General features: G+C 35.7%; 6 protein-coding genes across 13 annotated transcripts; 3 read left to right on the forward strand and 3 right to left on the reverse strand.

Annotated features, from left to right (window-relative positions):
- Positions 1-10,063: 10,063 nt before the first annotated feature.
- Positions 10,064-11,341, reverse strand: LOC127801246 (probable glutathione S-transferase). The gene is made up of 2 exons (XM_052336182.1): positions 10,925-11,341; positions 10,064-10,606 (listed from the first exon to the last, which is right to left on the reverse strand). The coding sequence occupies exons 1-2, from the start codon at positions 11,237-11,239 to the stop codon at positions 10,253-10,255; spliced, it is 669 nt and encodes a 222-aa protein (XP_052192142.1). The 5' UTR covers positions 11,240-11,341; the 3' UTR covers positions 10,064-10,252.
- Positions 11,342-17,916: 6,575 nt separating this feature from the next.
- LOC127801299 (heavy metal-associated isoprenylated plant protein 35-like) lies at positions 17,917-19,562 on the forward strand. The gene is made up of 3 exons (XM_052336272.1): positions 17,917-18,074; positions 18,185-18,260; positions 18,372-19,562. The coding sequence occupies exons 1-3, from the start codon at positions 17,922-17,924 to the stop codon at positions 19,340-19,342; spliced, it is 1,200 nt and encodes a 399-aa protein (XP_052192232.1). The 5' UTR covers positions 17,917-17,921; the 3' UTR covers positions 19,343-19,562.
- A 3,020-nt stretch (positions 19,563-22,582) lies between these two features.
- On the reverse strand, positions 22,583-28,114 carry LOC127802876 (respiratory burst oxidase homolog protein B-like). Of its 2 annotated transcripts, XM_052338950.1 has the most exons (13): positions 27,893-28,114; positions 27,175-27,732; positions 26,521-26,680; positions 26,326-26,374; positions 25,982-26,095; positions 25,089-25,517; positions 24,516-24,902; positions 24,298-24,393; positions 24,086-24,201; positions 23,901-24,003; positions 23,738-23,811; positions 23,126-23,643; positions 22,583-23,017 (listed from the first exon to the last, which is right to left on the reverse strand). In XM_052338950.1, the coding sequence occupies exons 2-13, from the start codon at positions 27,644-27,646 to the stop codon at positions 22,908-22,910; spliced, it is 2,628 nt and encodes an 875-aa protein (XP_052194910.1). In that variant the 5' UTR covers positions 27,647-27,732; positions 27,893-28,114; the 3' UTR covers positions 22,583-22,907. The 2 variants fall into 2 exon arrangements, with proteins under 2 accessions (XP_052194910.1, XP_052194912.1); XM_052338952.1 differs by lacking the exons at positions 27,175-27,732; positions 27,893-28,114 and adding an exon at positions 26,871-27,141.
- Positions 28,115-41,777: 13,663 nt separating this feature from the next.
- Positions 41,778-42,991, forward strand: LOC127801810 (glutathione transferase GST 23-like). The gene is made up of 2 exons (XM_052337233.1): positions 41,778-42,239; positions 42,413-42,991. Exons 1-2 carry the CDS (start codon positions 41,913-41,915, stop codon positions 42,782-42,784), a joined length of 699 nt encoding a protein of 232 aa, XP_052193193.1. The 5' UTR covers positions 41,778-41,912; the 3' UTR covers positions 42,785-42,991.
- A 2,123-nt stretch (positions 42,992-45,114) lies between these two features.
- Positions 45,115-51,477, reverse strand: LOC127801809 (pentatricopeptide repeat-containing protein At5g14770, mitochondrial). 7 transcript variants are annotated; one of them, XM_052337229.1, is made up of 4 exons: positions 48,044-51,477; positions 47,867-47,952; positions 46,918-47,041; positions 45,122-45,139 (listed from the first exon to the last, which is right to left on the reverse strand). In XM_052337229.1, the coding sequence occupies exon 1, from the start codon at positions 51,321-51,323 to the stop codon at positions 48,171-48,173; it is 3,153 nt and encodes a 1,050-aa protein (XP_052193189.1). In that variant the 5' UTR covers positions 51,324-51,477; the 3' UTR covers positions 45,122-45,139; positions 46,918-47,041; positions 47,867-47,952; positions 48,044-48,170. The 7 variants fall into 7 exon arrangements, with proteins under 7 accessions (XP_052193191.1, XP_052193189.1, XP_052193192.1 ...); XM_052337227.1 differs by lacking the exon at positions 45,122-45,139 and adding an exon at positions 45,144-45,163; XM_052337228.1 differs by lacking the exon at positions 45,122-45,139 and adding an exon at positions 45,153-45,174.
- Positions 51,478-56,941: 5,464 nt separating this feature from the next.
- LOC127801187 (formin-like protein 11) lies at positions 56,942-60,747 on the forward strand. The gene is made up of 4 exons (XM_052336093.1): positions 56,942-58,975; positions 59,059-59,249; positions 59,363-59,598; positions 59,681-60,747. The coding sequence occupies exons 1-4, from the start codon at positions 57,480-57,482 to the stop codon at positions 60,401-60,403; spliced, it is 2,646 nt and encodes an 881-aa protein (XP_052192053.1). The 5' UTR covers positions 56,942-57,479; the 3' UTR covers positions 60,404-60,747.
- Positions 60,748-60,948: the final 201 nt, after the last annotated feature.

The following is a 60,948-nucleotide window of genomic DNA, read 5'->3' on the forward strand; positions in this document are numbered from 1 at the left end:
TGAAATTTATTTTGGATAAATAAGAATAATTAAATAATTATATTATGAATGTAATTATTTAATCATAGATTGGGTTGGGCCTTTTGCTAGTACATTAGGCTTGGCCCAATGGCACTATTGGATTCAAATAAATTCCATTGGATTGGGCTTGGTCCAATTGCATTAAATGGAATGGGCTTGAGAAGCCCAACCCATTTAATGAAGAATAGTTTTTAATTGGAACTATAAATAGCTCCAAACTCTTATATTCTCTAACAAGTGTCTTCTTGATTCACTTGAATGTAGAGAGAATTTTGGAGAAGTGTTCTAGAATCCAAGAGGTAAGTTAGAAATTTTTGTGAAAAATTTCTTCTACTTATCTTCTCTCTTTGATATTCTTGAATAGAAGTGATTTCGGGTGGACCGACTCGGCATCCTACACTTGGAGGATTATACGGCGGGAAATCTAACGGTGAAATAAGATTTCATTAAAGAGGTATTTTTCGTTTATGCCTTCGTTTTATTAAACCATAATTTCTGAAAAACGGGATACCTCCAAATTAAATTTTAATTTCCGCTGCGCATATGATAAGATCTATGTAACTCAACATGTGCATCCCCATGGTCATCGATCTTTATTCATCTGCCATAGTCGTCATTTGGGTGTTGCTTGGCCATTGGTATCATCAAGCCATCATCATCGGTTTCATGTGGTCGCCGTCAATAAAGGATGAAAGAGAAAATAAGAGTGGGCGACCGACAACAGCTTGAGAATAAAGGAAATAAAGGAGAAAAGAGATAAAAGATGAGAGAGAAAAAGAGAAATGATGGATTCTTTGTAATATTGGGTTTTTTTTTGGGGGGGGAGGTTGAGTTTGTTTTTTGCGTTTTAGTGTTTCTAGCTAATTTTGGTTGAAAACACACAACAACATTTTGGTTTCTTTATAAAAAAAATTATTATTTTCAAAAATACATTTTAAAAAATAACAAAGTAAACGTGTTTTCAATGTTTTGAAAAACTAAAGACTTAAAAAGGTCTAAAAACAGTAAAAAGAACAAAATCTTAGTCTTTAAATAATATATTTTTTTAAATTTGATATCTAGTGACTAGTATTAATCCACCATTTTTTGGTCTCCCTTTAATCTTACTTTTTAAAATTTTTTATTTTAATTTTTATTAAATAATTAAATCACTCATTAGAAATTAAAAAAACTTAATTTTATAATTTTACATAGAATTAAAAAATATCCTTTTTAATATTTTTTACATTTTCTAAAAATAAATATGATCACTTCTTAAAGCATAAAATATTAGAATATTTTTAATTAAAAAATAAAATAAAACATAAACAAATTTTGTAAAAAAATTAGATTAAAAAAAAAACAAGTCTAAAAAAGCTCACAAAAAAAAAAAAAATCAAAAAACTCTCGCTCGATATGAGTCTTTGAGAGATCCTCCGATTACAATTTCGGTTGAAATATACTAACTAACTTTTGAAATTGATATCTTAAAAGCTAAAACAAATTATGACCTTAAAAAATATAAATACTTTCTTATCTGTTAACTTTAGTCTCTAAAAATAAAATTGATACGTAAAACTCCTATATAAATTACTTCAATACTTTTCTATTTTTTTGAGTAAGAGTGACTTAGGTATTAATAGAAAACTTGCGAAATTATTTTTTACCTCACAGTCTCTTAAAAATTAAAAAAAATATAATTATAAATTTATTATTATATCTCGATAATAACAATTATATTACAAAGTGCAATTAGACTAATTAAATTTAACCAAACCAACTTCCAGTACCCAAGGCGGTAACAATTTCCATACAAGTTACTACTAGTAGCAAGCAAAATAGTATACATAATGTCAAGGCATTGATTGTAGCAACTATGCCAAAGCCATAACTGATTGTATTGTATTATTAATTATGAAAGTCTTATTTAACCTTCAATTATCATATTTTTAATAATACTTGTACATAAATATTGTAAGGGCCCACTCTCGAATATTCTCGCTAACATAAGATATTCGAAAAGAGATCATCACAGAGATGATATAGAACAAACTAGAATAAAACAAACAACTCAATTCATTACTAACAGCGAAAACTAATTTAAGGTTCAATTACACTTCTAATATCTCATAAGTTTGGGGCTCGAAGGCCATACAAAATGACTAAGAGGCTCTAATGTTAACTAACGAAATAAAAATCATTTCATCTCAACCCTCACCAAAATGCTAAACATGATCTTCAAGTTAGGACGCGTCTCTGTATATCACTATCCCTGGGCCTTAGTCCCATTGGACTCACCCTCGAAAACGGCATTCCCTTTATCTGGAATGACAAAGAAGATCAAGTGAGCCACAAGGCTCAGCAAATTTTAAGACAATAACAATGAATAGAAACCAAGAATAAGGTGACACCAAAATAGAGTGATCCAAAACTCGACAGTTGTATACAAGATTCACAATTTAAGATTTGATCAATTCCAAGTTAAATGTATCATGCCACTATGTACTATTATGCAAATATGCATATAGATTTAATATCAGTATCAAATCTCATAAGCTCGCAAGCCATCATACAACACATGACCAAGTGTATCACATAAACAACCTCACCATAAATATGGAGCCAACTTGCCAGGCTATGGCCATCTCGTCCCGCGCCAAGTACTCTAGCGTACCTTTCCTTCCACGAAAAATAATAGGTGCACAAAGTTTAATAATAATAGCATATACATCTTATTTTGATATGCCATTTATGAAATCACACAAGATTACCACCCTTGATGCCTTGCTCTCAAATGCATAAATAAGTGTCCACATGGTTTAATATCACGTATTGATGACAAGTACATTTTCACGAATAGTCTCAAATTTATAATTTGAGTTCCCATGTAGCTAAAAAAACCACATCAAGCAAATTAGCTCTATTGATCTTTACACACGCACATTTAATTTACTGACCATAACTAATGATAAAAAAATAAATAAATAAATAAGGAAGGTTTTGATATGCATTCTCATAAATTTGGACATATTTAAAATTATTTAAATGGATAGATTATGCCGTGGCAATATATAATGGTGCTAAACATTGTTGGTCCCTTCATACATAACTTCTAATTTTTTTCATATTTCATGAGATGTGGAGCATGAAGAGATTTGTTCATACTCACTAGGCAATATAGAACAAAACAATATATATTTGACCCTATGATCCATTTCAAGATTATTTATATCTTCTTCACTCCAATCTTTTTCTTCTTCCTTAGATAATGTAAAACCATCCTTAACAAGTTTCCACAATAGATAACTAATTGAAAAGATGTAGGATTCCATCCTCATTTTCCAATAGCTATAATTGGTTTCATCAAAGAATGGGGGACGGGAGGGAGAAGTTCCCTCAACAATACCATTAGATACATATGAGGCCATTTTAAGATCTTATCCTAAGATTTGAGATTGATGATCACAAATATTGTAGGACCCGCTCTAATACCAATTGTTGCATAAAAGAAATATCCTCTTGATACCATTTGTTGGAGAACAATGAAACAAAATGATATCAATTTATACCAATTGATAAAACAATGATGCACTAGGATACCAAATGACTTTAAGCAACATATTTAGGCATACTTATATTTAAAACATGATGGGAGATGGAAATTTGATCAAATAAACTCATTTTCTCCCGGAGGCTTCAGGAAAGTCGACTTCCAAAAACGGACAGTCGACTGCCAAATGAAAGTCGACTGTGAAACTTGCACAATCGACTGCAACAATGTAGTCCTGAAAGAAACTTCCTCCTTTTGAAACATAGGCCAAAAACAATTAACATAACATATACCAATATATTCTACAAGGCCTAAAACACACATAGATGAAACATTTAAGCACATAGAACAAATTTCGATTTTGACAAATTTAGCACTTCCAAAAACATACTTTCCATTACTTGAAAAATTCACTAAAAATCATTTGCACAATAATGAATACTAGCTATGAAAATACCGGGAGTTAGTTTTCCAAAAGGAAAACATTTTCTTATATGTTCCCTTATAGTGTACTAATATTCTACTTAGAATCAAATAACATTTCTTGATTCGTTTTGATATACAAAATACTATAATACTTAACAAGTATCAAAAATCCATTAGGGGTTTTAAATATACTAAAAATAGTTTTACTAAAATTATGTTTTGTTAAACATCAAAATACACAATAGGTTGATTTGAGCAACTTGGCTCAACAATCTCCCCATTTTTAATGATGACAAAAACATTATAATTTTATGAAAACATTTTTGCAAAACAACTCCCCCTATGTTTTGTACTAATAGATACTAATAAAACAAAAACCACAAAGATTGTTTTTGAAAAACATGAACCAAGGTTTTACAATGAAAAACTATTTGGAAGGACATTCCTCTCTCCCTTACAACTTACCTCCCCTTAGACATACCTCCCCCTCACTACATACTTCTCCCCCTTTTTTGAAATCATCAAAAAGAGAAAAGAGTTAGTACAGAGAGAAATATAGGGAAAATAATAAAGCAATAAAGCATAAGGGATCAGAGCATGCAGATTATAACAAATAAGTAGGAAATAACAGCCAAGCAATCCAAACATATACACTAGCCAAGAGATAAATAAGATATCAATTAAAACAAGAGGCTAGAAAAAAAAATTTGTATGCCTTTGATTTGAAACAAGAAAATGATACCAATTTAAAGTTGATACCAATTGAAGCATTAAGAACAAATGATTAAAATGATGCCAAATTCTTTAAAATGATATAAGCATTTTGAGAATAATTTTTTTTGGATGATGATACCAAAGTATGTTTTTGGAAGTGCTAAATTTGTCAAAATCGAAATTTGTTCTAAAACCCAAAATCTACTTTCTTATCTACTTGGATTTTGATTTTTTAGATATTTTTATTGAATACAAATAGGGGTACTTTGTTATTTACATTTATGTATTAAAGTAAATTGAAAGTAAAATATAAATAAAAGAAAATATGGACATTTACTTAAACTAAATGAATGTAAATATCTTGTAATGAATTTATGCTATGTATTGTATTATCAAAGTAAATCTTATTTTTCTGAAATCTAGACTGAGAGTCGACTCCCAGTGAGGGACAGTCGACTGTAAGTCAATGGCAGTCGACTGTGGATGTGCATCAGTCGATATAGCCGAGCATTGTTTATGCAGAGTCGAGGTAGTCGAGAGTGGGTTTTGGCCAGTCGACTGCCGAGTCGACTGTAGGCCAATGAGAGTCGACTGTCTGTGAGAAAGTCGACTGTGGGTTGAGCGAGAGTCGACTGTCAGTAGTGAGAGTCGACTGTGGGTGTTGTGGAGTCGACTGTCAGTTTGAGTAGTCGACTGCCAGACTCCAACGGTCGGATTTTTGGAGCCGTTGCAGGTCGTTTTGGGAGCCTTATTATAAATATCAAAGGGAGAAATCTTGAGAAGGCTAATGCTCTACCATTTCCTATCTTCCTAAAGCACACCCAAGCTCTCAAGCACTCAATCAAAGCAATCCAAGGCCCAAGGAGCTTCAAAGATCTATCCATTGGAGCCTCAAGGCAAAGAAGAAGTTTTCTTCTTATTGGTAACTTGTATAATTTCATTTTGCCTTGTATATTGTTCTTGTATTGATATCCATTGTAGTCCAAGTGTGTTGGACATATGATTGATTTATTTGTATTAGATTGTGGATTGTGAGTGGCATCCTAGAGCCCAAGTAATCTAGATGTATTATTGTGTTGTAATAGTTTTCAGGGTGAGCTAAGGGGAAACCTCGGGGTGTACAAATTTGCTAGGTGTGGAAATCTAGTGGTGGTTTTAGTGGAATCTCAAGTGTCGGTTTGATCTTGAGAGAATGGAGTAGGTGTTGGATACACCGAACCACTATATATCTTGTGTTTATATTGTGATTGTTTGTGTATTTATATTGCTATCATTTTCAAACAACATATATATTTATAACAAGTGTATTTTGTGTATAAGTAAATCTCAAGAGTTTTAAAAAGGAAAGAATCGATTCAATAAGTTTTAATCACTCAATTCACCCCTCTCTTGAGTGGTCATTGTATGTGTCAAGAGACCAACAAATATATATATATATATATATTATTGGGTGACTTCAATTTACTGCGTTACTGGGGGTGTGTGGCTGCTGAGCACACGAATATATATATATTTATATATTATTAGGTGACTTCGATTTCCTGAACCAGCTAACATGTGTAAACCTATATATATATATATATATATTATGTGGGTGCCTTAACTGCAAAACATAAGCAAACACTATAATAATTAAATAGGCGTGCGTGTATATCTATATACGGTGCTGCAAGTAAGCATATATAATATGCAAAAGTGGACCGAAGCTGGGAGGGGGGTGGGTTTGCTCAATGAACTAGGGACAGCTAACTTGGGCGCGAATTTACGCATATAGAAGTGGCTTGCTCGGCTGGAACAGGAGATCCAAAATAACTTGAAAGTGTGTGTATATATATATATATATACATACACAGTTTGAATAAAACACGGGGTATTCGAATAAACAGAGAGCGAGAAAGAGAGAGAGTGAGAGAGAAAAGGAGAGTGAGCTCTCCAACCAAGCATGGGCATGCGTATATGTATATATAGATGCAAGTGGGTCGTTAGCTTCGGCTAGTGCAGGTGATTACATATATATGTATATATGTGTAAGTGGGTCTTAGGCTTGGCTGGCTAGAACAGGGCAACCGTTACAGTGGCAATTATATAAATATACAAGGGCTGTTAGCAATGTCAAAGAGAGAGAGAGCTTCCATTCGGCTAATCTCTCTGCTAAGCATCTATATGCATATGTATATGTGAGTATATGTGAAAGTAGGTCAGGAACATAAGCATTTAACAGAGGGTATATGCATATATATAAGTGGGTCAAATAAAAACATGGGAGCACACGAACTGGTTGTATACCTATATATACATACATATATATATATAATATAAGTGGTCTTTGATTTCGGCTGGGCAACAATGGCTATTTGTATATGTATATATATATATATAAATACAAGTGGGTCACTCGGCTGGGCAACAAACAATTGCTCAAGAAAGAGATAAAATACATAGAGATTACATAATGTGAACGAGAAGACAGAAAGAACTTGCCTGAGGTTGACTGAGCCTTCTCCTTGCTGAGCTTCAATGGCAGAGAAAGATGTACAGATGATGTTAGGTTTGTGACTCAAAATATATTGGGCTAGTTAAATAAATATATATTGGGTTGGGCCATTGGTGTTAAAAGCCCAAGCCCAAGTTTGCTTTATTATTCTTTTGCATTAATCCCAGTCGTGTCCTTTAGCTCATATATATATAATTGCATTTGGGGAAATCAGTGTGCAGATTTTCACGAGCAGAGGCGTTCTTTAATCTTGAAACCCCAGCTTTGATTCTCTCATTGTGAGTATCACTGTAATGGGGAGAGTTTGAGAGGTTGAGAGATTGAGATGCTCTGGGTCGCAATATACACAAACAGAATCAAAGAATTGCGTGAGAGGAAGCCATCTGATAAGAGAATTTGATAAGAGATAACCCTAGTTTCTTGTATCGCCTCTTTCATTATGATGTCACTGTGTTGTGCGAGAGAGGAATGTGAATGTTGTGAGTATTGTTAATGACTTGTGTCTTTGAAGCTCTTGTACTCGATTATTCGCTGATTATTGATACTGTAAGTGGTTTTTTCTGATTCTTGTAGATAGCTGTGTAATCCTCTGTAATTGATTGTAATCAGTTGTAAACCCATCGTATATTCTAGTGGATTGACTAGAGGCGAAACCCCTACCGTGAGTAAGATTCGTTTGAATCCGAACACGTATACGCGGTGTTTTCTATGTGTGTTGTGGATGCTCTTTATTTTCTGTTTTCGACTTGTGGATCTTGGTACTTCTCTTGGCCTTGGCCATGTGGTTGTGTGTTGGTTTACACAGGTGATTTCTCAACATATGAGATGATAGCACAAGGAAGAGGAGAGGAAGAAGATGAAACCAAAATAAAAAGAGAAGGAAGACGTTGAGGTGATGAGGAAAGAAATGGAATAGTAGAAAAAGAAGATGATGATTTGCACTGTAATTATAAGATTTTCACACAGAGAAAGGGAGCGCGTACAAGTTGCACGCCAACTCCAATAAAATTATCATAATGCCCTTCTTCTCATATTATAGGTAGAAATATTTAGGGGTTTTATTGACAAATGTTAATTTATTTTCTTCTTCTTTTTTTTCTTCATTATTATTATTATTATTATTATATATATATTTATTACATCACCAATTTCATTATTTTTAAATTATTTATCTCAATGGGCCTAAGCCCAAGCCACATATACTCCATATATATATATATATATATATATATATATCAAGCCCACTAGGCTTAATTTCCCACCCGAGTCAACCCGTGACCTCGTTAACTAATTAATTGCGGCCCATTACATCGTTTCTAATTTCTTAAAATTTGACTCATACATTTATTTTCACGATCATGTGAACCATAAAATAAAATTATACAATCCAAGAATTATTTCTATGCCATTAAAACAGTTATCATTAAGTATTAAAGTACTTAGATCTAGAGGTGTCAAAAAGGTCAGGCGGCCCGCGGGCCGCCCAGCCGGTTACTGTTCAAACGGGCCGGGCTGGGCCAAAAAAATTGGGTCCATGGCCCAGCCCGGCCCGTGGCCCTTATGGGCCGGGCCCACGAGGCCCTTACTTTTTTTTTTTTTAATTTTGTTATTCTTTAGTAATTATTGGATACTAAAAAATTTAATTTCGTAATATATATAAATAATAACCATCAATTTATTTAAATTATAAATAAACATTCTCCTTTTTATATGTACATTATTTTTCATATCAATTCACAAGAAAATTTATAAGGCATATAGAATTTTGAAATATAAAATGGTGAAATAATATTTAAAACTTAAGAATTAAGATAGAAGATATTTTAAAAAGAAAAAAATTAATTTTTATATATGTATTATTTTGATATTTATATATGTATATATTATATGCCTTATTTTTTTAAAAAAAATATTTAAAAAAAGAAAGAAAAAAAGGGTCGGGCCCGCTAGGCCCTGTGGGCTAAGGGCCCGGCCCGGCCCTCTAGCCCACGGGCTGGCCCGGCTCAGCCCCTTTGTAAGGGGGCTGTGGGCCGGGCCCTATCCATGGCAAAAGGGCCCGAGCTTGGCCCGGCCCGTTTAAAAAGCCCGTGGGCCGACTCGGGCCGACCCGACCCTTTTGACATCTCTACTTAGATCCATATTTAAATGGCATTAAACTGACATGAGGTAATAAAACACCTAGACCCATTTTGTGGTCGTTACGAATATATTAAATATAAATATACGAGTATTACAAAAAATAAATATCATAACTGAGTATTACAGAAAGTGTTTAAGTTATATAGTTTAAACGCTCGTATATCAACTTTTTATAAAAGTTTTCAACCATCACTTTTTGAAAAAAGCTACTACTGATTAAGTTAGGTTGGCCTAATAAATATCTATTTTACCCTTAATCTTTTCAACAATTTTTGGCCATTATCATTCTTCTTCAACCCTCTACCTCCCACTCGCCATTATTGCCACCAATTTTGCTGGCTGTAACTTTTGCCCCCGTCGTCCGCCATTGCCCCCAGCTTTTCTGACTGTTATTATTGCCACTATCATCTCAGCTTTTTCGGTCATTGCCTCTCATCTCCAACGTTCGCCATTTTCCCACCCCATGGCCTTTGTCTCCGCCGCCACCCCCCCGTTTGCTGCCATTGTCCCCATTGTCTACCGTCACCCCCAGCATCCGCCAACATCGTCTGTCAGTCCATCTCTTCCTATCTATCTTGGTATAAATATATATATATACATATATATAACAACCATTTTAACATATATATATTTATATAACAATAATTTATAATTAATTTTATTAAAAATAAATATATTTTTATATTTTTTATATTATTCAATAACATGTTTATTTTTATTTTTTTATCATATTCAGATAATTTATTAGTTATTTCAAATCAAACATATAATTATTAATTAATAACTTAAAAATACATTTTGTCAAACGCATCATTAGCTTAAATACTACCAAACTTAAATATTATTACATAGCTTAAACACTACTTAGCTTAAAAGCTCTTAAAAAACAAGCCTAATCAAACTCAGCCAAAATATGATTTTCGTACTAATTATTTTTGGAGCCCAAGTTGGTGGAAACCCTGGAAGACGAGGCGCAGAGCTTCAGGGGGTGGAAGGGAGTCCCTGATGAGAGGAAGTTGAAGGAAGTTATGGATCCATGAAACGAAAGAAGGGTACTTGGTTGAGTCCACTGCCTTAAAGCCACCAACTTCCTCCACAAATGGGTGCCAATATGCAATCCAACCCACCACCAAGTCAAGGAACCCAACCTTCTCTCCCCCAAAGAACTTCTTCCCCTTTATCTCTGCTTCAAGCAACTCCAACACCTCGCCTGCTGATTCAACCCCTTTTGCCTTCTCCTCTCCACTGCTAGAATGGAACGCCATTAATGATGCTTCCAGAAACTGCACCAACAGTTAATATTAGTTTCTTGCTTTCTGGACTTTAGACAGACTGATACCAAACACTACCAACTTTTCACAAACCCACCCAAAACTAACTATTCCAATGAATCCAGGGGCAGATTAAGGGGGAGGGGGGGGGGGGGGGGGGGGGCAGCCCTCCCCCAGATCTGCCTTGCTGATCTGGCCCATTTGGGAGAGGAGGGTTGAAATGACCTATGGATCTGGAGGCCAGCCCTCCCCCCGATCCGCCTCTGAATGAATCAGTAATACCCGATGCATGTATTGGCCGATTAGGGAAGAATAATGAACTGACGCTACCTTCTGATCGACGAGCTTGGCCCAAAAGCGAGCGTAGGCTCTGTGCAGAGGATCTTGCGGCAAGATGGGATGGTCCTTCCAGACCTCGTCGATATATTCGAGAATGAGGAGCGATTCGCAGATGGGTTTGCCATGGTGAAGAAGCACCGGAACCTTCTTGTAAATAGGGTTGAGCTGAAGAAGAAGAGGGCTCTTGTTGGACAGATCTTCTTTTACGAACTCGTAGTCAACGCCTTTCAGCTTCAGCGCCCACACGATTCTGCAAGTAAACAGGCTCTCTTCTGCCCCCAAGAGCTTCAGATCTGCGCCGGCCATGGCTGACGGATTGGTTTCCCACTTCGTGATCGGTATCGGAAGTCCGTAGAGAAGATACACATAGAATTGAACTTAGAGGGTGTTTGACTTAACGATTTCACCACTTCATTTAACTTATAAGCTGTCAAGCTTATTTTATTGAGTGTGTGGGTTGTTGAAAAGCTTAAAAACTCTCACACTAGCTTTTTTCAAAAGCTTTTCACTCTCAACTTTTCTAAAACGCTATCCTAACTTATTTGCGTAATTAAATGATGATTTTACCTTCCCTCGTAGATTCAAACTATTTCTATTCACACCCTATTTTCATCTTTTGCATCAATTGATCCATCGTCGTCAAACCTATCTTTGGCTATTGCTATCACTGTCGTTTGTCACTATCGCCATCATTATCACCGCCATCCCAGCCATTCGAATCTTGCCATCGATCCTGTACATCTTGTTCGTCGCCTCCATCGCCACCTTTTCTCGTCATCGCCATTACTTGTTTGTCAGAGTTTTCTATTAATGTATATATATATATTGATATATATTAATCTAACGGTAATATATTTGAAAGAGAAAAATAAAGAGTATTTATATTGTATTAATATATTTTTTAATAATGATGTATAATTTATTAATATTTAATGATAAAATTTTACATTATTCAATAACATGTATATTTTCATCTTTTTATTAAGTTTTAATAGTTTATTAATTTTTTTAAACCAAATACATAACTATTAATTGATATTTTAAAATCACATTTGTTTAAATAAGTTATCAACATTTAATAGGCCATAAATTTAAAATTTAGAAAAAAAAAAGTATTCGTTTGTAAATCATTTAAATGTTGTAGGTGAAATGACAATTTTACTCTCGTCGTTTTACTCACATTTAAAACGTACAAATCCAAAAGAATGGGAGAGAATAAACTTACCAAAATGCTAGTAACAGGGAAGAGAGGTCATCGATAAAAGGAGCATCCGAGATAGAGAGAGAGAGATGAAATAGAAAGGGAAATGAGGGAGAGTAAAGGAGTGAGAAAAAGAGAAAAATATTTCAACATGTAAGGGTAATTTAGTAAGTTTAATGTTTTCTATATTTTATTTTTACTGATATCGGTGACATTGATATACCACCAACTGTGACACTCTAATTATATATATAATTTTGTTTATTATTTCGATGATTTGATTAGATTTGATTTAATCTTTTTTAAAAACTAAAAAATAAAATAACGTTGACTTATTAAAATATTCACATAAGTTTGATTACTTTAAAAAAAAAAACTTGCATATCTATTTTAATCATTAACTAGAAGGTAAAGGATATCAAAGCCTTCAATTCTCACCATTTAACTATTTTGTCATCTCAACCTAAGGAATGACCTATTAATCCTCTCAATTTTCAATTTTAAGTCTATCAAACACTTGGGTCAGCATGTAAATTACACACGTGATTGAGTTGCGTGCCATTATCTTCTTATTCTTCTTATTTCCCAACTTTCATTTGTTATTGGCGACCTCTCACTCTCGTTCTGCCAGTGGTCACAATGGCGTGGGAGATAAGAGGTTGACCGGTAGCTCACCTCCTAGTGCTAGTGGTCGGCAACAGTATTGATAGGGGTTGGGGGTTGGTTAATAACAGTGGTTGGGCATGGGCTACAAATATGAGCTGGTGGCATGGGAGGCAAGTGATCGGTCACCTTCCTCATGCTAAACCTGCTGGTGGCTGACAATGGTGTTGATCGAGGTTGGGGGTTGGTTGATAGCAGTGGCTGGGGGTGGGCGGCAAATCTAGGTTTATAACACCTCACTTAATCATGGCGTGTTTTAACCTAGAAAATTTGGGACTTATTTTTTTTAAAAAAAAAATCATTTTCACATGCTAAATTTAATTATTCCCAAAATTTCCATAAACATATCTAGTGCCAGACTATATAATTCATACACTAGATTTAAACAGAATCTTATATAGCGAAAGCTAGAATCGAACCTGAACATAGCATCTCATATATTGGTAACCAAACATGGTTCTTGATACAAAATTCTTCAAAACTTAGTATAATACATAAGCTTTCAAAATACGATTTAAAACATACATTCTTGTCATGATAGTACATAATACTTGAAATATTTATGCTGAAGCAAAACATAGTACAACTTGCTCATTTCTTGACAACTTGTGTTGTTACACTTCTTCGATTTTCGTACCGTCATTGCAAGTCCGAACTGGAACGTTTGAATATTCTAGGGACATAATTCGAGTTAAATAATGAACCATCTAAATAAGGGTATAAAATGTTTATCACGCATGTATGCAATGTCTTACTTCTTCGTAAGGGTCAACTGCACCTTCATGCTACTCACCATTTTTACGGTCGAGCCGAGATCTATTATCCCAAAAGGTTGTCCCCTTTCCTGTCTAGCCAATGAAATGCAGCCACATCACCCATTTTCAAATAGTAATTTTTTTAAAAAAATTATAAAATCAAACCAAAAACTTATAAAATCAAATAATAACATATATATAATCAACATATATGTCATTTATAATTTTTTGGTTTAATTTTATAATTTTTTTTTAAAAATTACTATTTAAAAATGGGTGATGTGGCTGCATTTCATTGGCTGGACAGAAAAAAGGACAGCCTTTTGGGACAGTAAATCTCGGCTCTTTACGGCCACCTTTTTCAAAGCCGAGCTGTATGGGGACACCCTTGGTAAAATAGCGATGCTAGTTCGTACTCCCAAATGGATACAATGCGCGTGATCAATAATATCAATGTGTACATATGCATTTCATAGTCATGTCATGTATGCGGTCTACGTGATGGATACATATCAGAGCATGTCAATATGATGAAGACATTCTTGAGGATCGGGGTTTGAAACATATATAAATCACTTACGTAGTACCTAATGATATATCACTTATAACCATACAAAGCTTATAGAAATACACTTACATTTCAAAATCAAACTGCCTTGATAAGCGTGTCGACCTCGTGAGATGCGCCAGACGTGCTATTTCTCAATCCTTGGGCCTCAAGGGTTCCTAAACGTTAAATTTATTCCAAAATATTAATTTTTTAATTTCCTCATAATTTTCATAATTTCTCCTTATTTCTAAGCCTTATTTCCTAAAAAATTCATGATAAATATTTAAGCCCTCATTTAATCCAATTTTTCTTCACTAATATTCTTAAAATAACATTTCTAGGCTCTGAAAATTTCTTGCAATTTTTCAGATTTAATTCCTATTTTTTTCTCTATTTTCCATAATAACAAAATCACAAAATAAATAATTAATGTAGCATTTTCCATAATTTTTTTCGAAAAAAAGGTATAAATTAAATTCTAGATTTTTAAGAATATTTTTCCAGATTTTTGAAAATTGCTTCCTATTTTATTTTATTTTCTTTCTTTTCTACATGACGCACACGTGCAATCCACGCGCTGCCTCCCATGCCCCTGGCACGTGCTCGCCACGCACCCGACTTCCAATCGTCTTCTCCAGCGGCCACTTCACCGTTGGCAACCTTCCCGAACCCCCGAGCTTCGAAACAATCCTCTATCCCCCCTAAATTCGACCTCCCGACACCGAATATGGCCTTAAAATTTAGAAAAAAAATCAGAAAATATCTCAAATTGGTGTTTAAAGCCTCGACTCCGGCGATGGCCTGATTTTTCCGGCAAGCTTCGATTCCCCGATTTCCTCTGCTCCAACGACCACCAAACTTACCAGAATTCTTGCCTACGACTCAAGGATCAAAAACCCTCTCTCTAAACTCTCAAAACACTGTCTTACACTCGATTTCTCAAAGTAAATTTTTGAATGAAAACCCTCGCTCTAACTCGGCTATTTATAACCCAAATCCGATCATGCCTTGTCCCATCAAGGACACTCCCGCACCCTAAGCACCATATCGAAGGCCAGTACGGCCTTAACCCACCATAATCTTCTGATTTCTTGCTTTAGATGCAGCTAGATGATGGCCATGGCGTTTGATTAATTCTGATTGATTTTGTTTTTTATAATATACAAATATATACGAATTTATATAATAGCATATTAAAATAAAATTTGTAAGGAAATTCTCCTATTTAGTACACAATCTTTACATATATTTTTTAGTATTTTATACAATTACCATGTTTAAACTCATAATTCATATAAAATATTTCATATTCATTTAAATCATATACGTATTTATAATTTATACATACCGTACTATTTATACTTAGCCTAACTATATTAAATCCATTGATAGACACTAAAATTCTAACAATTTTACCATGACCCACATATACCAAAAATTTACACTTCTTAATATTTATTCACGACGTTCTAGGATATCATAGGGTCAATAGCGTGGGAGACAAACGGTCAGTAAGTCGGTCGCCTTCCTCAAGCTGAACCTGTTGGTAGGCAACAACGGTGTCCATCGAGGTTGGGGTTGGTCGATAACAGTCGCTAGGCATGAGCGAACAGACATGGGCTGGCGGCGTATGAGGCGGTTGGTCACTCGTCTTCCTCTTATTGGTGGGCAGCGATAGCGCCAATTGGGGTTGGGGGGTTGGCAATAGCAACGGTTGGGCGTGGGCGAACAGATCTGGTTGGCGACATGGGAGGTGAGTAGATGATCGGTCTGGCAACGGCATGGGTGGGCGTTGGAGGTTGCTACACCTTCCTCGGTAATCTTTCGATGGTTGTCTGTCGCGACGTCCGCTGCTAGCTCGCTTCCTATCTTGTAGCAACGAGACACTTGGCACTCTTTCATTGGCCTGGTCAATATGGGGCCCACGCCAGATTGTGAATGTAGCTCATGCGCAATACTTGCTATACTGATGTATGTAATTGTTACAAAATTGGTAGGGGGAGGGACACAATAAATTCAAAATTAAATGTTAAAGGGGTTAATAGGTCATTCCTTAAGTTGATGGGGCAAAATGGTTAAATGGTGAGAGTTGGGGCTGGGTATGCCTTTAGCCATTAACTAGAAGGTGTTTATAGGTCGGGTTGGATATTAATTTATGATTAAATTAATTTTAATTAGATTTATAAACCTAAATTTGACTTAAACTAATTATTATACAAAATTGAACTAATCCGACTTAATAAAAGTTGAGTTAGTTTGATTCTGGATTCTAATTATATATAATAATTTATTAATTTCAAATTTTTATTATATAAACTGTGAAAGAAAATAATATCAATGTTTAACCAAGAATTTGCATCTAAGCATGCTGGCATCAGCTAACAATTTGATTTAAATAGTAACAGATAATTCACACGAAATAACTAATAAATTCGTAAAATATGATAAATAATATTAAATGTTTATGTACTTATATCACATACTTTAAATTTCTTTATATATATTGTTCCTTTCAGTCCAAATAATTGTCAAATGGGAGAGATTTCAAGATGTCAAAGCTAGTTCTAGTTATCGAAGTAAGGGGTGGTGGTACCCATAAAACACTCCGATGGTAAAGTGAATAAGGGATTGAGTTGACAAAGTATCGATAGACTAAAAATAACATATATTGGCCTGTGAGCAGACTGACTTATATAGAGGGAAAAAAAGATTTTCCTGACATGCAAGCAACCCTTGGGTGTTGCAGCGAGATGAGATGGTATCCGGCTTTGGTGAGACTTTTTGACGAAGATGTGATGTCGACAGGACCTTTATTAAATGTTGATGGAACCTATAGTGGGTGTAAGAGTGTTGTAGATACAAAAGTAATTATGATCACCGCTCGCAAGTATGGGGTCGAGATTGGGTTGGGGAGACCGATAGAGGTCTTATCGGGCTGGGTCCAATTGAGTCAGTACGGTCCATATATATGGATTGCATCCATCTACCCAAAAGTTTAAGATCCAAAACTAAATTGATATTTATGAAGTCTAGTTTTTTTTTTTTGTTTTTTTACCCAAGATTAAATTAATTTATTAAAAATTTTAACCGATCACATTATTTCAATTAAATTCTCAATTAATTTACCCAAATCAATAAAGACACTTACCATTAACTCAAATCTAGGGACCATATGTTGGTTCCAATTGTCTTGACAGATGAAAGCTTTAACGGGGTCTGGGTTTCAAAAGATTGATGCTGCTTTTGATGCTTCCCTGTCTCTCTTTCTATTTTTTTTTCTTCCTTTCCCTTATTTACCTTTTGAAGGGATAGCTGATTCCCATTTCTGTAGAGACAATTACTTTGATCAAGCAAAGCATTTAAAAAGTTACTTTTTTTTTGGATGTGACACTTAATTTTAATGGGAATTATATATATCTTGTGTAGGACTATAGCCCAATTTATTGTATAAATGATGTATATATGACACATTAAGGCTAGCTAGCTAATAGATTGAGAATGAAACATATATCCATCTAAATTGTCAATCTTTTAATTTAAATTAAAGTGAAATATATGTATAGATCTACAATTAATTGTTACACACAATTAAATGCTGTGTCTAAGTCTTCTGTTTACACTATAATATTTATTTATTTTCCCAGTATTAATTTGTTTGATTTCCATTAATTAATCAGAGGGAAAACTATAATATTATTCTTGATATATAGAATAATGTAAACAAAATGATGATGTGATTTTTATTTTATTTATTTAGCTAATGCCTTATGGCACAGGCTGCTGCGTCACTCTATATTACTTACTTAAAGCCCTCTCATCATGTCTTCAACTTTAGCGCCTCCACATTCCCACTGCTCTTTCCTCGATCCCTCTCTCCACTCTTCTTCTTCTTCTTCTTCTTCTTCTTCTTCTCTAGAGCGATCCTTTCTTATGGCAACGCTTGGAGAACCCTTAGAAACCCTAATATACAAGGTAATTATAATGCCATTAATTTTGGTTGCTGAGTGTTCCGGCCGCCATTTCTTGTTCATTAATATATATAACCTCTTCCCATGAATATGATCTCTTCCTTCTCTTCACAGACATGGGTCTTGAAAGTTTCCATCCACTGTGAAGGCTGCAAAAGAAAGGTCAAGAGAGTGCTCCATAGCATTGAAGGTATATATATATACACACGCACATACACATAACCTATATATATATGATCAGCTTCTGATATATATATATGCCTGTCTCAGCTGAAAATATATAGTGATTCTTAATTTTTAGGTGTTTATAAGACGACCATCGACACCAAGCTACAGAAAGTGGTGGTAACTGGGAACGTAGACGCCGATAGCTTGATCAAGAAACTGGTGAAGTCTGGTAAACATGCAGAGCTGTGGCCGGAATTGCCCCAGCAGAAGAAGAAGAAGAAGAAAAAGAAGAAGAAGAAGAAGTCAGGCGAATCGATGAAAAAGGAGAAAGAGGAACAGAACATGACCGACGACTCAGCAAGCAGTACTGATCAAGAAGAAGACCACGGCGGCGGCGGCGATCCTAACCTGGAAGAGAAAACGGCTACCAAAGTCGATGCAGTAGCTCCGGGTTCCGCTAATAATAAAACGGATGCCGGTTTCGTTCAGGGGAAGTTCGTAGGCGGGAGCGGGGGCGGTGGCGGTGGCGGAGTCAAATTTAGCGACTCTGTGAAAATAATCGACGTCGGCGTGAATACCGGCGGAGGAGGACAAGCGCCGGAACGGGTCACCTTTCCCGGCCAGCCGTCGCCGGCCGCAGACAAGAAAGGTGGAGAAATTGACGGCGGCGCAGTGCAAAGTGGTAGTAGCGGTAAAAAGAAGAAAAAGAAAGGGCATAAAAGTCCGGAAGAGGGAGAACCACCACCTAACGGTGCGCCAGCAGTCACAGGATTCACACCTCCATTTAATATGGGCCTTCCGACCCACTACGCTGACCCATATCCAGCCACTCTCAGCCCGCCACGTCATCAAGGGTATCAATACCCACCGCATTACTACATCCCGCCACCCACCGTACACACAGTGAGCTACAAGACAGCGAATCCCACTACCAGGTACACGACGTCGCATTACTCCTTCCCAACACAGTCCTCCTTCGCTTACGCCCATGCAGGACCGGAGTCGGAACCTCCGCCGTCCGATCAAGAGGCCCACCCGCGGCAGCCGCTGTGTTCGTTTGAGTTGCTTAGCGATGAGAATCCGAATGGGTGTCGTGTTATGTGAACGACCGAGGGGCACATTGGGGATTTCCACTTGGCTAAGTGTACGGACACTTCAAGTATTTTTGTAATGCATGTAGATAATAATACAATAATAATAATAAATAAATAATTTTAAGGGTTCCCCTCATCCTCAGTGGGGATGTTTTCGTAATTAACTTTACTCTTTTGGGCTTAATAATAAAAAGAAAAGAAAAAACAACGGGTCGTTTGGAATGTGTAAAGTTGATTAGGCATCTTGGCTCATTGGATGGTCTCAGTTGCTTCCACGTGGTTGCTAATTACCCTTAGATTTATCTCTTTGATTGGTTACTTTTAAATAGGCTTATTATCGATATATGGGAAAATCTCATCAATTAAAAAATATAATTATTTAATTTTTAAAGTGTAAATTATTAAAATTTAATATCTTAATTATTAAAATTATTATTTAATTTTTTGTAGTGACCGTACGGTATGTAAAATATCACATCAAATTAAAAATATATATATTAACAAAATACATCAAATTAAGTTTAATATATATTTTGAATATATGTTATTTTTTATCAAACCTAATTTAATGAATATGTATACCAATAAAAATATTAAAATAACTTATCCAAACCAACTTAATTTTATTTTCTATTTAAAAATAAAATAAATAGTGTATCACTCCCAGTCTCGCTTGTGTTAGAAATCAAAAAGTCTCAAATATTAGAGATTAGAGATATATTTTATCTGATCAAACTCATATTTTTTTTTTCTAAATTTTACATGAAAAGCTCATTATTTTTCTGAACTTTAAATATGATTTATTGGATAATATTTAATTTTTATAATTTACACCTATTTGTATTTAGTTATTTAGTCAAATTTCAACATATAATAGATATATCATTAAGTACTTGAAATCAAAATAGCAAAACACTATACCCACTGATTGTCGGATTTGAAACTCACCAAAAAATAGGTTTGAGTCGTTAAAAAAACAAAAAATGATACGTTAGTCTCGAGTGGCCGATCAAAATAAAGAAAAAGAAAAATGATGAGTCGGTCACGAATTGTTAGTTGGAGAAATTATAAAATAAAAATATATTAAATAAAAATTAAAACTTTGATAATTATGATGATAAAAATAAAAATATAATAATTAATTTATTATAAAAAAATACAAAATTTAAGAAATTATAATACAATTTATGGGTTCTTATTCTGTTGACATTCCAGGCTTCTTGTCCAATGCCACCCTTACCATAATAATAATAGTATTATTCTCATTCCCAACTGCCATTTACCCATTGGGAAATCTCTATTTTGCCCTCCTCCATTACCTCAAATATAGACAAATCTCTCGTGTCTGCAGCCTGCCCAATGGAGGGCAAATTAGGAATCTTACTACCCTACCCCTCACCTTGATTGCCCAATACAATTAAATTATTATCACCCTGGGAATCTTTATATCTAAAAAATCAACAAACATTTTGATCTCAAAATTACAATCAGACGCTTTTTGCTTGCCAATTTGTAGTAGTAAGTAGTTTTGATCATATTCTTTGCCCTTTTCTTTTCTTTTTATTTGGTGGGGTTGGGTTTTATCACTAAAGAATCAGATGCCATGCCATGCCATGCACGAAGCTTGCTTTCCAAGTCTCTTAAATTTGGGCTCCTTTCTTCCTCTCATCACACAAAAAGCCACAAAAGGGTGCAAAATTCTCCCAATGAAATCTGTCCGTACTCCCATTGGGATGCTGACGCCAGCCACTTGAGGAGTGGAAAGCTTTATAAAAAGCCAAAGGGTACCCCCCCCCCCCCCCCCCCCCCCTCTCTCTCTCTCTCTCGTAGCTTTTATAATATCAAATATATAACATGAAAGGTATGTTATACTCATGAAAGATTGAATGAAAAAATCTATAGCTTTTATAATATCAAATATATAACATGAAAGGTATGTTATACTCATGAAAGATTGAATGAAAAAATCTATAGCTTTTATAATATCAAATATATAACATGAAAGGTATGTTATACTCATGAAAGATTGAATGAAAAAATCTAAAATTTAGAGTTATAATTGTTGTGTAATAAGTAAAAGTCAATTAAATAGTCAAGTAAACTCAAAATTTTAAATGTCTTTTTCGACTAAAAGGCATAAATTTTTCATATGTGAGGCGTCCCACACAAAGCGCGCAAACACGATAAGTCCGATATTTAAAAATCCTTTTGAATATTCCAAGAAAATGATAGATAATTATCCATAGCGAAATCTAAATTCTAAAATGATTATGAAATATTTGGATAAGTATTATCCCTAAGAAATTATGTCCCTAAAAATGATAAGATAAATATCATCTATCAAGATAACCGTTATCTGTAATTCTGTTACATTTTAAATCATTCTATATTTCTCTATAAATAGACAGTTATGCATTCATGAAAGAGAAAAAAGTCTTTGATACTATTTCAAGACCGTTTCTTTCATTATATTCAATATCTAACTGAAGCATCGGAGTATTTGCACAGAGATCTTCCCGCGCCCTCTGACTATTTTCTTATTTTTTGCAGGCTTAGGTGGCTTGAAGACAACGTTCCATTTAACAAATTTATTGTTGTAACCATATCACAACAATAATCAAATCGAACTAACTCGAATTGAACTCAAACTTGAATAAAGAGCCAATTTTTAAATCCGAATTTAAATTCAAGCTCGACTTGTATTTTAAAATTCCACTCAAACTTAACATTCAAAATATTGACAAATTAAGTTCAAGTACAATCTCAACAAGAATTCAAACACCTATTGGCAAGCCCGAGCTCAAACTCAGGCTAAATAGTCGGTTTGGACTCACCAAAATTTATTATTTTATTTAAACTTAATTTTTTATTTTACTTTATTATATTATGTTAAATGATTAAATTAATATATATAATAATTTTAAATATATTTGAATTAATTATATTATTATAATAATTTAAAATTTAATAGTTAACTAATGTATTTATAAAATTATAAATAAATGTATTAATGTGTTTATGTTAATAAGTTGAGATTTATCGGGTTCAACTTTGATTTGTTTACAAATCGAGTTTTAAAATTAGGTTCAAGAAAACTTATTTATCTTAATAAACGAAGCAAAATAAGTTTTCATCGAATCGAACACTAAATCACTCGCGAACGAGTTCATTTGCGACCCTCAAAATATGAAAACTAGATTCCTATAGGCAGCCACTTAACTTTGCAGTGCCGTTGGTAAAACTAAAAGGAAGCGTGCTGTTTATTGACTGCATTCATCAGTTTGAGCAGTAAGCAGTCTTTGCTAAATGTTCAAATCTTATACAAATTTGCCGGGAAATTAAACCCAATTACCTAACCTAGTGATTTAAGAATGATAACCAGAAATTAAAGAATTAATACACCGCTCTTGATTTGCCATGGTGGAACAAAATTGAAAACAAAAGTGCTATATATATATATATATATATATGATATATCTTAACTACAACAGGAAATATAGGGGAAGATATACAGTTGAGAGAAGAGAAGCAAATATATATATAGTATGGATCATGAAATTAATATATCAATCTAGCTAGAAGTTTTCCTTGTGGAAATCAAACTTGGTGTCTGTTCTCCGGGAGAAATCTTGAGCTAGCTGTCTCAGTTCTCCGACCAGCCCAGCCGCACCGCAGTAGAACACTCCTGCGAACCAGCAAAACCAGAGTTCTGACTTAAAAACCGATAATGGAGTATACATACATGGATAATTAAGAACTTTAATTTGTAGATGAAGGCAATACTACTACTTACCAACTCGTTGATCGCTGTGGTTAATAGCAACATGTTTGAAAACTTTGCGCCAATTTGGCCTAGCGAAATGAGTCTTCACTCTTGTTCCTGAGACGATATCCACCCCATTTTTAGCATGCTGCATCGCTTGAAGCATCACTATGAGGGCTGACCGGGCATCTCCTTCTTCATACACGCTGGTGCAGTAGTTGTGGAGCTCGATCAACCCCCCTTGGTCATTCTCAGCCACCTCATTCATCACCCCTCTAAACCATTCGAATGACCCTTGCTCGCGAGTAACCCAATAGAAGTAAGCCCGTCTAGTGGCAAAAGGCTTTCTCTTATTACCCTTAACGCCGCTTTGATCTACCGTCTCTTCTTCTATCTCCTTCTGTTGCTTGATGTTGTTGAGCACGTCTTTGACTATGCTGATCAACGGGGTTGCCCCGATGCCAAGACCCACGAGGAGGAGGACATCATACTTCTTGTAGTCCTGTGCTGGAGCTCCATAGGGGCCATCAATCAATAACCTTGGCAGCCTGCACGCGGAGATGAGGAGAAACATATTATCACAATAAAACATACACAAAATCCCAGTTATAAGGAACATAGGACGATGGAAAAAAGAAGTACCTGGGCTCGTAAAGATCTCTGGCAATGTCAGCCCTTAGTAGGCCACTTTGATCACTGCTTGGAGGACGGCAAACCTGTATTAATGCACCGAGCACAACACAGTTCAGTAAGGATAGTTTCGAAATCACCTCTGAACTATCTCTAGTTTTGATGCTATCAGTACCTTAGAGAAGACAGCTTTGAGCTGGGAGGTCCAGTCACCCAAGGTTCGGATATGGATGCTTAGATAGTCATCTCCTGGAGCTGATGTTATAGAGAAGGGGTGCCTGGCATGGATCCCTACTGATGATCAACAACTGATAGGGCGGTTAATATAATAAAATGATCAAATTTGATTCCTGAAATTACCATTGGAATGGGGAGACAGCTGAGCAGTTCACAAATATATACTGCCCACTAGTGTACTTGAATCCCTGAGGTTTAGACATGTGCAGTGCCAACACATTCCCGGGATAGACAGCAACCTGAAAATTTTAGCACGTTTAATGGTATCAGTTTCATCTACCCATCTTACCATGACTGACTTCAAAATTCATGAAAATGCTTGCCTTGATGTGTACCTTTAGAATGTGGACTGTCTTAGAACCATATCGGAATGCTCGAATCAGGCGCTCACATGCATACAGTATAACAGGGACAGCAAGATACATCCATGTCTGTTGCAACACACAACAACAAGAATCAAATCACGTACATTCCATTTGAGGAAAGATCAATAGGTAGTACCCCCTAAAAAATTGGAATAGCTGTACCAATATCAAGTTTTTCTGGAGCTTACTGTTTTCTTGTACCATTTCTTGGAAAGGTAGAGGAAGTATCCATGGATGACGAAGAGTATGTAGACAATAACGAATAGATGGTGAGAGTACCAAAAGGCATTGAACCCTGTCAACTTCTTGAGGTTTTTAGGAAGGTTTAGCCGGTTCCTGCGGAACCATGGTTGAGCTAATGTGTAGGCAATGGCCATGAGCACCACCATCACGACACCAGTCCAACCTTCGGTTCCTTTCACAAACCACCAATAATCATCAGGCCGGTCATCACCGAAAAATGGCTTCATAGGCTCATACTCTTCATCAGTAGCATGCAGTAGCCTGGGGAAGTCACAGGTTAAATGTGCACCCGCATGCAACCCTACTCCAATTGCAATTCCGAGGGCAACTACCTAAAGATTTTGCGTACTATTGTTAGTGTAATACCCAGTTAAAAGGGATTGTTCGTCATGGCTTTTCTTATTATGATTAGTCCTAGTATGTTGTAACAAGTTAAATTTTGAGACAAAAGAGTAAGTGGTAAAATCAAAGCCAGAAATAATTGGAGCTAGGGAACAGAACACATTGGCAACATGTACCTTGTGGAAGTTAATGTTGTCATCAAAGGGAACTACTGTTCCCAATTTTGTCCTGCTTCTCAGCCATGTAATGGTGTTTCTGCATACTGGTAGGAGAATGAGAGCCATATTGAACTTCAACGTCTCGGCAGCACCCTTTGCAGTGGTGACACAGTAGCCCATGACATGAAATACTGCCCTATGTTTATACTGAATGAATTTCCATGTGAAAAGCCCTGCACAAATGGAGAGCCACAGGGCCACGATCCATATTCGCTTCCAGTTGTCCTCGACAAAATAGGCAAAGCGCCTGTAGCATCTCTTTATTAGGTTTGGTTCCCTGGTTGGGATTAGCTTTTCGCTTAGTAGCTTGCTGAGAATGCGACTATCTGAGGCACGGTTGGTCGAGTGATTCGGGGCTTGCAAAAGTAGCATCTCCAAGTTGTGCAACTATGACATACCAATTTAACATTGTTAGCTTCTCTGCTTGTCTACCAGATTGGAAGTAAATATATCTCAGTTTTCTAGTCCAAAAGTACTAGGCCTTGCCTTATGGAGGCTTCTAAACAAGGTACTCTAGATTCCAACACTGACTGATCTGAGTGATATAAAATTCATGAGTACCAGAGTATATGCAACACCTCATTATGGGGTATATGTACGCTTCAACTAATTTCACATTCCATGTTCATGTGACCAAACTTTTGCATATGTAAGACTTTCTGCATTATGATAAACAGCCAAGCAGCTACTTTAATATATCCATTTATGGATATTCATAATATATATGGGTGTATGTGTTATTAGTAAGGCCATAGATGACTATGCCCACTTTTTGCAGAAATGTAAGGTTGGCACGGGAATCTAAACAAAAAAACAAAAAAAGAGAGGGTTCAACTGGTTAGGTTAAAGACCTCAATGTATCCGAGGTTATCTGGATCTAGCTCTTCCATGATCAGAGCAGCATACTCCTCTGCCTGGTCCTGGATCTTAGACAACTTATTTGCGGAAGCACTTAGTGCAATGACCTGCAATAACCAAATACGAATTAAAAGATTAAATTTCGTGCATATCTTGTACCTTAGGTAAGCTACTGGATTGATAAAGAAAAATAAAGGTATATTTAAAAGGTGAAATTTGAATTTCCATTGCTTCAAATCACCTCTTTCAACCCATAAAAAATGGATAAAGAGAAATAGAACACACACACACACGTATATAAAAGGAAATCTGCACTGCATTGTTTCAATGACATCACCTCTTTCACATCTTCTTCTGTGATTCTTCCATCTGCATTCGTGTCCACCCTTCAATTTGTAATTTTTGAAAAAGGTCAAAATCATGATAATCATATTCTAAATTTTTGCCATCAACTTCTAATGAATCAGGTAAAAGGAATTGATTACATAAGAGATTTCAAACAAACAACTATGATTAAAAATTAAAATCTTACATGTCGAAGAAGGTTTGCAGCCTAGCATCAAAACTGGTATCAGAAATCTGTTGCCAAAACTCGTGCAGCTCAGCCTTAGTTATGAACATTGTCGTTATGCCTCTCCTACGAGCAAGTGCATCGAACAACTCATCCACAAATTTGCTTGATCCACTCATTCCTGACAAAAATACAGAAAATTCCACCAACATTTACTGTTTATGCTAAAGATTATATTGGTCTCCTAAGTGGTTACTAAAAACATTGCAGATGATGTTTAGAATTAGTAGTCAAAGACTAATTTTTACAGCTTTTCCAATTTAAGTGCCTACACAATTCACAACAACAACAACAATCATAAGGCGTAATACCTCTAGTTGGGGTCAACTAAGTGAATTCTAGATCTCCTGCCATTTCTATCCATGGTTATAGCTTCTATATGGCCGGTGGCCACTACATCCAATGCCATGTCTAGGGGCTTCCCACCCAGTTTTCTGATTAAGTGCTTACACAGTTCATGAGGACTAAAAAAGTCTTTCTGTCAGTAACTAGTAAGGATTACAGACAAGTTCAAAAACTAATGCAATTAAAATCAACCATGAAAATTCATAGAACTAATTCTCAAACACAATAAAACTTGATAGAGAGAAACGACATTTTCAGCAATCTACCAACCTACGCATTGGCCAAACCGGGATTTAGGAAGTGCTCCATTAACAGCCAATTCATCGAAGCGCAATTCAATCTCAATCCACCCTTCACTTCCCACGTTTTTATTCATAAACCGCAGGCCTTGTAAGGCACGGGCAGCACCAGACTTGCTCCGGTCAACCTTGTGAAGCCTGCTAAAAGAAGTCATCCGCCTCAGCTCCTGCGAGACCTGTCTTAGCTTAAACGAGAGCTGTGAGCCAAAGGAAGGCCGCCTTTCGAGTTGGTTGGCTAAAAAGGGTCCCTCTGTATCAGCACTCCTGACGTTCTGCACCAAAACCGAGTCATCGCGAACATCCAGGGTAATCTCAACGTAGCGGTCCTCATCCTTGAATCTTGCACTTCTCCTGCTACTATTGTTACTTCTGCCGGAGACTCTGGAGCTCCTGGTGCTTTCATTGTCAGTCCCTTGATCGCTAGACAAGTATTCAATCTCCATCTCCTTACCCACCAAATCTCAAGGCAATCTCCTATGTCCGATTATATGGCAGTAGTGGGAATTCCCTGAAACCTCTCCTTGTGTTCCTGACAACAGAACTACTCATGAATCATCAAGAAGTAAGGAAACTAAATCTATAGCATATTTCTCACTGCGACAAATTCACAAACACGTGCTACACTAATTCTAATGCTCAAGCCCCCCAGAAAATGGCTTAACTCTTGGAAAACAGGGATCCATTCTTACCAGAGAAGCAGGCTTGAAAACAAGGCCTTGCCCCAGAGACAGCAGAGCAAGATGCAAGAAGCTCGGAAGACAGAGAGGATATCAGCGACAATGAGCTGTGGAATTCCAGAAGAATGTGAAGGATGCGCAGTGAATGGGGCTGGTTGAAACATGCCCGTGAATTTTTGAGTATATATATAGTTGGAGAGAAGGGAAAAACCATGGGTGGAATCTGGGTTGTTTTGGAATGCTTTTGTAGTAGTAGTAGTAGTAGTTGGGAGTGGTTATTATTGTCTTTGTTTTACATTCAACAAACAAACCACCAACGTTGTATATTACATGGTCAGACTCAAGCGCATGATTTGTAGACAGGAAGAGAGGAAAATCCTCAAAAAAATCAAGGCCCCAGTTGTCCCACCTAGCATTTCAAAGATTCGGAGGTGACGAGACGATCCATGGCTACGTCAGTTTGTAAATATTATTATTATTATTATCTCTCAGAATGGGAGAAGGTAATTCATTCATTCATTCGCATCAAGTTGATGATGCCAGAAGAAGATTGGCTGGTCCAAACCATACCTAACTTCCCATTCCTCGCCGAATATCAAATCATAGTTTTGATTAATTAAAGTGGCAACTTCACCCGGAGATGTAGGTTCTCTTCCATTATAATAAATTGTAATAACGTGCAGCCGCCCCCCCCCATGGGTGAAAAAATTTGTGAGACCCAACCTTTTCTCTCTAATGTTTGTGAATAGTAGAAAAGTAGAAAAAAAAGTCAAATATGAAAAGTATTTCAGATGTTTGTTCTTTCTAATGTATTTGTTAAACTTATTTAAGACTCTTAAAAAAGAAATCACGTTACTTCTTATAGTGATTTTTCTATATATGTTTTTCTCTCTTGCCCTCAAGATAAATATATCTTAACCCTTACAAATAGGAAAAAAATTACACTTGTGTCCTCTAGTGCATTCTAAAAAATTTAACAAATAGTTTGATAAAAATTTTAGAATATTTCACAGCCTTATCTTGACTATTTCATATCTTGATCTGAAGAGCATTTTGATCTTATCTTGATACTCCTTTATCTTTACTCATTTTAACAAACACTACCTAAGTTGGAACAAGTTCAAAATATATTTGATCATGGTCGGTAGTGTTTGTTAAAATGAGTAAGATAAAATAATATTAAGATAAGATTTAAATGTTTTTCAGAACAAAATATGGAATGGTCAAGATCAGACTGAAAAATATTTTAAGATTTTTATCAAAATATTTGTTAAATTTTTTAGTGTCATTTTTTTTTCTTATATGTAAGAATCAAAATATGCTTATCTTAAAAAAGGGGAAAAGATAAATATATCTAAAAAAACTTAGATAAGAAGTTACGTTATTTCCTTTTTAAGAATCATAATATAAGTTTAACAAACATATTAAAAATTATAAAATTATAAATACTTTTTATATCTTATTTTTTATTTATATATTGATTAACAAATATTACCTAATTAAATTTTAATTTGGGTGAAGGCTGGAGTGGTATTTATCATTTCACCCACCTTCCCTTTCTCTCTTTCTCTATTTTATTAAATGTAAAAAAAATATATAATATTTTGGTTCTTTTAACTTATTTTGGTCACGGACAGGGGGTGGTGCTTTGTATTAATCCAATTGTAGTTGGAGCTGTCAACCTCTTGTTTTTGTCGATTTGTAAATGGCTCTATTAATTGGACACTAATCATTTCATTATCCGCCTTAATTACCATTATTATTAGGCATTGTCACTTAGTCATTTTCTCGGCTTAATCTTAATCTTAATTTATCCATATATATATATATATATATATATATACCAACTCACATCCTACATCCTACATGCTTTGCTTTACTTTGGGTTGAATTATTATTGTATTAAACGTCAACTTATGGTTAATTTAGTAAATAATCTAAAATTTAGGACTGTAATTTTAAAGTTAATCGGGCAACTGATATGTTAGCTATCGTCAAGTAACATAACAGTTGCTCGATTAAGAGAAAGGGAGTGGGCTCATGCATGTGGGGTCCATGGGGCCACCCCTCTCTCACAGTGCCCAAGTTAATCATACTGACAGTAACTAATTTGTCTGGTGGTAATTAAAGGGCCACTAATTAATTAGCCGACGAACAGATGCGACGTTGAACGCAAACACGTGTTCCCCGCCGCTGCACTAATTTCCAATTATTTCGTGAGTTGACTAACGGTACATGACAATTGGCAATGTTAATCATATTATTTTTAAATAATATACATCTTCATTATTGTTGTCCTCAATATATAATAGTAAATTTTTTTGATTGTAAATTTGGTCTTTAAGCTGTAGTTACAAGCATTTTTTTTGGATGAGCTATTACATGGACGTTGTCTGCAGAATGATTCAATAATAAGGGTGAACCTCTCTAAGTTTAATGGGCCCAAGGGCGAAACAGGCTCTGCGAGATCACATAATTGTTAAAACACAAGCTTTGATTACAATAGTGAACAAGCTCCAAATGATGGCTCTAGCTCGCTAGTCAATCTGATCAACTCGCAAAGAATACCACAAAGTAGAATAATTAGATCTAATGTCTATCTGTCCTTATCCGTGAAAAATCAGTCCCTACATAGTATGGAACTTTTACTCCCTATTTTAATAGAGGTAAAGACATATTGTCCCTCACGATATAGCCCCACTACTTTAAACTTTGTATAAATTGTCGGTATCCAACACTATAAATAGGGGATCCCATTGTACAGGCATGATAAAAAATACATACAGTTACTCTGCAAAAATTATCAGAAAACAGTTGTGGACTAGATATCATTCTGGTCGAACTACGTAAAAAACTCTTGCGCATTGTGTGTTGATGGTGTTATTTGTTCTCTTTCCCTCGTATTTGTGATTACTGAATCAGTACGGGCCGTCAAATCTCATTTGATTATTTTTGAACGTCAAGAGTTGTGTGAGCTGCAAAAAAGAAAATAGTCAGAGAGGCTAAGAAGATCCATACACAAATATTCTAATACTTAAGTCAGACACTGAAAATAAAAAAAATTATAGTAAAACCAATATTAAAAGGGTACATTGTCTGAAATAAGTGTTTTCTTAGTTATAAAAGAGTATGAAACAATCCTAAGTAATATGGAATTAAGATTCCTACAAATAATGTCTATCTTAACATTTAGAAATCTATTAGAATTAATATTCTTATCAATAATATTTATCTTGACTTTTCTTAACTCTATTGGATTAAGATTCTTCCGAATAATATCTATCTCTTACAAATGACGATGACATTTACCTTCTTGAAAAAAAATTTAAATGTCAAAATTATCTACTTTGTACCGAACTCCTTTGTTTTCGAGAAAATTTACACCTTTTAAATCAAAAAGTTGTTTTAGGCTTTTAGATTTATTTTTATTTTTAATGAATTTTTACTTATAATGCAACAATTATATCTTATTTTTAATATTTAAATAATTTTATTATTTTATAATAAATACATCGTACTTTTAATCGATCAATAAAATTATTTAACTATTAAAAATAATATAAACAATAAGAAGCGGTTAACGTGAATTTTTTTTTTTTAAATAAAAGTTGATTTGATATATAGTGTTTGACAGTTATATTGATTGAAACAATAATTAACGTTATCTATTTCCTTGAAATTAATTTGGGCCCGTTGTGTGATAAAATATAGAAAAGGCTCTACAATGGGCTTAGCTTTGATGATTTGACTTTCTAATGGGATTAATTAAACACATATGCAGAAGAGTCTTTAACAAACCGTGTTGAATGTGAGGAACATCCAGCTGGGAGGGAACATGAAGAAGCCATAAAAATATTATTTTAAAGTTCAGTTATTATAATATTAATCGTGACGTTAATGTATTAATTAATGTCTTATATTAAGACATAATAATAATATAATTAAAATTCAAAAACAGTCTAGTGGGGTGTGTGGAAGAAAACTAGAACCCACCCTGGTTTCTGAAACCAGGAGGCAGCCTCTTGAATTAAAACCAGTCAAGCACTAAAGAGCCAGTGGTATTATATATATATATATATATATATATTAGTACTTAATGCGTTTGTTTGTGGAGTGTGATTTTGTCCATCCCTGTGGGTAACTTTACCCCTTTAGTTTGGGGTAAAAAGATTATTTTGAGGGGGTTTTATTCACCCCTCTTCTCTCTTTCCTTTCTTTTTTTCTTCTCTTGCTCTTATTGTTGTCGACCCTCTCGCCACCTTCCTCTCACTGTCGCTGCATCGTCGCCTTGTCCCGTCTCGTCGTCTCCTCACCTCGCCTCGCCGCTTTACTATCGCCTCACCACTACCTCGTCTTTGCATCACCGCCTCACCTCGCCTCGCTACTACATCGTCACCTCACCATCGCCTCTCCCCGATGCATCCGCCACCTCGGGGTTAGTTAGGTGAAGATGTAGTGGGAGGCGAGGTGGTCGGCGCATGAGGAAACCTTAGTGGTCGACATGCAAAAGGCGACAATGACACGAGGCTGGTTAGAAAAGAAGAGGAAAGGAGGGAGAGAGGGAGACTTGGAGAAAAAAAGGGAAGTAGAGAAGATAGTGAACAAAATCGTACTCTTTTGTGAGGGGGATGATTAAGGGTGGATTAAATGTATGTGTTGTGTCATGATAATTTGGGGGGGGGGGGGGGGGGGGCGGGGGAGAGATGATTAAGGGTGGATTAAATGTATGTGTCATGATAATTTGGGTGGGGGGTAATTATGGTGCATTTAGTTGGAGACATCTTCCTACTAATGAGTGCCCACTGGCCAAGACCTCATCATCAATTGGGCACTAACATTTTCCAAGTATTGAGTTTGGTGCAATATGAATCATGCATGATCTCATTGCACCCTAATAAACACTTATATATTAATTTAATAGACAATTTACTGGTCTTGTCACACTATTTTAGTAGTCATATTCGTACACTGTCTTAATCCCAAATGTTAGAACATTTATGTACGGGTCATTTACATCTCTTTTCTAGAAATTATAGAAGCAATGATAAGTCCCCTTCATAGTCTATTCAATGGCCCTTGGTCTGGTCTTCCAATGGGAAGACGACTAATTCCAAAACCATTTGCTTATCCATTGACACCTCCATACCCATATTCCCAGAAATGGGTTGTTATATTGACACCATTTTCCTCACAGCCCAAGCATTCATCATTCCATTCCATCAAACAATATTTAGACTATTTCACTAGAATTTGTCAACATTCAACCCTATCTTGTTATTTCACTACAATTTGTCAAATGATTTTAGACAAATTTCTTAAAGTCTCCTCTTTTGGAGAATGTGTATACAAAGTTGTCAAATCCCTTCATTATTCAATTTTTGGGCCCATGTGGCTGATGCCATGCCACTGACTCTATCCCATTATGTTATGGGCCTGGCCTTCGTCTTTGATAAAGACTTTGGAATTAATCAACATCTGATCTATGTTATAATTGTTCTCTCTTTGGATTCTTTTTGGTTCTAAGGTAGTTTTAGGAGTCTTCAAATCTAAGCTTATCTGAACTGACTTTGTTTACAAAAATAGGGTGGCGTCTAGTCTCCCAATGAATTAAAATTTTAGACAATTGTCACTTAAAATTTATAATTTAAAATATTTTTAATAATATCTTAGAGTCGATCAACTCTGAACCTATTCTTTAACTCTAGATATGTCTAGTAAGAGTTCTCGATCTGGAATATATCTAATAAACGTCGTTGACTATAAATGTGTATAAATCATGGTCAACCTGCAAATATAGGTTTTAGTCCCTCAGTATATCCTATAATGATTAAGTCAAATTTAGTATTTGATGTAAGATAAATTAATTAATACGTAATAATATATAAAACCTATTTTCTTGAAAATTTTATATTAACATACTATGAAGCAAATGAGGGTCAAACTTGTGCTACGTCAATAGTTAAATTGTAGTTCATGAGCCAATCTAGCCAAGCAAGGATCTGATTTTAAATAAAGATAAGATTTAATCAAACTAATCTATATTCTTTAGTCAACTAATTTTATGTTTCTTAACCAAGAAGGATAATTGCCCAATATTTATACTATTATATAAGTAAAGTGGGTATTTTGGCATTTTGATAATATAATTGCCCAAAATGTCTTTTGTATTCGTTAATTAAGATATAAATTGAAAAAAATAAATATAAAAAAATATTTCAAATAAAAGTATTATTTATTATATTTATTAAATTTATCTAACGATCTTTAAAAAATAAATCGCGTGACTTTTAGTATGAATTTTTTCATATAAATTTATCTTTTTTTTTTCTAAATAAATTTATCTCGCTCCTTATACATAAGAAAAAAAATACACATGTATCTTTTAGTATATTTCAAAAAAATTAACAAACACTTTAATAAAAATCTTGAAATACTTCACAATTTTATCTTGATAATTCTATATTTTAATTCAGAAATTATTCAAACCTTATTTTAATATAATTTTTTTTTTAACAAATGCTAATTTCAAAAAAATAAAGAAAAGATTTAATCTCGCAACTATTGAGAAAATAAAGTACATAATTTGAACCTATCACAAGTGTCAATTGACGGGTAATAAATTTTTGTTTAAAATATTTTATTTTTTTACTTCTAATTTGATTATTAAGGATAGAAAAGAGAACTTGGAGGCTAAGAAAAGAATAGTTAATTTATGACCATGGCAAAGAACATGCTTACTCCTTCTAACAATCTTATTAAATTAAGTTTACATTTCTTAAGCATGGAAGAACTTGAAGGAGTTAACTTTTATTGACTTTTGACAAACTTATAAATATTAAATTTCTAATTGAGGTCAATTTTAGTAGGAATAATAATCCTATTAAAAATTTTAATATTTTTTAAATAACTCTAGAGGTACAAGGAAATCAAGTTTGAAGAATTGGGTCTAGAATCAGAACTTAGACCCTAATTCTAAAGGTTTTTTCTTTTTTTTTTTCTAACATAAAAATCAAGAAGTCTCAAATATGTAATAGTCTTCGAGTGGAACCATCGCACCCTACCTATAAACCACAATCCATCCGTTTGAGCTAACGAATCAGATGGATAAGTCATAATTGAAACTCAACTCTTAATCTCTTTAATAGTCGCAAATAATATATTGTTTACATAGATTTAAACTTGAACCCACAATCTTATAACACTCAAGTTCTCAAATGTGTGCGAAAGATAGTCCGTGGGTAACCCGATGGATTAACCCTAACCCTAAAGTTATTCAAGCTAGAACAACAACAAAAAAGGCACAAGACTAAGCATACGCCCAAATTGTATGGTTGGCTAACCAAGCTCACCCAAAAGATCTGATCCATTCACATGATACATCCTAATCCTTTATCGATCTTGTAGTAAATCTATATAAAGGCATAAGTTTCTAAAAATTAAGTATTTTATTAATTATGTATTGATTATATCATTATTACATCATTTAATTTTAAATATAGTGCTTGACTTAAATATTAAAAGAGTCGATTCAATAGGAGGACTGAGCCCAAGTTTCTAAGATGATCAAAATTTAATTAAATTGGTGTTTGACCGCCGAAATGGTATAATTTAATTAGATTTGTTTATACAAGTTTCTTCATACAAATAAAATAACAAGTCATATCATATTTTTTATTTTTTATTTTTATTATGTACTAAAAGGAATTTTTAAAAATTTAGAAGACAAATAATAACAAAAATGATTTTTTTTTACTTCAATATATACTTAAAAGAATTCAAAAATCTAAAAAGAGCATAAACCAAAGCACTAACATATCTATAGGATTGAAGCTGGAAGAAGATAAAGCTTTTAATTTTATTTTACAAATTACGTGTTCTATGTGAATATAATTTTATAATTTTATGTCATTCTTAAGAAGAAGAAGTTATTATAATTTTATAACCTCTTATTATTAAGGGGGTGTTTGGCACTCAATGCTTATAAGTTATCAGTGAAACTTAAATATTGTATAACTTATTTAGTTATATGTTTGTTAAACACTACTGAGCTTAAATATTATTTTAATAACGTTTTAAAAAAACTTCCCTCCAAATTTTCGGAGAACGTGTTATTGACAAAGTAATTCACAATTTTGCTCTCAAACAACACTTATATTTTTAACCTTATTTCTCTTCTTCATCCATTTGCCTTCTATGTCGTCGCATTTGTTTGTACCCTCTATCGCCATCGTTACCTCTATCTCCTCCATGACAATCGTCACCTCCAGCCTCATTCCTATCGCCGTGGCATCCATCATCATCATCGTCACCTCCATCTCTGTCTATCATTATCATCTCCATCGTCGTCTTCTCTATTTCTATATATATACAAATATATTAATTTAATATATATATTTAATGTTTTTATAAATTAAACTTAAATTTTAACCTAAAATATTATATTAATATATTTTTTAATAATTATATATAATTTATCAACATCTAATGATAAAAATTTTATCAATTTAATATTAATTTATATATTTTTATTAAAAATTAATATTTTTATAAATTTTATTTATATTATTCAACAACATATATGTTTTAATCTTTTTATTAAGTTCTGAAAACTTCTCAGTTTTTTAAATTAAATACAAAATTATATAAATAACAAATTAAAACATATTTAATCAAACATATTATCAACTTAAAAGTTAACCAATTTTAAAATTTTACCTAACTTTTAAGTAGAAAGACTTAAAAGCCATATTAAAAAAGAGTAAGCCAAACAACCTCTAACTTTTCTAGCCAAATATACCCAATTTACCTCGACTTTTTTTTGGTAAAAAAGAATTTTATTAAATAAAAAATTACAAAAGCATCTACATCTTAATATTAAGTTATATCTCAAATATCACAACAAAAGACTAATCAAGCGAACAAAGAAAATCATCTAAACAAAGAAACAAGAAAAAAAAAAAAAAACTATACAACCATATACAAAAGTCAAAAAAGATGTCTTTGAAAGTCTACATCTTAAGCTACCTCTTGCTTTAACCGACTAAGATAGCAATAATATTATTTTTCAAAAACTAATACCATCGGGATAAGAAGAATTTACATCTTATAAAAAATATATGTTTGGTAAAATTTTCAAATATAAACTCCCTCTCCTTCCTTGGAAAACAAAAACAAAAAAAATCATGATAATTGCAATTTTTAAATTTTGGGATTTTGTACCTTTTTTTAATTTGTCATCTCCTTCCTACGGCCATCTAGTTTCCCTATATATATGTAAGCCAAGCAAGAAGATCACTCAACTCAGAACAAAAAAGAAGAATGAATCGTATCGACCCAAATTGAGCCTCTGGTCCAATCCAGCTCTATTTTGGCTAATGGCCCAATCTTGGCCCCTAGCCCGATCTTAACCCTACACCAACCTACAACAGCATCATTGCAGTTGCATGTTGGATACTCCCACTCACACCCGCTCAAGATCCTATTCTCATTAATAGCGAATCTCATCCATATTAATGAAGGTCTCGTCGACACCATGCCACTGTTAAGAAACCTCATCAGCATTGAATATCTAGTCCCATCACCCTACAAACACACGACACATACATACAAGATGACATCTCCTTCTATATAAACCAACTCTCATTAGAGCCAATGTATGTTCTTCTCTAGTCTATTGATACTCTTCCATTTTACTCTCTTACTTACTTGAGTATCGGAGTGCTTGCAGGTGCCAGCTACCTCCAAGAGTTCATTCCTTGTCGTCACGAGCTCACGTCCGATCGCCTCCCTTTTGGGCCAGAAGGAACATCTAGTTAAAGCAACAAATCCGCCTAGCTTCCCCTTCTCTAGCTTGAATACTCACTTCTCGAGCATCCGACCTAAGGGTCTATGGATCGTACCGACCCAAATCGAGCATCTGGCCCAATCCAGTTCTATCTTGGCCCATGGACCAATCAAGCTCTATCTTAGGCCGATCTCAGCCCCCAACCTGATCCTGGCCCTGCGTCAGCCTGCAAAAGCATCATTTGCAGCCGCATGTTGGATACTCTCACGTCTACTCAAGATCTCATCCTCATTAATGGCAAATCTCATCCTCATTAACGACGAATTCCATCCACATTAATGAGGGTCTCATCGGCACCATGCCACCGTCAATGAGCTCCATCGACGCCAGATATCTAATCTCATCACCCTACAAATACACTACGCATACATACAAGAAGGCATCTCCTCTTTCTATATAAATCAGCTCTCACCAGAGGCAATGTATGTTCTTCTCTAGTCTACTGATACTCTATCATTTTACTCTCCTACTTACTTGAGCTTCGGAGTGTTTGCAGGTGCCAGCCGTCCCCTAGAGTCCATTCCTTACCATCGCGAGCTCATGTTCAACTACCTCCCTTTTGGGCCAAAATGAACAAAGAGATTGTTCATCAATGGCAAAAAAAGACAAAGTGAAGTTGTTGGGAGCATGGTTTAGCCCGTTCGTGTGCAGGGTAAAATGGGCGATGAACTTGAAAGGCATTTAGTACAAGTACTTGGAGCAAGACCTCGCCAACAAGAGTTCTTTCCTCCTGCACTGCAACCCAATTCACTGGAAGGTGTCGGTTCTGCTTCAAGATGGCAAAGCCATTGCCAAGTCCATCGTCATTCTCAAATATCTCAACGAGGTCTGGAAAGAGAATCCTATACTCCCGTTGGAGCCCCATGAAAGAGCCACGACTCGCTTCTGGGCCATCTTTGTTGAAAATAAGGTATCTTCTCTCTCTTTCTTTCTCTCATATACTAGGATGGGACAATCTCTCATATCAGTTAATGAAATTATGAGGTAAAAATGAGTCACTCTCTTCCCCCCGAGTGCCCTTCATGTGTGTGCGCGTGTGTATTGTATAGTTCACAGAGGTGGTGACGAGAATGCACATTGTGGATGCAGAAGAGCAAGAAAGAGCAGAGAAGAAGCACAGGAAGCCCTAGCAGTGCTAGAAGGAGAGCTCAAGAGCAAGGGAAGCAAGTTCTTCAGGGGAGAAGCAATTGGGCCGGTGGACCTGGTCTTGGGATGGATGGCCACATGGCTGGAACCCATTGAACGATTGTCCTCTGCCAAAGTGTTTGATCCACTTAAATTTCCCTCTTTGAAAGCTTGGATGGAGGCTTTCATGGAGTTGCCTCTCATCAGAGATAGCTCCCCATCTAAGGCCAGCTTGGGTCCACCCCTCCAACAAGTCCGCAACTTTAATGTTTTAGCTGTGAGGAAATAGTGAGATATCATATCATATGCCCACAAAGTTTAATTTACAGCAGCTTCGGGTGAATCTTGCAGTTTGATGTAATTTTGGTTTAGGTTTGTGCTTGTGAGATTTTACGTAAATTTTATTGCTAAAGAAGGTATTGACCATACGAGTAGGTCATAGTGGTCTGGTTTGTAACATAAGTTCAAAGCTTTTTGTATGTTTATGTTACTCTTTTGAATGAGTAGTGGCAATAAGTTATGAATAGCTACTGAATTGGGAATAATTTAAATTGCTTCATGAATCAATTTACTTCAAATTTGGCAATGAATTTTAACCCAGTTTTAGTTGAGTTTAATGCCAAAGCATTTAGTAATCTCTATTTTCTCTTTTAAGAGAAGAGAAAGGCTAAGGAATATTCTATTCGCAGCCCACGTATTTCTCAGTGCAGCCCACACCCTCGCCAAAATTTTTAATAATTTTAAAAATTTTCTATTTTACCCCCATAACCCACTCTCTTCGCCGACCACCCCTAATTGCCATCTCATCTCTCTCTTTCTCCCTCGCATCATATACATACAAACACATGCATATATATATATAAATATATATACGCGCGGCGGCCATGACTGCCGACCCACTACCATTGCCAAGGTCAATCGTTGACCCATTGCCATCGAAGGACACACATACTCTCTCTCTCTCTCTGCGACGGCCGCAAGGTGGGTTGATAATGGCAGTCCACCCATCACCATTATCAAGGTGGGTCAACCCACTGCGATCGGAGGTCCTTGGACCCCCCCAACCAGTTCCAAGAGCCCCTGATGGGCATGGGTCGAGGAACTCCCTGACCCACCGCGACTGGGGGTTCTCGGGGACTCTAGGAACCCTTGATCGCCCAGGGTCAAGGGTCATTTATTTTTTAATTATTTAATATTTTTTATTTTTTAATTAAATATTTGATATTTAAAAATATTTTTTTAAAAAAAATTGATCTAATTGTGTTATGTAGCGTAATATGGCAGCATTGTCACTCGACTGCGTAATATTAGGTGGACCTTTTATGTATCCACCAGTTCTTGAAATAACATCATCAGGAGTACTACCGAGTCAATTTCAACACCCACCGCACTAGTAGATACCCAATGAAAAATCAAAAAATGATCACCTAATTAATTTATGTTGTCCTATAATTATAATTGACTTGTAAATAATTGGAGTACTTACCCATTAAATTTTACTTATCAAATTTATTTATGTATATACAGAGGCAAAATAAAATATATGTATATTACGTATACATACATTTTCTTTATGTATTTATGTATATACATACTTAAGAATTTAATATAAAATTTTGTAGAAAAAAATATAAATACATAAATCGATCCCCAATCGAAGGAAGTCGGGAAACCCTGGGTTCCCCGACCACCCACGGTTAAGGCTGGCAATAAGGCGAGTTGAGCCAAGCTAAGCTTAGCTCGAACTCAAATCGGTTGATTTTAGCTTGGCTCATAGCTCGACTCGAACTTAATATGAACTGATTTTTTTAGCTCAATGTCAACTCAATGATGACTACGAGCTGGCTCAGTTCAGCTCAAAACTAACTATCACATTACTTTTATGTATATATATATTTTTTAAATAATATGTTTATAAAATTATTAAGTATTAAGTAATAAATATCTTTTTATTTAATAAATTTATAAAATTAATATATATAAGTATATCGAACTAGCTCGTGAGCCAAATAAGTCGAGATAATGATAGCTCAAGCTCGACTCATTTGTATCACAAACTAACTTATTGATATCGAGTCGAGTCTTGAACCAACTCACGAGTAGCTCAGCTTATTACCAGCCCTACCCGCGGTGGGGAACCCTTCACTTCTCCCATCGTGGGTGGTTAGGGAACCCAAGCTTCCCCAACAGCGAGGGGTCATGGAAACCAAGCTTCCCCAACTACCCGCAGTTAGGGGACCCAAGCAATGGCGGTGGGTCAGTCGCCATCGCCGACCCACCTCACGGTCGTCGCACAGAGAGAGAGAGAAAGTGCCTTCCAATGGCGGTGGGTCGATGGCTGACCTTGGCAATGGGAGTGGGTCGACAACCATGGCGGCCGCATGCATATGTGTGTGTATATATATATATATATATATATGAATATTTGTGTATATGGTGTGAATAAGAAAGAGAAAGAGATAAGGTAATGGTCACCAACGGAGAGACTGGGTCGTGGGAGTAAAAAAAGAATTTTAAAATTATTAAAAAAATTGGCTGGGGCGTGGGCTGCACTGAGAAATACGTGCGCTGCGAATAGAATTTACGAAAGGCTAAACAGATGCCACGATTTTGGGCGTCCTTCCCATTTATTAGTAAGGGTAGGTTGCAATTAAACGCACCATCATTATAATAATAAATGCTACAAATAAAATATTATACCAGAGATAAATTTGATAAATAACCCTCACCGACTCTGATAAAATATTATTATCAATTTTGGGTATCCTGCCAGTTTGTGAGAATTATTAATTAAATTTCTTTGTGGATATAATATTTTCTTGTCTATATGTATAGAGAAGGGTTACAGGCTAAAGTATAATAATAAATGCGTTATATTTTAAAACATGTAATTTCTTTTCTATATTAAATTTCTTTATGGATGTAAGTGTGGGTTGATGTGAGCACAGCAGTAGGTGAAGCAGAGGAAGAATATAACAGGAGAAGAGGAGAGTGTGAACAGAGCAGAAGGTGAAGCAGAGGAAGAACATCATAGAAGAGAAGAGGAGAGTTTGCAATATATCAATGGCAGAAATAGGAGAAGGGGAAGAAGTGAAGCTGCTGGGAGTATGGTTCAGCCCATTCGTGAGCAGGGTGAAATGGGCGTTGAAGATGAAGGGCATCCAGTACGAGTACCTGGAGGATGACCTCGCCAACAAGAGCCCACTCCTCCTCCAATCCAACCCCTTTTACCGCAAAGTCCCCGTCCTGCTTCACCACGCCAAACCCATCGCCGAATCCATCATCATCCTCGAATATATCGACCAGATCTGGCGGTCCAACCCTATCCTGCCGCCGGAGCCCCATCAGAGAGCCTTGGCTCGATTCTGGGCCAAGTTTGCTGAAGATAAGGTGCTTTCTGTGTGCGCGCGCGCATATATATATATATATGATGTATGTATGTATGTATCTTTAGGTAGATGCTGACTATTTCTTGCATCTACCTAAAGATGCAAGAAATGGACTTAACTCATGCAGAACCCAACCAAAACTTAACAGTTAATTGATATTCTGTCTATATGCAGTTCACAGAAGTGGTGAGGAGAGTGCTACTTGTGGATGGGGAAGAGAAAAAGCGAGCAGAGAAGGAAGCACAGGAAGCCCTAGCGGTGCTAGAAGGAGAGCTCAAGAGCAAGGGCAGCAAGTTCTTTGGAGGGGAAGCAATTGGGCTGGTGGACCTTGTCATGGGATGGATTGCCATATGGCTCGAACCCATTGAGCAAGTGTCCGGTGCCAAAGTGTTTGACCCAGAGAAGTTTCCCTCTTTGAAAGCTTGGATGGAAGCTTTCGTGGAGTTGCCTCTCATCCAAGATTGCTCCCCATCAAAGGCTAGCCTGGTTCCAGCCCTCCAACAAGTCCGCGACATTGCTTTGGCTAGGTCTAAGAAGGCACACTGAAATCCCTTTTGCCAAGAAAGTTTAATGTAGTAGTTCTAATTAAGTTGAAATTTGTGAGATTACGCAACTCTCTGGATTTGCCTGCGGAATTTTTGTGCTCTTTATTATTACCAAATTGTTGGATCACCCAAATGAGGAGCTATTAGCCCCTAATGATTTGATCTAGCAAGGGTTCAAATCTCTTTAAAAACATATATTACATACAAACTAATTTAGTTTCCTAACTTTGTTACTGTAACTGACAAGAGGAGCAGGCAGAAGTAACAAATAATTAATTAAGAAGCAGAGTGTCAGCCGTTCAATCCTCACAATTTTGTTTGAACAGGTAGTGATAGTGATCCATTCCAAGATGCCAGCCAAAGCCGACAACATGCGAGTTGTATGTTACTGTTGCATATATTATGAAGAATAATGATTGATGGTTGGCCCAACTCTCAAGATTGTGGTTGTTAAACGCATGCAAGGGTAGAATGAGAAATTTACCCATTTGATCTAATTATTGGCCCGGCCCTAAATGGAAAAAGGAAAAAAAAAAAAAAAGTGTTTCTTGTCATGGAAATAGTTGTCAATAATGCGTTAATTAGATAAAGTGCAAAATGGGTAGAAAGAGGACAAGTACAATGGCAAAAGCATTCACCCTTTTCAGCTTCAGGCATGTGGTAGGCAATAGACATCCATATCGACAACCGTTCAATACTTGACTAAAATCCAAAGTCACGGACGGCCATTGGAAAACAAATTTACCCCTTTGCTAAACCAATAATAAAATCCAATCTCACCAGCTTCGAGGCAGCGAGTCTGCAACCACCATTATCTAGTCGATGAGATAAATTCTTGTATAAACTTAGTCTAACCATGAGATTTAACCATTCGAAATTTTAAACTTGCCTCTAATTGGCTTAGTCTACCTTACATAGATAAACTAATAAGTCTACATAAGAATTCAACAAATTAACTTGGTATTCAAATTGCAAAATTAATGTACATCTTAACAACCATTTTCAAATTATATTTTTCATGCTGCTATAGTTTATAAAAAAATAACTAAGTAATTAATTAACTATTCAATACCTCGACAATATTTTTTTTTTTCAATTTTGGACGAAGAATCATATGATGCATACAATGCCGTCATCTATAGTTAGAGCTGCAGGAAGCACTGCAACCAGTAGACTAGAAAAATACTCTGTCCCCCACAGTACCATATATTTATTTCTATGGCTCTGAACGTGTCCCATACAAATGAATGCATAATGAATTAATTATAGGAACAAGAAGATCAAAATAAGAGTCTGTATACAAAGGCAGAAGAAAGGGCAAGAAGTGAAGGTGCTGGCAGTACCTGGAACGAGATCTCAGACAATAAGAGCTTTTTTCTCCTAGACTGCAGGCAAGCCAGTTGATGAACAAGTCCCGGTTTTGCTTCAAAATGGCAAACCGGTGCTCAAGCCGCCGTCATTATCAATAAAATATCTCGATGAGATGTGGAAACAGAACCCTATATTGCCCCAGAGACCTCATCAGAGAGCCATGGCTCGCTTCTGGGTAAACTAATCAGTAATCATCAGTGCTAATCCCAGTTTTCTGGTAGCGAGGACTATATGGAAAATTCGATGAATTTGATAAGATAAAAAACACAGAACAAGGTACCACTACCCAAGGTGGGCTCAGTGGCAATGACGGTCAGGAACATCACCTTGGGCATCCGAGGTTAATGGGTTTGATTTCTAGCTAGCCTCACTAAGACTTGGGTGCTCCCATGCCACAAAATCTGTGGGTTTAAGTAGTGGGGAGACCAGTGATGCTGCCAACGAGGTCTTGGCAGGGTATGAAACTGGCCAAGTGTGCCGAGAGACTGAAGACAAATTTTGCAATCCGTTTGGCTTCCCTGAGAATATGGTACTGAGTCAGCCTCTTGCCCTTTTAATTTGGAGGGACAATAAATAAATAAATAAAAGCTGCGAAGTACCTTAAACTTGTACCCTTCATTTTCTTTCCAGGGACAAGGAGGGTTCGCAGAAAAGAAAACCAAAGAAAGAAGTACCTGCGTTCAGAGAATAAATTTTCAAACTTCAATATTAAGGAAATGGCGTTCAACTCAGGGATAATTCCATTGTGCTTACTTGTTCACCCTCTTCTGTAATTTGCCGTCCAAAGTTACTCCTTTTCAGCTGGATGAGTTAATTGTTAGAAATTGGAATATAAAAACACACGCCCTGTCTAATCAAATTTTCCTACTTACCACATTTACATAGGATTTTAACTTTTAACCATGATGCCAGATCCTTGAGGCAAGAACCTCTAAGAGACTTCATGGTAGAACAAGAACCCGGATCAGAGGAGCTGCTCTTGCATCTGATAATCAATTTAGCATGTTACCTGTAGATTTACTACCTCAAAACCAGATAAAAAAATGGTTTAGCTAGCTCTGGATATTGTCATATCATTGCAGCAATATGCAAGCAACATAAAAGTCACGGGTTAAATACATGCTGAAAGGAACAGATAAAAAATAAACACAAAAATTAGAAAAAGGAAAAGAAAAAGAGGGAAGCAGTGAGAATATTGTCACTCATCTAACAATGACCACAGAGAATCTATGCACTAAAAAGGGGATACAGCAAGTGTCCTGTTCTAATAAAATTAGTAAAACCAATGTTACATACACAATTGTAACTCAATTATGTTTGTATGTCCAATAAATATGAAGGGTAATGATGGTATGGGAAAGGCGTCTGACACTTGTACCCAAATTGGACATTTGAATAATTGTTTTACCAAATCTGAAGACAGAAAACTCAAGTTAGTAACGAAAATGTCAAACTTTGATACTAATAAAGATAGAACTCTCATTGTTTTTCTCTAAATTATATTAAAAATATACTTCTCAATAACAACATCGTCCTATTTTAGCATAAAACACAACACACAATGTATTTTAATATTAACATGAACACCAGCCCATTCTAATTTTAAACCATGTAGATTTGAGGATTTAAGTAGAGCTAACAAGTTAACAAGTAGACACGGGACTCAACACTCATTTGAATCCCCATACAGACTAAAATGATAGGGTACAATTTCGACTAAAGGATTGGGATTGTCCTATTAGTGTCAGTGAAGAACTTTATCAGAAATATATGCTTCTTAGGTTTCATGTATGTAGACAATGTTTTAAATTGAAATTGACATGGTAACTGCTGCGATGGAGATGGAGGATTTTGGTCTACTTTCTTTTTTCATCTATGTAGTGTTCAGATCTTGGTCAGGGAGAAAGAATGGAGATATCAGTCAGCATTTTTTTTGTCTTGCTAAATCAATTATGATCCATCCATTTTTGTAAATGACTCCAAAGTCCCAAGTATAAAAGGGTAAGCATTCATTCAATTTAGAAAAACAAGAGAATTGACCATTTTTCATTTCAAACATAAATGAATTTACCCAATAAATTCATGTCAGTAAAGGCACAATATTCCACTTTGATAAATAGATACAAAAAGGGAATATTTTTAAGCATAAATACAAACTATCTGATTTTAGATAAACTATATCTAAAGCAGTGTTCAAAAACGCGGCCTAGGCCGCCTAGGCATTAGGCGGACCTTTGCCGCCCTGAATACATGCAAATCGGCATCCTAGGCGTCGGGCCCGATTAATCGGGTCTAGGCAGGGCCTAGGCGGCCTAGGAGGGGCCTAGGCGGCGGCCCAGGCGGTGTCTAGGTGGCCAAAACGCCAAAATACAAAACAATACCTTGGCACCATTTATATATATATAAATCTCTCTGTCAACTAGTACATCTAATCTATTTATATAAGTTTCATTTGTCTTTAACTTTGATTTATCTAAAACTAACATGAAATTACATCAAAAATTAAAAAAAAAAAAAACAACAGTCCGCCTAAGCGTCCTAGGCGCTAGGCCCCAGTCTGGCGCCCGACTAACGCCTAGCGCGTTTTAGAACACTGATCTAAAGTGACAAATTAAATTAGACAACATACTTTTTTTATTATTATCTTAATATCCAGATTCTTATCACAGTTCAATCTACAGTTTGGCCAGACAGAAACTACTAATAATGTTCAAAGGCCAATGCCAAAAAGTTCATGATGAGCTAACATAACAAACAACATACCTTTCTGAGAGGAGATTGAAAGCACCAAGCCGTACGCTTTGGACAAATCAGCAATACCACAAGTTCCTGATAGTTCCAACAAGATAGCAGAGCAAGGTGCATGATGTTATGACCAATTGTCCGCCTGTACCATTATCAATTATATATAATGTGTGTATAGTATTTATATTCAAATAATGAATACTGCTAAAAAGGGCAAAAAGAAGCAGCAAAAGAATACTAAAGTTACAAGTTCAACTAATATCAATTAGTTTTATGTGGAAATATTTTCCCCTTTTTCTTTTTTTCACCATTTCCTTTTAGAATGTCTAAGGAGAAATTAGGATAAAGAAAAGAATGACGGGAATGCATGCACAAAAATATAATGCAAGGGAATTTATCACATAAGTTATCAACAGATATCTTCATAAGGCAACCGGCTGAAGTGCACAGAGCACGCCAAATACCACATTTTCCCTTCAGGTGTGCATTAGATAAACTCACTTGGCATACGTAATAGCCCACAAACTAAGCATACCAAATAACCTCTGCTACCATTTAGTAAAGAAAATTTTGATTGGATATTCAGTGTTAAATTTTTACCGTCCTAAGAATTATTTATATGAAAATTGGTTTTTTCATAATAATTTTAATTGATTTGAAAATAATTTTATGTTTTATTCTCTGCCAACAAAACCAGTAAAATACTTGCCTCTGTTTTTCACAACTAAGTAACAAGAACATGCCAAGTTTAAATTACAAGGGTCTAAAACTAAACCTAAATCATATTACGTTTCTGTAAAACTAAACCAAAACTGAACTCGGAAGGGTTTATTTGAGAAAGAAAAAAACACACAGATAGACCTTAATACAACACACTAACCTGCTATACGTGTACGACCAGTTTCATACCTATACTTTTTTTTTGGGCTAGTTTAATTGAACTTTTAAAAAGAGGTCAAGTTCATACCAGCTACCCATGCCGGCACAGAGTATCAAGTTGGCACCATTTTAAGAGTTCAAGTATTCAACTGGCCCAGCTGGAAAAATCATGGGCTGACATTACAGAATTTGTATTAAGCCAACAATCTAGAGATAGATACAGGCTATAATCAGTTCAAATATTCATAAACCACATATTACATACCTGATATAATGCATTTAAGAACCAGATGCTAGTACGTAGTATCAGACTAGTTTAATTTTCATCCAACGGCTGCAGAGAAGCCAGCATTTCTAAAGATAAAATGCCACCTCCGTTCTTAACTAATACATTAAATGTTCTTTCTCTTATAAAATCCATCCAACAACTTCATAGCATCAATCTTCTTTCCTGGTTTTGCAAGGTTATAACTGATATACTTAACCGTAGTTTCAGATGGGATAAACCCCTTGTCATTCATCTCTACAAATAACTTCTTTGCCTCAGCTTGATATGATTTTCTTAGCATCCTGTCCAGCCCTGCCTGTTCTGATAGCTTGCTCCAGCCACTAATTAGTATGTCATAAGTTGAAGAATTAGGTGGCACTCCTCTAACTTGCATCTCATTCATAAGCTCTCCAGCTTGCTTCATCTTTCCCATGCTGGCAAAATCACTGATAAGGGTGTTATAAGTACCAGCTTGGGGAACAAAACCTTTCATTATCATGTCACAGTAAAGCTTTATTGCTTCCTTCTTATTTCCCATCTTTGCGTTCCAATAAACCAAAATATTATATGTATTACCATTGGGAACAAAGCCTCTTTCCTTCATTTCCTCAATTAATCCAGCAGCCTCATGCATCAAACCAGCAGCAAAGAGACCCCTTAAAAGAAAATTGTAGGTTGCAATATTAGGCGAAACCCCTTCATTCAACATTTGAGAGTATGTAGCCAAAGCCCTTTGTAAATGGCTACCTTTGCAGTATCCACATATAAGTGCATTGAAAGTGATAACATCGGCTGAAAAGCCTTTTGTTGTCATCTCCTCTAATACTGAAGTTGCCTTTTTGGTCATTCCTAGTCTGCATAAAATGGTTATAAGATTGTTATAAACCATGCGATCAAGTTTAAGTCCCATATTTATAAGCTGTTTATGCCGAAGAAGAACTGGCTCGGCCCTTTTATGTGCAGAAACTGCCTCAAGCACAAACCTATGAGTAGCTGGAGTAGGACAAAACCCCAAGATCATCAAGTCATTCAACAAATCCATTGCTTTATCAACTTCACCTGCTTTACAAAGCCCTCCAACCATAGTGTTACAAGTGATTGTATTAGGCATTAACCCATTACTCTTCATCTCATCCCAAAGTTTAAGAGCGTTTGCCAAGTTACCCTCTTTACAAAAAGCATTCATCATTGTGTTATACGTAGCAACATCTGGAGCCAACCCAGACTGCCTCACTCCAGTATAAAGAGATCCTGGCTCATATTTGCCAAGTCTCAAGAGCCCATTAATTAACACATTATATGCAATAACATCAAACCCTAAATTCTTTTCTGTCATTTCTTGGACTGTATTAAGTGCCGCAGACTCCTTACCCTGTTTGAAGAATCCATCCATCAGAGAAGTGTAATTAACACGATCAGGTGACAGTCCCCTGGACATCATATCCCTAAATAATGCCTCAGCCTCATCCATTCTTCCCTCTCTTTTAAAATTGTTGACGAATGCATCAAGTATGAAGTTATTCTCAATCACCCCTCTCAATTTCATGTCCCTGAAGAAGTTAAGAGCAGTTTCTTGTTTACCAGCCTTCAGATAACCATCAATCAGGATGCCAAAAGTCAAAACATTTGGAACAACACTCTGATCCACCATCTTTCTGAAGACATTAGCTGCTCTATCAAGCATTCCGTTTTTTATGTAGCCATTAATAATTGAGGAGTATGTAATGATGTTGGGAGGAATGTGTTTTGCCTCCATTTCTTGCAGTAAAGATTGGACCCCCTTCATATCCCCAATTTTACTGCGCCCATCAATCAACGCAGAATAGGTAATGTTGTTAGGAACTAAGTCAAGATTTAGAAGAGAGCAAAACATGTACTCAGCATCACCAGGGTTTCCAACTTTAAAGAGCCCATCAATTAATTCAGTGCACAATATCTCATCAAAAGCAATGCCACGAACTACCATTTGACCTAGAAGGGCAAAGGCCCCCACAGCATTTCTCGCTTTAAAGAAGGCATCAATGAGAATGGAGTAGGAAACATGATTAGGATTCACACCTATCCTATCCATCTCCTTGAAAAGTGCTTCTGCTTCAGTGAGTCTCCCATGCTTGCAGAAGCCACCAATGATGGAACTATAAGTTACTACATCAGGCAAGAAGCCACTCATAAGGATTTCATCATAGAGACTAAGTGCTTCATCAAGCCCTAACCATTTACAATACCCACTAATAAACGAGGTATATGTGATCAGATTTGGCTTCAATTCCAATCCTCCAACTGCAGACTGTTTGTTTTCAGTACCTTCAATCGTCATAACACTACCACCATTGTCTACACTCTTCTGAGTCTCCAAATGCAGATCAATGACATTGCTGGCCTCTGTGAAATCCCCTAATTTGCAGTGCCCGTCAATCAGAGTGTTATAAGTTATGATATCAGGGAAGAGACCTCCATTCCGAATACTCTCCACCAACTCGACAGCTGCATTCATCTCACCGGCCTTGCAATACCCGTGAAGCAAGGTGTTGAAGCCCACAATATCTCGATAAATCCCCACTGTACCGAGAATACTACCAATGACCCACTCTGCATGTCGTAACATCCCAATCTGGCAAAAACCTTTTACCAGGATATTGCAAGTAAAAGAATCGATAGGTACACCCTTCTTGACCATTTCAGACAACAAACACAGAGCCTGTTGGGCGAGACCTAGTCTACAGAATCCCCAAATTACAGTGTTATGACTAACAGTATCAGTCTCAGAATACCTGAGTAATTCTAAGGCCAAACTAAGGCTTCCAACTTTGCATAGAGAGTGAATGACTATGTTCCGAGAGGCAACATTTGGAACAAACCCACAAGAGAGCATGTCGGAATATACAAGCCATACCTGAGACACTAACCCGGAGGCATTAAATTCCAGAAGCAACCGATTCCAGGAGCGGATGTTGGGTGGAACGAGACCGTAAGTCCTCCGCATGGCGGCGAAAGCGTCAATGGCCTTGGATAATCGACCGCACGAAAGGAATAGTTGGATGAGAGTGCAGAACAGAGATGCATAGTGCTGGTTCCGGGTGTTTCTGGCTCCAAAAGGGGGATTTTGATCGGAAGGTGAAGATGATGAGGTCGAAGAGGACGAGAAATTCACGGACTGGTCCGACGAGAAAAGAGAGCAAACTGAAGATGAGGATGGTGAGGGTAATGACGGGAGCGACGGACGGTAAGAGGAGGAGGAGAGGTTAGGGCTCCTCCCCAAGTGTTTGATAAAATGCATGACCGAAAGTTTCGAATCGGCCGACCGGCTGACCTCAATTCCTCACTATAATGCGACCATCGTCGTTATTATCAGGCTCGTCGGCATGGAGCTCTGACTGGATGGACTCGGCCAGCAGCGGAATCCGGCGGAGAGGATGTGAGAATTGTCGATGAAAATGGGGAAATTTACAAAAATAGGACTGTCGGCAAACAACTTCGTAAAAATAGAACTCTTAATTTTTTTTTACAAAATTATAATTTTTGAGAGTTGAATGGACTAAAATACTCCCAATTTAAATCAGCTTACGATCCCCTTCGTCTTCTTTTTCTCGCACGCACATCCCCAATTGCCCCACTGACCAAAACATCTCTCTCGCTGATCCTCTATTCTAAGCATTTAAGGTTGTTACTTCTTCGTCGGTCTTCGCCTTCAAAGCCATTACAGGTAATTTAAAAATATCTGATATTTGTTAAAGATATCTGTTAAGGATATCGGTAACCAATATCTGTTAACCGATATCGGGCAACTGATATCTGTTAAGGATATACCGATATCGGTTAACAGATATCAGTTACCAATATCCTTAACAGATATCTTTAACAAATATCATATATCATTAACAAATATCTTTAAAACTTATCTGTTAAAGATATCTGTCATGACCACGACAAGAAACTAAAACAGTTGCAGTGAATATATCAATCACGACCGCAATCAACGATGCCATGGCCCTACTGCAATCGTTTTTCTTATTTTCTTGTACATAGCCGCCATTTGTCTCTTTTCCTCTCCCATCAACACAAATACACACAGTATATATATAATATATGATACACAATGGAGAGAGAATGAGAGAGACCCATACCTCTTGAATCATAAATAATATATACACATATATTTAGGTTACAGATAATGGTAAAAGAATAAAAAAATGATAGATGGATATATATATATATGTATCTTATATATATAGAGTAATAGAGAGAGAAGAAAAAATATCTATTGAAAAAGAAGAAGACGAAGAGGATCGTAGGCTGATTTAAATTGGGGGCATTTTAGTCAATTCAACTCTCAAAAGTTATAGTTTTGTAAAAAAAAACTAAGAGTCCTATTTTTGCAAAGTTCTTTGCCGGCCGTCTTATTTTTGAAAATTTCCCATGAAAATGCCAATGTGAGAATTGTCGGCATGGAGCTCTTACTTTGGCTATAGGCTTCTTTTTAAGTTAAAAGTTTGGTAGTGTTTAAGTTGGGCAGCGTTTAAGTTGATAACGTGTTTGGATAAATGTAATTTTAAATTATTAGTATAAAGTTATGCGTTTAGTTTGTAAAAGCTGATAAATTGTTATAACTTGACAAAAAGACTAAAATGGACATGGCACTGAATAATGTAAATAAAATTCATAAAATACAATTTAAAAAAAAATAATTTAATGTCCAATTGGTAAAATACTTACAATTACATATTAATAAATTATAAAATAATTTTAAAAAAAGATAATTTTTTACTTTATATATAAATTTAGATTTATGCATAAAGTAAATCTAAATTTTTGGAAGACATCACTTTAGGAAGCAGAAGAAAGACATCACTAGGAAGCAGGAGATGGTAGCAGACGTGACAAAAAATGAGACCTAAGCAATGGCAACGATGACGGTTGATCTGGAAGTAGGAAGCAGCGATGGCGACTTGCAGGTGGCAATGGCAGCTTGTGACGCTGGAGGCAATGGCAACAATGAGCGACAATGGCAATAATAGGCGATGACACCGACCATTGTGGGAGGAGATTCGACGATGGTAGTAATGGAGGAGGCACATATACTATGGGAGAATAGGGGTCAGAAATGTATAAAGACAAAGAAGTGTAAATATTGAAATTAAAAGAAAGCAAAATTATCATTTCATTTGTTAACTCCAAAAGCTCTCAGAAGTGTTTTTGCAAAAGCTACTGCCTTCAAGCTTTTCTTAAATGCTAATGCAGCTTTGAAGCTGTTGGTAAACACAAAAACGTAAAAAAATAAGTTTTTTTATCTTAAAAGCTATACTAATAGCTTATAAACGATTAAACTACAGTGCCAAACGAAACCTCAACCATCTTCCTTGGCGGTTGGGGGATTTTTTAAATCTTAAACAAAATAAATAATTAATATATAAGAGTTATATTAATTTGAAAATATGGTATAATTAAAATAATAAAAATTTTAAATTATCATGTGAACAAATATCAAAATATAGAGAGTTAAATTAACTTAAGAATATATGTCAAATAATATAAGAGAAATAACAGAAAATTTAAATAATCTTAATATATATTAAAGTAAAAGAGTTGTTACAAACAGTTTTTGCCCAAAAACTATCTCTAAAATTTGCATTAGTTTTCCAATGTTATTAATTAATCAAAAATAAATATTTTATAATGTTTGTTATTATTTGCATTAATTTTTTCAATATTTTCAATGATTTATTATTATTGCATAAATTAAGTTACAATAGTATAAATCAGAATCCATATTTTTAATATTATTGCACATAGTTTTTCGCCAAAAAACTACCTTTAGTTTTTTTTTTTTTTCAAAAAATAATATTCATTTCAATTAAAAACGTGTTATTAAATTTCTCTAAAACTGTGTTATGCAATATTCAGATCATGGATTGTTCGATTTTTGTGTATAGACTACTCTATTATCTGATATTGAAAATTGAAAAATGTGCATCATCAATAACCAATGAGTTTCCCAATGTAATTAATTAATCAAAAATAAATATTTTCTATCATATATTCTCATCAATTAATCCTTCAATCAATCAAAAATAAATATTCTTTATGAGAAATATGAATAGACAACTTAAACTATTAATTAAATCATAAAAAATCGTCCATATTTTTTAATATTTTCAATATTTTGTTATTATTGTATAAATTAAATTTCAATAATATAAATAAAAATCCATATTTTCAATATTATTGCACACAATTTCTCGCCAAAAAACTGCCTTTAGTTTTTTTTTTTTTAGGAAGTAATATTGCTTCCAATTAAAAACGTGTTATATGTTGAATTCTTCTGAAAACGTGTTATGTAATATTCAGATTATGAATTGTTCGATCTTCGCACATAGATTGCTCTATTATCTGATATTGAAAATTAGAAAGTGTGTATCAGGACACGAGATCTTTATTTCAAGGATGTCATTGACTCAATCTAATTTAAGATTGTTGGTCAAGTTTCAGAGAAGACAATATTCTTTAATTGTATCATACGCTATAACCATCAATAAAAGTTAGGGGCAGTCATTGTTGCATGTATAACTTTATTTGAAAAAATCAGTATTCAGTCATGGTCAGTTATATGTAGTTGTATCAAGAGCTACAAGCCGAAATTGTTTAAAGATACTAATGTGCGATAAGGAAAGAGAACAAACAAACTCAACCACAAACGTTATATTCAAATAAGTCTTAAAAAATTTGTAATATTTAATTTTATTATAAATTTCATTTCTTATGAGGTTAACAATTTAATAAAACTAAATTTTGGTGTTTCCAGTATTTATTAAAAGTTCATATATTTTTTTATGTCTCCATTTGTGAATTTATTTTCTTTGTATCGCATCGCATGGGCAAAGAACTAGTTATATCAAAAAATATAAAAGTACATAGACGAAAATATAACTTGATCGTTGTCATGTCTACGGGATTATGTTAATTATGTAGGCCGGATTGAGGCATTAATTTTTTTGGAAGGATTACATTTAATAGTTAATACGGGTATTATATGTTAAATTAGACCCCTATCTATACTAATCAAAATTCTTACATGTCGTAAAAAAATAAAGCGAATTTTTAGAGATAATTTAGGTAACGATACACTTCTCCTTATAAGTATAAAGTCATGAATTTGAATACTTTTTATATCTTTTAATGTAGACATTTTTATGATTTTATATAAAAAAAAGGCTAAAAGAAACTAAAAATATAAGATGATATGAAATATATTTGTCATGAACAAATAAATAAAGATAATTGGTGTAAATCTCACCTAATTAGTTTAGCAATAAATAATGGATCATTAATGTGGAGTGTGAGGATTGGGAAATGTTATAACCACAAGTTTAACAAATAATTTATATAAATTGATGTGATATATATAAATTTATAATTGATGTGTTAGAGATAAAAATTCATTAAAAAATAAAAAATCTAAAAGTTTAGAATAATTTTTTTGATAAAAAATGTATATTTATCTCTGCTCGAGGGTCATAAACAAACACAAATAAGATAATTTTGACATTCAAAAATTTATTAGAGAATTATATAAAAAGGATAAACGTTATCTATAAATATAATAATTTTAATGGATCTCGAAATGTCATGATAAACGTTTTTTTATAATAATTATCATCTTAGGGGATCTCAAAATATATTAAGATAAATATTATTTAGAATAATTATAATTATAAGAAATTTGGGAAAACTTAGTGCTCTTTTATAAGTAAATAAACTCTCGCTTTAAAATGGATACGTTTTTTATATTAATTTCAATATGATTTTTAAATATTTATTATTTTTTGTATTTGATTCAAGTATCAAATATTTGCAAGGAAACTTCTTTACGTATTCTAATCATTTATTTTTTTACAAACTCTAGACGACTTAATGATGATATTTTTATTTTATAAATTTATTATTATATTTGACGACAATAATAATTATAAAATAAAATTATTATAAATTAATGAAAATTATATATCAAACTTATTTGAGAATATAACATTTATTTTGAAAGATTCAGAAATAAATTTTTTTATAAATATGGATCCAAATGCGTAAGAACTCAATAGAAGAATTATGTTGGCATAGCATCGCTGTTTAGAAAAGTGTTCAAATAGTCTGGTGGCCAAAAAGGTTTTGCAAGAGGACTTATTTAAGCTAAAAATCACCTGCACACAAGTTGTTTGTCGAAATGACTAAGCAAACCTCAGTTACACAAGGTAATAGCCGAAGGCATCGGGATGGACGTCGCAAAAAGGTAGGTCTTAGTCTAATGTCATTAGCCTAAAAGGTAAGCAGATTTGAAAACTTTTTAGCAGAGCGAGCATTTCATTTCCGGAGTTCATTCCCCAAAACAGGGGCAGCTTTGGCTTAAGGGGTGGTACCATTTAGGGAATTACGGGCTCAACCAACAACCATTGCATGGGTTTCCAAGTAGCGGCAAAGCCAAGCCAATAGGGCATGATATTGATATACTCAGTTTGTGGTCCGTTTGGTTCTTCCTCTTATCTTAGTGGTTGGGTGTGGTACCACCCCCACAGCCAGACAACACCCAGAGGCTTCAATTCACACCAAATAGTCCGCAAAAAAATAATATATATATTGTTTTTTTTTCTTTTTCTGGGTACAAATTATTGGGTTCTCTACGTTTGTTGAAGTACTATAATGGGTTTTTTTTTTTTGTTAATTTTTTTGTGGGTTCTATTTATAGTTTGTTAATAGCATTTCTTGTATTGTAAGACGTAAACCTAGAAACAACAACAATAATCACTGGGTTATTGAGATGACAGGAGCGTGTGACTGAGACATGGTGCACTTGTTTAGACATGTTTGTATGCTAACAAGCACAAGAAAGACCACATGAGAAAGTGATGGACAATGTGGGGCTGGCTAAAGCCTGAAAGTTGCATCCTTCTGAAAGGGAAGGCGAGGCCAACCAATCTGGACCCACTATTAGTACTGCATACTTTTAGGCTTATCAATGCCTTTTAGCTGCATAAAAGCTTGGTTCAACTGTAATACCCATGAATCTGATCTCACTTTTTGGAACTCTCAAGCAAATTTTAAAGATTATGATGAAAAGCCCAGGAACATGCCAAGCTTTTCCCCAGACAAGACATTTAAGTAATGGTGCATTACGCAGAGGATTTAGTCTGACCGTGAAATTTGTCCCAAACAGAGGCTGAGACAGATTAAACAGTGGCTGGAAGAAGGAATTAATGGTGGAGAGATAAAGAAGGCCAGTACAACTACAACTGCCAGGCTCAGGGGTTCCTTGGAGTAGCATTAAAGACTGCTGCTCTGCAGCAGATGATCAAAGATATTCACCATCTTTGACAGATTGGGTGGAAACAAAAGATGAGGTAGCTTTATATGCAGAAAGGCAGATTCATTTCTTGATGATTTTGGGATGAAGCTCAAGGGCTGTGGCTCTCAGATTCACCTCATGAACATGATTTTCATCACCATCATCATTTTTTTCGTGTTTCTCTCATTACAAAGTAGTACTTCATTGATTGCAGCAGAGTACTTCAATGGCCATGGCCTACAAAGGCTGGATTTTGTGGAGAAGGTCTCAGGAGGGGATGAAAATGGAGAAAAGGAAGCTCTGATACTGGAAAAGTTCAGAGTTTTACTTGGGCTGAAGAGTTTCCATGGTAGAAGTGCTCCATTTGAATACGGATACCCACCATCTCCTTCCCCATCACCAGCCATTGAAGCTCCAGCTCCAGCTCCAATGGTGCCTACACATGTCCATCCCCATCACAGGCTGCATCATTCTCATCCAATTTCACAGCTCCATAAGATTCACAATGAAGATGGAGATAAAGGCAGGGTGAAGAGAATTCTAATATCAGTTCTTGTCTCTGCTGGAGCCGTCATTGTGTTATTTTTCATTGGGTTCATCTGGATACTTCAAAAATTTAGAAGACTGAGAAAGGGATCAAGAATTCCAGCCTCTCTATATGGCAATGAAGGAGGGAATAAGGTAAGTTCCGATCCTGGGTTGGACCTATTTTATCTTGATACATTGGAAACTGCTTTAGAGCCACAGGCATTTGGGCTCAAACAAAATGGTGAAACTGAGAAAGCAGTACCAAAGCAAGACAACTCAAGCAATAAATCAGGTGAAAGAGAAGAATCAAGCCGAGATTCGGTGAGATCTGAGTCTGAGAAAGCCAGTTGTTCTGCTGCTGGAGAAATTACTCCCGTTCATGAGAGTGCAGAGTCAGTGAATTATGAATCTGATGGATGTAACTCTTCAAATGGGGATCAAATAGTCCCTGCTGAAGTTCAATCCTCGGATGATGAATCTTTCCATTCTCTATGCAACTCACATTCATCGAATACCCGGCTTTCTAATGCCTCAGCTGCCAGTCTCAGCGACACTTCAGAAATTTTGTCCCCCAAAGGTGCAAATATGTCACCTTGTTCTATGGAGCTACCGTTTCATGCCCCGCCACCGCCACCGCCACCGCCACCGCCACCGCCTCCCCTTCCTTCCTCACATTTACTCATATCTCCTCGTTCTTCTTATTCTTCAACTCAGATGGCATCCAAAGCTGCAAGTTCTTCCACATTGGCATTTTCATCATCGCCAAGAAATTCAGATTCTTCTTCTGGATCAAATCAAACTCCCAAAACTGACTTGCCGCCTTCACCTCCTGATCCTCCTAAGCCTCCATTGGGCATTCCTCCACCGCCGTGCCCGCTACCCCTCTTCAAAGGGAATGGCAACTCTCTCAAAGGTCCTCCTCCTCCTCCTCCATCTCAGCTCCCACAGTTTGTGCCGCTGGGCAAAGATGGAGCTCCATTGCCAAAACTGAAGCCACTTCACTGGGACAAAGTTAGAGCTGCACCAGATCGATCTATGGTGTGGGACAAGCTGAGATCAAGCTCATTTGAGTAAGATACTTTTCTTTTATATTTTCTGATTCACTTCATCTCTTTATAATTTGTCATTGAACAACTTATGAGATGTGGAACAGATTTGATGAGGAAATGATCGAATCACTCTTTGGCTACAATCTTCAAAATTCTATGAAGAATGATGAAGCAAAGAGCAAAAGCCCTTCTCCAAGCAAGCATGTTCTTGAACCGAAGAGACTGCAGAACATAACAATACTGTCAAAAGCTTTGAATGTCACTGCTCAGCAAGTTTGTGATGCACTACTACAAGGTAAAACTCCTACAGCTTTGAAGACAAAAAAAAGTTCCATCAGTATGGCACAGATGCTGTGATGTTGTTAAATTACAGATCTATGTTAATTGTTGAAATCTCCAAACCTGCAGGGAAAGGCTTGTGCTTGCAACAACTAGAGGCGCTGGCAAAGATGGTACCCACCAAGGAAGAAGAGGCTAAGCTCTCAAGCTATAAGGGAGTCAAGGATGAACTGAGCTCAGTGGAGAAGTTTGTGAAGGAAATGCTTAGCATACCTTTTGCCTTTCTAAGAATTGAAGCTTTGCTTTACAGAGAAACCTTTGAAGATGAGGTAGTTCACCTCAGAAAATCCTTCTCAATGCTAGAGGTAATAATCTAGACATAGAAAGAACAATTTTGATGGAAAATGATATTTTTGAATAATTGATCTTAATGCATTCCTCTATTAGGAAGCCTGCAAGGAACTCAGGTCAAGCCGGCTCTTCCTAAAATTACTGGAAGCGGTCCTCAAAACAGGAAACCGGATGAATGTTGGAACCATCAGAGGAGGTGCCAGGGCATTCAAGCTTGACGCCCTCCTGAAGCTTGCAGATGTGAAAGGAACCGATGGGAGAACTACGCTGCTTCACTTTGTCGTCCAGGAAATTGTTCGGTCAGAAGGAATGAGAGTCTTGGATAGCATTATGGGGAAGATAGATCAGAAAAGGAGGAGCAAAAACTCGGAAGAAGGTGAAGAAGATTTCACGAGGATGGGCCTAGACCTTGTTTCGGGCCTGAGCATCGAGCTCTGCAATGTGAAGAAGACGGCCACAATAGACTTGGATGTCCTTGCCAGCTCTGTCTCCAATTTATCAGATGGAATGGCCAAGTTGCAGCAACTAGTAGGAATATTAAGCGACGAAAACACTGGCAATTTTGTGAACTCAATGAAATCTTTCCTTGTTTATGCAGAGAAGAACATAAAGGAGTTGCAGGAAGATGAAGGCAGAGTCCTCTTGCATGTCAGGCAGATTACAGAATACTTCCATGGAGGTGTGAGCAAAGAGGAAGCCAACCCGCTTCGGATTTTCGTGATTGTCAGAGACTTTCTGGGCATGTTAGATCATGTCTGTAAAGAGCTTAGAGGCTCCAAGGTTCCTCGGAGCCCAAATCCTCTAGCTCCATTCAGGTAGTGTGCATGTGCTTTGTGTGTCTGTCTATATATAGCCTTCTAATGCCTCCATTTCACCAGTGCCCCCAAGCCTGGAAAACAGATATTCTTTTGGATTTGCTTTAGATATGGTGTGTTGAAATAGCAGTTAGTAACATGTGCAGCCAGCTTAGACACTGCAACTTAATGTACAAAACCCTGATCCATTGATGACACACAACACGAGTATTCAAATTACAGAGGACCAAATGTTTGTTTGTTTGTTCTCTTGCAATCTTGAGAGTTTCCTAAACCCTAGCTGTGGTTTGATTGGTTGAAGGAATTACCCTTTCCGACAACCGGTTTTGGACTTTTAATGAAGGTAGAAAGGCCCAACCTCCTATTTTTATCCATGTACTTTTACGTATTTTTTGCATGCTTATTCGAATTTTTTTATTATTTCAATTACACTCGTAGATTTATACTTTCAAATCAATTTAATTCATGAACTTTGACCCATTTTTTAGTGTGATAAGTCAAACTTTTTGTTATTTTGATCAGGGTCGAACCTTTCATGAGGTCCATGAG

This window comes from Diospyros lotus, chromosome 5 (assembly GCF_014633365.1).
Source record: "Diospyros lotus cultivar Yz01 chromosome 5, ASM1463336v1, whole genome shotgun sequence".
Lineage (NCBI taxonomy): Eukaryota > Viridiplantae > Streptophyta > Magnoliopsida > Ericales > Ebenaceae > Diospyros > Diospyros lotus.

Coding starts and splice junctions, on each gene's coding strand:
- LOC127801246 (XM_052336182.1), bottom strand. CDS start 11,239: ATGGCCGGCGCAGATCTGAAGCTCTTGGGGGCAGAAGAGAGCCTGTTT. Junction 10,607..10,924: donor CCAAGCTCGTCGATCAGAAG/GTAGCGTCAGTT, acceptor CTGTTGGTGCAG/TTTCTGGAAGCATCATTAAT.
- LOC127801299 (XM_052336272.1), top strand. CDS start 17,922: ATGTCTTCAACTTTAGCGCCTCCACATTCCCACTGCTCTTTCCTCGAT. Junction 18,075..18,184: donor TAGAAACCCTAATATACAAG/GTAATTATAATG, acceptor TTCTCTTCACAG/ACATGGGTCTTGAAAGTTTC. Junction 18,261..18,371: donor AGTGCTCCATAGCATTGAAG/GTATATATATAT, acceptor CTTAATTTTTAG/GTGTTTATAAGACGACCATC.
- LOC127802876 (XM_052338950.1), bottom strand. CDS start 27,646: ATGGAGATTGAATACTTGTCTAGCGATCAAGGGACTGACAATGAAAGC. Junction 24,903..25,088: donor ACAACATTAACTTCCACAAG/GTACATGTTGCC, acceptor CAAAATCTTTAG/GTAGTTGCCCTCGGAATTGC. Junction 23,644..23,737: donor AGAGATCTTTACGAGCCCAG/GTACTTCTTTTT, acceptor CTCCGCGTGCAG/GCTGCCAAGGTTATTGATTG.
- LOC127801810 (XM_052337233.1), top strand. CDS start 41,913: ATGGCAGAAATAGGAGAAGGGGAAGAAGTGAAGCTGCTGGGAGTATGG. Junction 42,240..42,412: donor CCAAGTTTGCTGAAGATAAG/GTGCTTTCTGTG, acceptor GTCTATATGCAG/TTCACAGAAGTGGTGAGGAG.
- LOC127801809 (XM_052337231.1), bottom strand. CDS start 51,323: ATGCATTTTATCAAACACTTGGGGAGGAGCCCTAACCTCTCCTCCTCC.
- LOC127801187 (XM_052336093.1), top strand. CDS start 57,480: ATGAAGCTCAAGGGCTGTGGCTCTCAGATTCACCTCATGAACATGATT. Junction 58,976..59,058: donor CTGAGATCAAGCTCATTTGA/GTAAGATACTTT, acceptor GATGTGGAACAG/ATTTGATGAGGAAATGATCG. Junction 59,599..59,680: donor AATCCTTCTCAATGCTAGAG/GTAATAATCTAG, acceptor TTCCTCTATTAG/GAAGCCTGCAAGGAACTCAG.